This window comes from Entelurus aequoreus, linkage group LG15 (genome assembly GCF_033978785.1).
Source record: "Entelurus aequoreus isolate RoL-2023_Sb linkage group LG15, RoL_Eaeq_v1.1, whole genome shotgun sequence".
Taxonomy (NCBI): domain Eukaryota; kingdom Metazoa; phylum Chordata; class Actinopteri; order Syngnathiformes; family Syngnathidae; genus Entelurus; species Entelurus aequoreus.
The window spans coordinates 24293907-24365995 of record NC_084745.1 but is presented as its reverse complement, the minus strand read 5'-3'; the positions used below and the strand labels follow the sequence as shown (position 1 = coordinate 24365995).

General features: G+C 42.6%; 1 long non-coding RNA gene across 1 annotated transcript; it reads right to left on the bottom strand.

Annotated features, from left to right (window-relative positions):
* Window positions 1-33741: 33741 nt before the first annotated feature.
* On the bottom strand, window positions 33742-40327 carry LOC133630416 (uncharacterized). Its single transcript, XR_009821251.1, has 4 exons — window positions 38311-40327; window positions 38140-38208; window positions 37963-38050; window positions 33742-33969 (listed from the first exon to the last, which is right to left on the bottom strand). It is a non-coding gene; the product is annotated as an uncharacterized LOC133630416 (long non-coding RNA).
* Between the last annotated feature and the right edge of the window lie 31762 nt (window positions 40328-72089).

Here is a 72089-nt window from a genome sequence, read left to right as displayed (position 1 = left end):
TATACGCCTGTTTAATATTACTATACACCAAGTCCAATCTGCTTCCACCCCTGGTTGCAAAATTCACATATTGATGGAAATAAGGGAAAACTGTTTTCATGTTAGCTTGGTTAAAATCCCCTGCCACAATGAAAACTCCCTCTGGATGTGTAGTTTGCAGTTCATTGATGGAGCAGTACAAAGCATTTAAAGCTTCTTTGGTGTTAGCACTGGGGGGAATGTACACTGCTGTGAAGATCATAGCACTGAATTCCCTTGGTAAATAAAATGGCCTGCATTTTATAGTTAATAGTTCAACATCAGGAGAGCAGTGACGTGATACTATCTTCCCATTATTACAGGGGGTCATTTTCAGCTCGCAGATATTTTATTTTTATTGGCCCTCGACATGTTCTGAAAATTGAATGAATTTACTATTAATGAAGTATGTTAGATTACAACTACTATTTTTATTTTTAACTATAATATAACAATATAACGATACAATATAGTATAATACAATATAATAATTATACAATATAATATAATATAATAATAATAATAATGTATATAATAGCAACATTAAATGCGATAACAAATTGTCAATTATTCATTTTAATAGCAGAAGCTTGTATGCAAACTACAACAACATTAAGAACTTTTTGGAACACATCAACGAACCCCGACTTAAACAAGTTGAAAAACTTATTCGGGTGTTACCATTTAGTGGTCAATTGTACAGAATATGTACTTCACTGTGCAACCTACTAATAAAAGACTCAATCAATCAATCAAAAAACCCTTCAAAGTCATTGCTGTCACAGAAACATGGATTGATGATAAAAAATGAATATATTTTGATCTGGAAGGATATGAACTAAACTACATTAAGATTAAGATTAAAGTACCAATGATTGTCACACACACACTAGATGTGGTGAAATTTGTCCTCTGCATTTTTCCCATCCCCTTGGGGAGCAGTGGGCAGCAGCGGCGCCACGCCCGGGAATCATTTTGGTGATTTAACCCCCAACTCCAACCCTTTGTTGCTGAGTGCCAAGCAGGGAGGTTATGGGTCCCATTGTTATAGTCTTTGGTATGACTCGGCTGGGATTTGAACTCCAACCTACCGATCTCATGCAACAGAACCAACACAAATGGAGGAGGAGTAGCTGTGTATGTGATGAAGAACCTGAACTACAAAGTGGTAAAAAACATGTCATTTGCTATAGATAATATCTTAGAATGTATAACCATTGAAATATGTCAGGAAAAAAGCAAAAACATATTCATCAGTTGTATATATAGATCACTTAAGTCAAGTATAGAAACATTATTGTGATTACTTATGGAGTATATTGTGAATAAATTGAGAACAGGAAGTGAACAAAAGTTTTAGCAACTGTTATGCAAAGGAAAAGGGGTAGGATTAAATAAGCTCTGCTTCTTCCTACTCCTTTTCGAACATGTTGAAAAGAGAAACTGGAAATTGTGATGTATCATGTTGTATGCTTGCATGTTTGAAATAAACTCAAACTCAAACTCAAACTATAACACAAAAGCTAAGATACCAATGTGTTTTATTCATTCATATTGCCCCATTTATCGCAGTTTACCTGACACATGGAACATATCACATTGGTATTGAATATCTTTAAGTACCAGTAGAGTGGAAAAACAAGTTGACTTTATATATTTAATTGTGTTTCAGTTTATTCATTAAGTCATATCCAATAGTATTCACAATCTGCAAAGTATGTGAAAATACTGTCTAAACATCACAAAATGCCACACATTCAGTCATACATTTTGAATATTCCTGTCTGAATATCTTCGGCAAATTTCCGTAGATTCTACGTTGCTGGAGTAACGCTTCTGCACTCTGACCATATCATCAGATCAGTCAAACTGGAAATACACAACATTTGGAAAGAGATGTGCTGTTTATCATTCACAATCCTTATGTAAGACCAGAACACACATGCTTGGCTTTTTTTATGCATTCTAAGTTGTAAATAAATAGCTAACAATTGAGTCAACAACGGCCTTCTGTTTCTCCCATAAAGCCTCTTACAAACATCTAGAAACTGCCAACAATATTCCATTTACATTTTGTTACCTAATATTAGCCAAGTATTAGCGATATTGTTATTATAAGCGCTAACGTTAAATGACCTATTTTTGGCGGCGCATTGTCACTGAGAGGTAACTTCCTTATGCTGCTGTATTGACATCATCAGCTAATGAGCTACTTCCTTGCTTATTCTAGATCACGCATAATGCCTTTCACCTGTATAGTAGAAGGATGTGGACATAATCCTAGAAGTTTTTCAGCTTTGACAGCCAATTTAGACCCAAAAATGGTGAAAAAGACTCAAAAAGACACTTAGTTCCACCCCCTTTTTTCTTTGTGAGTATTATGAGTCATTCTTCATCTAAATGGGAACAAATCAACATCCTTACATTCCAGTGAGAGCAGACATTGTACAGTAAAATATGAGACAGAAAAACATGCGTGCTTGTCTCACATAAGAACTCTGAATGATAGGCAAAAGTCCCAAAAAGTGCAATTTCCCTTCAAGTCTTGCCGAGTATATTTTGAAGCAAAATTCGATAGCGAGCACACGAGTCGAAGTCTCCTATCTTTGCATTGGCCTATGCATTGACCTGTAAAACCTTGTGTGACTTTATGAAATGCAGTGACTGTGTTTCAAAAACACAACATCCTATGATGGGCACCATGTTTAGCGGATTAAGCAGCATTGGTGTACATTTGCAATTTCAGTCATCCTAACCTGTTGTCCATCCATCCATCCATCCATCCATCTTCTTCCGCTTGTCCGAGGTCGGGTCGGGAGGGCAGCAGCCTAAGCAGGGAAGCCCAGACTTTCCTCTCCCCAGCCACTTCGTCCAGCTCTTCCCGGGGGATCCCGAGGTGTTCCCAGGCCAGCCAGGAGACATAGTCTACCCAACGTTTTTCTGATATTTAATGGAAACTACAGGACAAAAAAATTAGAAAAGCCAACCCAATACAGAAGAACGAGATCAGAGGAATCCATTGGTTCATTGAAACATGATTTACTGGAGCAGAATTGGGATGTAATTTATGAAAATGGTGATGTTAATAGTGCTTACAATATATTCTTGAGAATATTTAGGTCATTATATGATAAAAATTGCCCAATAAAAGAATGCACCAGTAAAAGAAAATATACTAATTGTCCTTGGCTCACAAAGGGATTGCAAAATGCTTGCAAAAAGAAAAACACTCTTTACAGGGAATTTATAAGATTGAAAACAAAAGAAGCAGAAAAGAAATATAAAAAATATAAAAACAAATTAACTCATATTATAAGGTCAAATAAGAGAGATTATTATAAGAAATTACTAGATGATAATAAAAACAATATCAAAGGAATATGGAATTTATTAAACAGTATTATAAGAAACAGTACCTCTTCAAATAACTATCCAACGTATTTCACAAATGATGGTAAAGAAAATTATAATATTGAAGATGTGGCTAATGCCTTCAATAAATTATTTGTAAGTATTGGACCCGAACTTGCAGACAAAATCCCAGATCCACGGACAACTGGTAAAAATATGGAGGGATTGTTAGAGAGAAATCCCAATTCTATGTTTTTAAATGCAGTGGGTGAAGAAGAAGTGTTGGATATTGTAAACAAATGTAAGAACAAAATGTCCACTGACTCCAATGACATTAGTATGGCATTGGTGAAAAAGGTCATTACAGGGATATCAAAACCATTAACATATTTCTGTAATTTGTCATTTCAAACCGGCGCATTTCCAAATCAAATGAAAATAGCTAAAGTTATACCTCTGTTTAAAACTGGGAGCAAGCACCACTTCACAAACTATAGACCCGTCTCTTTACTTCCACAATTCTCTAAAATATTAGAAAAACTATTCAATAACAGGTTAGATGCATTTATAGAAAAGCATAAATTACTCTCTGACTGTCAATATGGGTTTAGATCAAACAGATCTACATCAATGGCAATAGTTGAAACAGTAGAGGAAATCACAAATGCCATAGAAAATAAACAATATGCAATGGGAATATTTATTGATCTAAAAAAAGCATTTGACACAATGAACCATGATATATTAATCAATAAAATGGAAAAGTATGGAATCAGGGGAGTTGTACTAGACTGGCTTAAAAGTTACTTAAATAAGAGACAACAGTTTGTGAAGTTGGGGGATTGCTGTTCATCATGTTTGGATATTGCTTGTGGTGTCCCCCAGGGGTCAGTGTTGGGGGCAAAACTGTTCATCCTGTATATCAATGATATATGTAAAGTGTCTACATTATTGAAATTAGTGTTATTTGCTGATGACACTGATATTTTTTGTACAGGGGATGACTTAAATCAATTGCAGGAAGTCATTATGGAAGAAATGAGTAAACTAAAAACTTGGTTTGACTATAATAAATTGTCATTAAACCTGACTAAGACTAAGTTAATGCTGTTTGGATAGAGGACACGTGAAACAAGGGTGCAGATACAAATAGATGGGGTGGATATTGAAAGGTTTTTTGAAATAAAAACCCTTTACAATTTTCGATCAAATTAACTGGAAATCACATATAAAACATGTACAATCTAAGCTGTCAAGAAGCATCTCAGTAATAAATAAAGCAAAGCAGGTTCTGGATCACAAATCACTCCACAAATAATAAATGAACCCACGCATCGCAACGGTAATACGATAGATCTAGTGCTTGTCAGGGATGTCACCACCTCTAAAGTTACGATACTCCCGTACACTAAAGTAATGTCCGACCATTACCTTCTAAAATTCGAAGTTCTGACTCATTGTCAACAAACTAATAATAATAATAACTACTATAGCAGCCGCAACATTAATGCTGCCACAACGACGACTCTTACTGACCTATTGCCTTCGGTAATGGCACCATTCCCAAATTATGTGGGCTCTATTGATAACCTCACTAACAACTTTAATGACGCCCTGCGCGACACCATTGATAGTGTAGCACCGCTAAAGCTAAAAAGGGCCCCTAAAAGGCGTACCCCATGGTTTACAGAAGAAACTAAAGCCCAGAAATTATCATGTAGAAAGCTGGAACGCAAATGGCGTGCGAATAAACTTGAGGTTTTCCATCAAGCATGGTGTGATAGTTTAATAACTTATAAACGCATGCTTACCTCAGCTAAAGCTAAATATTACTCAAATCTCATCCACCTCAACAAAAATGATCCTAAATTTCTGTTTAGTACAGTAGCATTGCTAACCCAACAAGGGACTCCTCCCAGTAGCTCCACCCACTCAGCAGATGACTTTATGAATTTCTTTAATAAGAAAATTGAAGTCATTAGAAAAGAGATTAAAGACAATGCATCTCAGCTACAACTGGGTTTTATTAACACAGATACGACTGTATATACGACGGATACCGCCCTCCAAAATAGTTTCTCTCTCTTTGATGAAATAACATTGGAGGAATTGTCAAAATGTGTACATGGGACAAAACAAACAACATGTTTACTTGACCCAATTCCTGGGAAACTTATCAAGGAGCTTTTTGTATTATTAGGTCCATCAGTGTTAAATATTATAAACTTATCACTTTCCTCTGGCACCACCTTCCGTTTATCTCGAAAATCCTCGAAAAAATTGTCGCACAGCAACTAAATGAACACTTAGCGTCTAACAATATCTGTGAACCTTTTCAATCCGGTTTCAGGGCAAATCACTCTACGGAGACAGCCCTCGCAAAAATGACTAATGATCTATTGCTAACAATGGATTCTGATGCTTCATCTATGTTGCTGCTTCTTGATCTTAGCGCCGCTTTCGATACTGTTGATCATAATATTTTATTAGAGCGTTTTAAAACGCGTATTGGGATGACAGACTCAAAAAAAAGTCTGCGGGCTAAAGAGCATTTTCTATTCGGGCTCCAATACTATGGAATGCCCTCCGGGTAAAAGTTAGAGATGCTACCTCAGTAGAAGCATTTAAGTCTCATCTTAAAACTCATTTGTATACTCTAGCCTTTAAATAGACTCCCTTTTTAGACCAGTCGATCTGCCGTTTCTTTTCTTTTCTTTTCTACTCTGCTCCCAACCCGGGGTGGACCGCTAGCCTGTCCATCGGATGGGGACATCTCTACGCTGCTGACCCGTCTCCGCTCGGGATGGTTCCTGCTGGCCCCACTATGGACTGGACTTTCGCTGATGTGTTGGACTTTCACAATATTATGTCAGACCCACTCGACATCCATTGCTTTCGGTCTCCTCTAGAGGGGGGGGGTTACCCACATATGCTGTCCTCTCCAAGGTTTCTCATAGTCATTCACATTGACGTCCCACTGGGGTGAGTTTCCCTTGCCCGTATGTGGGCTCTGTACCGAGGATGTCGTTGTGGCTTGTACAGCCCTTTGATACACTTGTGATTTAGGGCTATATAAATAAACATTGATTGATGATTGATTGACATTCTTTACTGTTCATTAGTTTTACCATACTTAACCTACTGCGTGGAAGTCTGGGGGAATAATTATAAAAGCTCATTAAATTCAATAACTATACTTCAGAAAAGAGCTGTACGGATCATCAACAAGGTTGGATATCTGGACCATACTCACTCACTATTCTTACAGTCAAAAATATTGAAATTTAATGATATTATTTTGTATCAAACTGCACAAATAATGTATAAAGCCAAAATAAATATACTCCTAGGCAGCATTCAAAAATTGGTCAGCACACGAGAGGGCGGTTATAATTTAAGGGGGAATTTAAATTTCAAAATGCTTAGTTATAGAACGACCATTAAAAGTTTTTGTATTTCAATTTGTGGAGTGAAATTATGGAATGGTTTGAATGTGGAGTTAAAGCAATGTCCAAACATAAACCAGTTTAAAAAGAAGTATAAGTACATGGTATTCCAGAGGTACAGAGATGAAGAAAGGCTTTGATATTGGGTTGTTTGTGTTACAGAAGAGTGTGGGGCTGCCCATTGAGGCAGTGGTGTTGTTGTGGTGGCATGATACCATTTCCATGATCACTAGTGGTAATGATGTGGCTATGTATGTGTGTAGTGTGCATATGTATGTACAGTATATACAAGTTCATTAAGTTTGTACATTGAGTGAATAGGTAGTTCTAGCTCAGAGTAATTTATGATTTAAAGAAAAGGGGTGGGATTAAATAAGTGCAAATTTCTTCTCACTCCTTTTCAAATATGTAAAAAAAAGAAAAAAAAAAGAAAAAGAAAGTCCAATGCTCATTTGTTTTTGTTTTTTATTCTCCATTGTTTTCATTTTGTTATAATGGCTGTTAAGGCTATAGCACTGTATTGGATCAGGCCTGCTCTTGTTTTTATGCATATTTGAAATAAAACTATATCAACCTACCGGTTGGACGTGCCCTAAACACCTCCCTAGGGAGGCGTTCGGGTGGCATCCTGACCAGATGCCCGAACCGCCTCATCTGGCTCCTCTCTTTTTGGAGGAGGAGGGGCATTACTTTGATGGCAGAGCTTCTCACCCTATCTCTAAGGGAGAGCCCCGCCACCCGGCGGAGGAAACTCATTTTGGCCGCTTGTACCCATAATCTTGTCCTTTTCGGTCATAACCCAAAGCTCATGACCATAGGTGAGGATGGGAACGTAGATCGACCGGTAAATTGAGAGCTTTGCCTTCCGGCTCGGCTCCTTCTTCACCACAAGGGATCTATACAGCGTCCGCATTTCTGAAGACGCCTCACCGACCGCCTGTCGATCTCATGATCCACTCTTCCCTCATACGTGAACAAGACTCCGAGGTACTTGAACTCCTCCACTTGGGGAAGGGTCTCCTCCCCAACCCGGAGATGGCATTCCACCCTTTTCCGGGCGAGAACCATGGACTCGGACTTGGAGGTGCTGATTCTCATCCCAGTCGCTTCACACTCAGCTGCAAACCGATCCAGTGAGAGCTGAAGATCCTGGCCAGATGAAGCCATCAGGACCACTTCATCTGCAAAAAGCAGAGACCTAATCCTGCAGCCACCAAACCGGATACCCTCAACGCCTTGACTGCGCCTAGAAATTCTGTCCATAAAAGTTATGAACAGAATTGGTGACAAAGGGCAGCCTTGGCGGAGTCCAACCCTCACTGGAAACGTGTCCGACTTACTGCCGGCAATGCGGACCAAGCTCTGACACTGATCGTACAGGGAGCGGACCGCCACAATCAGACAGTCCGATACCCCATACTCTATGAGCACTCTCCACAGGACTTCCCAAAGGACACGGTCGAATGCCTTCTCCAAGTCCACAAAGCACATGTAGACTGGTTGGGCAAACTCCCATACACCCTCAAGGACCCTGCCGAGGGTATGAAGCTGGTCCACAGTTTCACGACCAGGACGAAAACCACACTGTTCCTCCTGAATCTGAGGTTCGACTATCCGGCGTAGCCTCCTCTCCAGTACACCTGAATATACCTTACCGGGAAGGCTGAGGAGTGTGATCCCACGATAGTTGGAACACATCCTCCGGTTCCCCTTCTTAAAGAGAGGAACCGCCACCCCGGTCTGCCAATCCAGAGGTTCCGCCCCCGATGTCCACGCGATGCTGCAGAGTCTTGTCAACCAAGACAGCCCCACAGCATCCAGAGCCTTAAGAACCACCGAAGAGCTTTTTAACTACCTCAGCAACCTCAGCCCCAGAAATGGGAGAGCCCACCACAGATTCCCCAGGCACTGCTTCCTCATAGGAAGATGTGTTGGTGGGATTGAGGAGGTCTTTGAAGTATTCCCTCCACATATCCACAACTTTCGCAGTCGAGGTCAGCAGAACACCATCCGCACCATACACGGTGTTGACAGTGCACTGCTTCACCTTCCTTAGGCGGCGAATGGTGGTCCAGAATCGCTTCGAAGCCGTCCGGAAGTCGTTTTCCATGGCTTCCCCGAACTCCTCCCATGTCCGAGTTTTTGCCTCTGCGACCGCTGAAGCCGCACACCGCTTGGCCTGTGGGTATCTGTCCGCTGCCTCCGGAGTCCTATGGGCCAAAAGAACCCGATAGGACTCCTTTTTCAGCTTGACAGCATCCCTCACCGCCGGTGTCCACCAACGGGTTCTGGGATTACTGCCACGAAAGGCACCAACTACCTTGCAGCCACAGCTCCAATCAGCTGCCTCGACAATAGAGGTGCGGAACATTGTCCACTCAGACTCAATGTCCAGCACCTCCCTCGTGACATGTTTAAAGTTCTTCTGGAGGTGGGAAATTAAACTCTCTCTGACAGGAGACTCTGCCAGACGTTCCTAGCAGACCCTCACAATGGGTTTGGGCCTGCCAGGTCTGTCCGGTATCCTCCCCCACCATCGCAGCCAACTCACCACCAGGTGGTGATCGGTAGATAGCTCTGCCCCTCTCTTCACCCGAGTGTCCAAAACATGAGGCCGCAAATCCGATGACACAACTACAAAGTCGATCATGGAACTGCGGCCTAGGGTGTCCTGGTGCCAAGTGCACATATGGACACCCTTATGTTTGAACATGGTGTTTGTTATGGACAATCTTTGACAAGCACAAAAGTCCAATAACAAAACACCACTTGGGTTCAGATCCGGGCGGCCAATCACGCCTCTCCAGGTTTCACTGTCGTTGCCAACATAAGCGTTGAAGTCCCCCAGTAGGACAAGGGAATCACCCGGGGGGGCACTTTCCAGTACTCCCTCGAGTATATCCAAAAAGGGTGGGTACTCTGAACTGCTGTTTGGTGCGTAAGCACAAACAACAGTCAGGACCCGTTCCCCCACCCGACGGCGGAGGGAGGCTACCCTCTCGTCCACTGGGTTGAACTCCAACGTGCAGGCTTTGAGCCGGGGGGCAACAAGAATTGCTATCCTAGCTCTGAACTGGTTCCAGAGCCCTTGCTGTGCGTCGAAGTGAGTCAGACTATATCTAGCCGGAACTTCTCCACCTCGCGCACTAGCTCAGGCTCCTTCCCCCCCAGCGAGGTGATGTTCCACGTCCCAAGAGCAAGCTTATGTAGCCGAGCTCACATTGCAACCTGTTGTCATCGTGCCTTAAATAGAAAGTGCCAATTTTTCAGCAATGCCACTTTTTTATTTTCAACAGAGTGACATATGTGCACCGCCAACCCACGCGCCACCGTCTCCAATTTACACAAACACGCCAGTTTGCTTAAGGCTTTTACTATGATTCAAAAGGAGTCCGTCTGACATGTTTGTGCTTAAGCATGTGGAGTAAGACTGTGTATGTGTGGCTTCATTGAGGCTGTTCCTGGGTCTCAAGGCCACATCATTATAGAAAGAGGCCTGTAATTAGTGAGTCCATGCATATTAAGCAGCACCCTCCCTCCCTCCAGCAGCTTTGAAAACCAGCACTATGTTGTCACTTGCAGCCAATAATCTGCTGTTAATGTCCAGAAGGTTTCATGAGAGTGATTAGCTACCAACACCAGAAGTCAGAGATTCATTTGAGCCTTTATCCTTAATTGAGCTGCGTGGAATATATCTAGCTGTATGAGCGCCAAATGATCACACGATATAAAGAAACATGCTTTGATAGTTCACATTAAAAGTGTCCAGATTACAAAAACAGTAGCAGAATAAAACCAGACATGACACAGTTTTGCCTGGCATTCAACATAAATGTGCATTACTTTTAAAGCTAGTAAAGCTGTTACTTCAGGGCCATGGATAGAGTCATGTGTTGTACATGGCCCGGGTCTCCATACACGCAATTGCATACTCACACTTAAGTAGCAAATTGAGTTCATATGTGTTTTTACACGTGATGCAGTGGGGGGTCAGTACAATGCAATTCAAGTTTTATAAGAAAAATATTTCAAAAATAAATCAAAGAAAAAGAAAAAAGGCAAAGAAAAAAAAAAGAAAAAGAAAAAGAACGTTAAAAAAGAAAAAAAGAAAAAGGAAGATAGCAAAAATGAAAAATAAGAAAATAAAAACAAGAGAAAGTAAAATAAAAAGAATAAAGACAAAAATAGAAGGAGAAAATAAAAACAAACAAATGAAAAACAAAAAAAAGACAGAAAAATAAGGATAAGAAAAATAAATGAAAAAGAAAAAAATGGAAAACATCAGCAGTAGCAGTAATAGAAGTAGAAGTAGAAATTATAGCTCTAGTAGTAGTATTAGAAGTAGAAATAGCAGTAGAAGGAGTTTTAAAAATACAAGTAAAAGTAGAGGTAGAAATTTTACTAGTAGTTGTAGTAGTAGAAAAAGTAGAAGTAGTAATAATAACAGTAGAACTAGTAGTAGTAAATGTAGAAGTAGAACAAACAAAGCAGAAAAAACATGTTTTTGTACGTTTTAAGTGTAATGACAATAAAGTTATATTATATTATATTCTAGTAGTAGTAGTAGCACTGGTAGAAAAGAAGTATAAGTAGTAGTAGTAAAACAAGTAGTAATAGTAGTAGTAGAAAAAGTAGTAGTAGTAGTAGTAAAAGAAGAATTAGTCGCAGTAGATGTAGAAGTAGAATGAACAAAGTAGAACAAACCAATGTAGTAGTACCAAAACAACATATTGTATAACAGGATTGTACAGTAATAATGTATTTCCCCTCATCACAAAATATAATAGATAACATTTTCACCAATCAACCAGAGAATCAAATTACAGCAGGACTACTATACTCAACAATATAAATGATCGTCTACATGTATTCAGCATTTTTCACAATTTAATTGATAAGAAAGAAACAACAAAAGCAGCTCAATATAGATTTGTCAGACACTAAAACACCAGAAACCATGGCAGCATTCAAATTGGAGTTATGTTCTCAAGACTGGTGGGAGGTTTATAGACCCAGCTGAGGCATATGAAACCTTCCTTAACATTTTCTTAAAACTGTATGACAAGCACTGTCCAATTTGAAAACGTTACATTAAGGACATCACTGGTAAGGAGAAACAGTGGATCACAAGGGGAATACTGAAGTCCTGCAAAAAGAAAAATGATCTATACAGAAAACATTTAAAGCACAGAACAAAAGAAACTGAACCCAAATATAAAACATAGAAAAATAAATTAATACAAATAATAAAGTACTGCAAAAGAACACATTTCTGTAATCTATTAGAACTACATAAAATTAGCATCCAGGGCACGTGGAAAGTTTTAAATGGTATCATTAAAAAAGCATGACGAATAAAGAACATCCAAACTATTTCATAAACAATAATCATACTATAAATAACCCTAAGGGAATGACAAATGTATTTAACACCCTCCTTGTGAATGTCACACCCAATTTAGCAAATTAAATTGTACAACCAGAAAACATTATCAAATTTAATGAACAGCATTCAAAGCAACTTAGAAAATGTTTTAATTTCTCCTGTTAATGAAAGTGAAGATGAGCACCAGTTGACTAACTATAGGCCTATGTATTTACGCCCACAATTTTCAAAAGTCCTTGAAAAAATATTTGTATCAAGATTAGACAGTTGTATTGATAAGCATCACTTTCTAAGTGAACAACAATACGGTTTTCGGTCGAACAAGTCCACTCCCATGGCAGTGATGGAATTAGTTGAGGATGTAACCACTGCGATTGATAAGGAGTTCAATATTGGCGTTTTTATCGACCTGAGCAAGGTCTCTGACACCATCGATCACAAATTATTTTTAAACAAAATGCAGTGTTATGGTGTCAGAGGTCTTGTTAATGATTGGTTGAAAAGTTATCTTGGTGGCAGAGAACAGTATGTTCATATGAATAATGTAAATTCAGATAAAAAGATTATAACACATGGAGTACCCCATGGTTCTGTACTGGGACCAACATTTTATATTAATGATATCTGTAAAATTATTCCAATTATATAAAAGTATTCTCTTTGCTGATGATACAAGCCTGTACTGTTCTGGGCAATTATCTGTATGTTATATACAATTAAAAACTCTGTAACTCCCGTTTTTAGCGGGAGAATCCCCGACAACCTCCCGACAGAGATTTTCTCCCGACAAACTCCCGGTATTCAGCCGGAGCTGGAGGCCACGCCCCAAAAAAAAAAAGTCTGCCGCAGCTGCGATTGGACCTGACCAGCCTCCGGGTACAAGTACTGGAGTACCAATTGCTTGCCAGGGAAGATCTTCCCCAGGAAGCAAGGATTGACCGGTTTTGGGCCATGCTAGGGAGAGATGGAAGATTCCACACTCTCGTGCATTTGATGAAAGCACTTTTGTGCCTGCCACACAGCAATGCATCATCAGAGAGGGTGTTCAGCATGGTTAGAAAAATAGTGACAGAAAATAGAAAGAGGATGGACAATTCAACCCTTAACAAAGCATTGTACTTTCAAGTACAACAATGAGTGTTGTGTGTGTGTGTGTGAATGTGTAAATAAATGAACACTAAAATTCAAGTATTTATTTTATTTATATAATAAAATCAATATATATATATATATATATATATATATATATATATATATATATATATATATATATATATATATATATATATATATATATATATATATATATATGTGTGTGTAACGGTGTAGAAACAGACGTTCATTATGCTTGATTAAATTATGAATGAAGTGTTGCAACAGCGCCTGTTGCTGGCGAGAAGTGGTATGTACTTTACCTGCGGGAAGTGCTCAGAACTGTGACGCCTTCCAATTGATAATCCCGTGACCCAAGTGGACTCACAGTCTCACAATTTGCACTGTTTTGCAGGACACTGTAATAAAAGAAATTCATAATCCACCTGGTGCCAGTGATATGTTGAAGCGACAGCAGTGTGGAGCTGCATTTTGCCACATACAGTTGTGGACCGTCACATATATATATATATATATATATATATATATATATAGCTAGAATTCACTTAAAGTCAAGTATTTATATATATATATATATATATATATATATATGAAATACTTGAGTTGGTGAATTCTAGCTGTAAATATACTCTCCTCTTAACCACGCCCCTAACCACGCCCCCCGCCTTAACCACGCCCCCTCCCCACCCCCCCGACCAAGCACCAGTTCCATAGGCAGTTAAACAGGCCCAGAGCATAATACTATCACCACCATGCTTGACTGTGGGAATGGTGTTCCTGGGATTAAAGGCCTCACCTTTTCTCCTACAAACATATTGCTGGGTATTGTGGCCAAACATCTTCTGGAGGAAAGTTCTGTGGTCTGATGAAACAAAAATTTAGCTGTTTGGCCACAATACCCAGCAATATGTTTGGAGGAGAAAAGGTGAGGCCTTTAATCCCCAGAACACCACACCTACCGTCAAGCATAGTGGTGTTAGTATTATGCTCTGGGCATAATCATTGTCCCATTAGAATGGCCTTTTCAAAGTCCTGACTTAAACGTGTGGACAATGCTGAAGAAACAAGTCCATGTCAGAAAACCAACAAATGTACCTGAACTGCACCAATTTTGTCAAGAGGAGTGGTCAAAAATTCAATCAGAAGCTTGCCAAAAGCTTCTGAAGGGCTACCAAAACCGCCTTATTGCAGTGAAACTTGCCAAGGGACATGTAACCAAATATTAACATTGCTGTATGTATACTTTTGACCCAGCAGATTTGGTCACATTTTCAGTAGACCCATAATACATTCATAAAAGAACCAAACTTCATGAATGTTTTTTGTGACCACATTTTTGTCGCCTCCTCCTGCCTTTCCTTTTCGTAACCCGAGAACACGCTTGTCGCCGCAATGCGACCACAGCGTGACAGCTACAGTATGTTGGATTAAAGGAGTGTGAAGGTGACGATGTGTGTGTTATTTCATGTCTTAAGTGTTGAGTTGTTGAGTTGAGTTTGAGTTTATTTCGAACATGCAAGCATACACACATGATACATCACAATTTCCAGTTTCACACTTCAACATGTTCGAAAAGGAGCAGGAAGAAGCAGAGCTTATTTAATCCTACCCATTTTCTTTTACATAACAGTTGCTAAAACTTTTGTTCACTTCCTGTTCTCAATTTATTCACAATATACTCCATAAGTAATCACAATAAAAATAAACAAATAAATAATAATTGGTGAAGTAAGTCATAGTACATATAATTAGAGATGATACTCGAAACCGGTTTTCCCGGTTGTTTGATAAGAAAAGAACCGAGTCCTCGGACTCGAATCCCTTTTTGAGAACCGGTACCCGTTATCGAGACCACTATAGTAAAGGAAAAGAGTTGATTCTTTATTCGAATCCCGTCCCGACCAGAAATGCTCCGTGGACATCACAAGAAATGACGTCACGTAGCTCAGTCATTAGGCGCAGATAGGGAAAGCAGGAAAACAATGGACGGGAAAAAGCGCTCCAAGGTGTAATAAAGTTCAAAACAAAAGCTATAATCCATCGAATGACTTTACTGAGAGATTTGAGCAGGGTAAAACACATGACGAACACTTTTACGACCAACCGGAAACATAGCAACGCACCTCCTTTACGGCAGCTGTCGCAACGTTCTTAAAACAACCGCAGCACATACATATATATACAACATATCTCCCTTTTTTAACTTTTGTTTTTCTTTCCTTGTAAACAAAACAAAATCTCACTGTAGATGTGTTGTCGGTCTAATTATAAATAATGCAGACGAGGCGTGTTGGCTGAGTTTTTGACGTTTACTTTCACAGCGTGGCAACATGAAACACTTTTCGAGGCTACCGCGCATGCTCGTAACTCCCGTTGCATGCTGGGTAGTGTAGTTGTTATATTCTCTAGCTCATAACATTTTTCCCCCTATAAAAAAATAATGTTAACTCAATAAAGTGTATTTCTTTTTTTAGCTTTAACTTTTCAGTTTTTAGCATTGTAACCACATTTGCAAAGAACTTTTCTCTTCATAGAATTTTCTTTCAATAAAGAAATAAAGTGCAAAAATGTCAAAGCATCATAACAAACAGTTATGTCAAATAGCAGCAGAAGTGCACTTTTTGGAGAGCTGTATTATTTTCAGTCTTGTGCCCAAGGGACTGATTTTATTTAACACTATATTATTATTTATACACCTATAGTGATCACAGAGACAGGTTGTTTTTGTGTTACTGTATATATTTGTTTCTCTGAAAAATCCCACTTAATATACTTTGGGTAACAACAGTCAATATGTATTTATTTTATTTTATTTTTTAGGTGGGTAACAGTCAATATTTATTTATTTATTAGATTTTATTTTTTTATTATATAATAAAAGTGAGCCTTTGTTAAACCAAATATTGTGTGTTTTTTCCATATACAACAACCTATCTGGACTCGATAAGAGAATCGATAAGGAATCGGTTCGATAAGAGGATTCGATAATAGGCTCGAACTCGATAATTCCTTATCAAACATCATCCCTACATATAATGAGATAAGTAAGATTATTTTGAGAATGAAAGAATGGATGGATGGAATAAATCCAGAATGTTTATCATGGTTCTTCTTCTTTGTACTTTGTAAACACTTTAAGTTTGAAGAGTTTCTTGAAGTGGATCATATTAGTACATTGTTTGATTGCTTTGCTTAATCCATTCCATAATTTAATTCCACACACTGATATACTGAAGGTCTTAAGTGTTGTACGTGCATACAGATGTTTTAAATTACATTTTTCTCTGAGATTATATTTCTCCTCTTTTTTTGAGAAGAATTGTGTGTCCTTTCCTTCCAGATGTTCTAAACTCAGGTGGAGTGCAGAGGAGATGGCGTCCTATGTGGAGCGGTTAGGGCGATAAGCAAACTGGTATGGGTCGAATGTGGGGGGAAGACTGGAGTGGGGGTGAGTGCAACGGGGGGGGGGGGGGGGTAATCATTGAAGGAGGAGATTGTGGGTATTTTAGGCACTGGAATGATAGTGGTCATCTTAAAACATGCTAGTACCACAGCCTGGGTCAGCGAGATGTTGAAGATGTCTGTGAGAACCCCAGCCAGCTGGTCTGCACATCCCATAAGCACCTTGCCCGGAATGTCATCAGGTCCCGCTGCTTTTCGGAGGTTCAGTCTCCTCAGGGTTTTCCGAACATCCACTACGTCCAGGTTGAGCGGCTGCTCATCAGGGCGAGGGATGGATTTTCTCGCCGGAGTGGTGTTAAATGCCTCAAACCTTGCAAAGTAGTTGTTAAGGTCATTTAGGAAGCTGATACTGTTGTCACACGGACGGGGGGCAGCTTTGATCAAGGGTGATGGGTCAAATGCAGAGAATAATTTTGCCACACCTAGTGTGTTTGTGACAATCATTGGCAATTTAACTTTATAGTCCGTGATGACCTGTACGCCCTGCCATATTTGTCTAGTGTTTGTGGGGTTGTCAAAGAAGTCCTGCACTTTCTGACTGTGACCACACTTTGCAACCTTAATGGCACGGTTCAGGTTAGCTCTGGCTGATTTTAATGCCACCATGTCGCCAGACTTAAAAGCCTTGTTCCGAGCCTTCAGCATTGCACGTACCTCACTGTTCATTCAGGGTTTCTCGTTGGCCCGTGTGGGGATGTTCTTGATCACACTGACATCCTCCATGCACTTCTGAATGTATGCGTACACAGACTCTGCATACTCCTCCACACGTGTGATGGTTTTCGGTGGCGGCTGCCTTTAACATGTCCCAGTCTGTGGTTTCGAAGCAGTCTTGTAATGCTTCCATTGCTCCCTCTGGCCAGGTCCTCACCTGCTTCACTGTAGCTTGCTTCCTGATCAGCAAGGGCTTGTATGCAGGAATTAGCATCACAGATAGATGGTCTGAGGAGCTGAGGTGGGGGTGTGGTGCAGCTTTATATGCATGTTTAATATTTCTGCACACCAAGTCCAGCTTGCTTCCACCCCTGGTTGCAAAATTCACATATTGATGGAAATGAGGGAACACAGTTTTCATGTTAGCTTGATTAAAATCCCCTGCCATGATGAAAACTTCCTCTGGATGTGTAGAATGCAGTTCATTGATGGAGAAGTACAAAGCATTCAAAGCTTCTTTGGTGTTAGCACTGGGAGGAATGTACACTGCTGTGAAGATCATAGCACTGAATTCCCGGGGTAAATAAAATGGCCTGCATTTTATAGTTAATAGTTCTACATCGGGAGAGCAGTGACATGAGACTATCTTCCCATTATTGCACGAGTTGTTGTTGATATATATGCAAACACCTCCGCCTCGGGATTTACCAGTGAGAGTTATGCTCCTGTCCGATCCAAACATAGTTAGTCCCTCGATGCAACTGCCTCGTCCGGAACGGATGGTTTCAGCCACGTTTCTGTGAAAAATATGGCGCAGCAGTCTCTCATCTCGCGTCTTGCATATAAATCCAGTTTAAGATAGTCCAGTTTGTTCTCCAGGGAGCGGACATTTGAAAGCAGGATGGAAGGAAGCGGTGTTCTGTGAGGATTAGCCTTTAGCTTTGGTGTTAGCCCCGCTCGGCATCCCCACTTCTGCTTTCGATCACACCACTTACGTCTCCTTTGTCCACGGTCCCCGCTGGTACTAGGCTCTGCTGCTTCACAGGCCGCTGGATGTAGCCGGCGTAGAATTCCGAAGCGAGGAGGTCCAACGTATATGTATCTTTCGGTCCAAAACGGCAATACGAGCCAAATCTACATTTAATAGGATACACTTTGTAAAATGTGTATATGTGTTTAGTTACTTTCTATAAAAAAACAAACATCTTCAGCTCTATAATCTATTGTCAAAAGTATCGAATTGGGACCAAAGATCAGATCTGAGGCCAAACAATTTTAATCAAGATCGGAGGCCAAAAATGTTGACTGGTCCATTACCAAAACATAGGTTGCCTACAGCCACGGCTGTTTTGCTCATTAGAGACCCCAGAAGTTACCTGGCGGATGTAGGGGGTAGTTGCATATTTATACAATTGTTCAAGTTCTTCCTATGCTGCCCAGAGCCCCTGTATTGTTGTATTTCCTGGGCATCCTCGCTCGCTATCAGCATCTTGCAGCACTCACACGCAATTTAAGATAATAGCAATTACTACTTGAAAACTCTATTTAACTGTACCTCTGGATAATAGACTGTATTCCACTTTTGACCTCGTTGTGAACCCAGGTTGCTATTTTGGGAGTCTGTTGACGGTCCAATTGCTTTCTCATCTTGCTCACTTGGGAGATGAAATGTTTGGACTTCTCCGCCAAAGTATTGACGTTGCGCTGGCGAGCTTATTCCGTCGCACAAATGGTGGAAGATTGGAAAACAGATGAAAGGAGAAGTCCCATTTTTTTGACATCACACAAAAAAAATTACCGTAGGGATTTACTGTCTGAAAGACTACATACTTGTGTGGCACACACACAGTGACCACAATAACGTCACGACAATTCACTGTAATAATAACAGCAATAATGACTGCTTTAATATCAAAGCAATATGGCTAACTTGACGGAAAAAATTATTAATTCATTACCGATTTTATTTATCAACTACTTTATAGGTTGTGCCTTGTAAATATGCAATGTATTACACTAAAATGCTTATAGACCTGTCCTGATTTCCCACATAAGTAATCATTATGCCTTGTATGCAAGATTTAAAAAAAAGAAGACGTGCAGATAGGACAGCTTTGTGAAGCAGCAAATTAGATGAGGTAGCACGCAGTGAGTGACTGACTGACAGGCTCATCTCTGGCAATCAATGTCCTCCTCCTCCTCTTCACACAATGCAGTCCCCCCCGCCACCCCATAGGCTACATCCCTTACCTTCTTGAAAGTCGCAAAACATTTGAATGGCTGTGATGGTTATTGGCTGATGGCAGTGCGAGGCTAAAAGGAGGAGAAGATTCATGGTGACCTCTTTTTAGCCATTTCTGGTGCATTAGAGAGAGCAGCACGGCCATTTCCACATTATTTATCTTTTTCCTTCTACAGACAATGGCCTTACAGCTAAAGGAGGGCAGGAGACTGGTCAAGGAGTATTGATGTGCTCAATTAGGTGTTAGGCCAAGGGTGAATGATAATCATTGTCTAAGTCCAGGGCTCCATCTAGCGGAAGGCCAAATAATCACTTAAATAAATATTCAAACACAGTGTTACTGTTCAAACTATGTGTGTAACGGTTCAGTGGCCAAAGTATTTAATATATGTGTTAAATAAAACATCTGCAGTGATTTTAATGAATATGAATGCTTACTATACTACTGTATTTGAATGTTGGTCATGATGGCGGTACTTAGAGAACCAAGTGTTTTCTAAGGGTCCTTCTATAGTGCAAAAAGTTTTAGAACCACTGGTCTAGTCCAACAACTAACTAATTACAACTAATTCATTATAATGATAGTAGTAATATATTGTTTGTGTACACACTGTTGTGTATTAAGATTAATCTTAATCTTAATACAACACTTTATAGCCCTCAATGCGTAGTTTAAGGAAAATATTTTAAATAAAAAATGTTCTGCCTGCTATAGCCTTTATTTTTTATTAATAATTAAAATAATTGTAATTAATAATAATTAATAAAAATATAATTATAAATCAAAAAAATAACACCGGGATCACTACATCATTTATTCTGCTGTAAAGAAAGTTGTCTTTCTGGAAGGTTATTCTCTCTCCACAATCCACCACTCAGGCGTGTATGGTAGAGTGACAAGACGGAAGCAATTGCTGAGTTAAACGTTTGCCAAAATGCACCTGAAAGACGCTCAGATTATCCATCCATCCACGAGAAACAACATTCTCTGATCTGATGAGGAACAGATTGAACTCTTTGGCATGAATGCCAAGCATCATGTTTGAAGGAAACCAGGCACTGCTCATCACCAGACCAATACATCACTACAGTGAATCATGGTGGTGGCAGCATCATGCTGTGGGGATGTTTTTTTAAGCTGCAGGAACTGGGAGACTACTCAGTATATAGGAAAATGTGAATGCAGCAATGTACAGAGACATCCTGGATGAAAACCAACACTTCCCAAAAAACTTGAAACTGTAATTGCTGCCAAAGATGCATCAACAAAGTATTGAACAAATGCTGTGAATACTTACAGTATGTGTTAAGGATTGCTGGTGGAAGAAGAATTTAGTGTTGCCAATCAACCTATCCCCAGGTGCATGTCTTTGGAGGTGGGAGGAAGCCGGAGTATCCGGAGGGAACCCACACAGTCACGGGGATAACATGCAAACTCCACACAAAAAGAGGCCAGCCTACGTATTGTGAGGCACATGCACTAACCCCGGGTCCACCGTGCTGCCCCATTATGTACATGTGATTTTTATTTTTAATACATTTGCAAATTGTTTAAAAAAAATAAATAAAAGGTTTTCACATTGTCATTATGAGAATGCAGAATTTTGAGGACAAACATTTATTTATTCTATTTTGGAATAAAGCTCTGACATAAAATATGTAAACAGTGAAAGATTTCCAGATGCACTGTAAATCAAAGTTTGTTTCTGATAAAATTAATTGATTTAATTGATTAATCGTTGCACACCTAGTTGTCTTAATAATGCAGTCACCACTTCTGCTAATCATTTATGATGACTGTCACCTTGCATAATAAACAACAAGACTCAAAATAATCCACAGTCATAACTTAGTGTAGGCTTGTTTGCCTGCATACAAAGGCTCCTACTACCATTTATCAATGATCATCACCACCCTGCACAAAAGCCTTAAAGACTGGAAATAATCCACTTCGTCAAATCCATGGTACACTTGCTCACACACAAGCACAATCATGCCTGCTGCCACAAAAATGTGTCATGCAATAAATGTTGCTGCTCCTGTGAGTTATCAAAACAACCAATATTAAGATTAAGATTAAAGTACCAATGATTGTCACACACCACATCTAAGTGGTGAAATGTGTCCTCACATTTAACTAAAAACAAGAAATAATCCACTGTCAAATCCAGCAGTATTTGAAATCCAACAGGGACTGTATTGAGATTTAAAATCAGACACAGTCAAATAACACAGTACGGTTGCTCATACACGAGCATGTACAGTACACGGTATAAACTCACCGTGTAATATTGCCACTTCAATTAGCACATACAAATTAAACAGAATAAATACAGTTAGAGTGCAAGCACATCTCCTGCATAGACCAGGAACACTTTACCAAGGAGGCATCCAAAATAGACAATAACTCGGGCATTCAAGCCGCATGAATTGTACATGTGCAATATTTATGATGTATTACTCATTTTTAGTTTCAATGCATTTTACTTTTTTTGTAGTATCTAAAAATGGCGCCGTTGCAGCAACTCTGTACACTTGCATGTCCCCCTTTGTGTTCTTGAATGTTTCCTTTTTGTGTCCATGTGTTTTACCTTTAGGTTTGAAGCCTTTGGGACTGTGCAACAGTAACAAGGGGTGGCACTTTCGTGACTTTTGCACTACTTTTAATACTTATTGAATCTGCATTGCAACCACATGATTTCCCCATTGTGTGATGAATATAATTCTATCCTATCCTATGAATTAGAGCAGTGGTTCTTAACCTTGTTGGAGGTACCGAACCCCACCAGTTTCATATGCGCATTCACCGAACCCTTCTTTAGTGGAAAAATAAAATGTTATTTTTTTTCAAAATTCAAGAAAACGTTATGTTTTTTTACTGGTGCACAAAATGAACCGTGCATGAACATCACCTTGTTCAAAGAACAAAACCAACACGATGCATGAACTCACAACAAATTACACACCTTACACACATTCACATGAATTGATTAACGTGGACCCCAACTTAAACAAGTTAAAAAACGTATTCGAGTGTTACCATTTAGTGGTCAATTGTACGGAATATGTACTGTACTGTGTAAACTGTACTGTTTCATATAATGTATTCTCTTCCTTTGCAATCTGCTAGTAAACGTTTCAATCAATCAATCAAATAACCTGCAAATCAGATGGAAAATTAGAGGGAACATTGTTTGGGGGTATCCATAATACACCGATAGGGAGAAGTTTTTATTTACACGATAAATCGGATGTGTCTTTACCTCCGTGGCCGAGGCTCCGCCGAACCCCTGAGGCCGACTCACCGAACCCCTAGGGTTCGATCGAACCCAGGTTAAGAACCACTGAATTAGAGCAAGGGTGTCTAAAAAGTAATAACAAGTGGAATTAAAGAGCAAACAGGTGCTATGTAATGACAAAATGTTGCAATATTGACAATAAAAATACAAAGCTGCCATTCAGGCAGGTTTATACTTTAAAACTATCAAAAAAAAAAGAAAAAAATCACACACAAAAATACAATAAACAGTCAACAAGAGTTTTTTTTATGAGTGGGGGGCCTTTAGTCAGATTTTTTATGTTTAAACTGTCATTTAAAAACAATAATGCAATTTTACTGCAAAAAGCAATGTTGTTATGAATCATTTACCTACTAAAGGCTCAAATTACTTCACATCTAATATTCCATTTAGAAATTTTTTTTCGCATATTTTGTGTTTCGGACAAAAAAACAACAAAAACGTTTTTCTTTAAAAAAAAAAATAAGACGTAACGTAAAAAAAAAATTAAAAAAATAAAAATAAAAATATTTAAACGGATAGATATGAAGTTGATCTATAGATATTTAAGTGTTGAAAGTTAAAAAAATAAATAATAATATACGACTTTATTGACTGGTCTCGGGACCATTAACATCCACCAAAATTGAGGGGAGCCCTAATCGTTACCTTATATAGTGTATTGGTTATGAACATGAAAAATACCAAAATGGCCCCAGCATGCTTTATTTTTCATTGTGTGGCCCTAAGTACAAAACGTTTGGACACCCCTGAATTAGAGCATATAGACACTTCTGGGATTACATTCTCAAAATCTCACAAACAACATACTTAAAGTGTAATAATGTTAAGTAATACAGATGATAAGACAGTGTCTAATCCATGAACTATGGCCCACGGGAAGTCCCAAGTTAAAAAAAAATAAAAAAATAATAATTATATATATATATATATATATATATATATATAGTCGTAGTCAAAAGTGTACACACACCTGTAAAGAACATAATGTCATGGCTGTCTTGAGTTTCCAATAATTTCTACAACTCTTATTTTTTTGTGATCAAGTGATTGGAGCACATACTTGTTGGTCACAAAAACATTCATGAAGTTTGGTTCTTTTAGGAATTGATTATGGGTCTACTGAAACTGTGACCAAATCTGCTGGGTCAAAAGTATACATATGGCAATCTTAGTATTTGGTTACATGTCCCTTGGCAAGTTTCACTGCAATAAGGCGCTTTTGGTAGCCATCCACAAGCTTCTGGCAAGCTTTTGGTTGAATTGTTGACCACTCCTCTTGACACAATTGGTGCAGTTCAGCTAAATGTGTTGGTTTTCTGACATGGACTTGTTTCTTCAGCATTGTCCACATATTTAAGTCAGGACTTTGGGTAGGCCATTCTAAAACCTTAATTCTAGCCTGATTTAGCCATTCCTTTACCACGTTTGAAATGTGTTTGGGGTCATTGTCTTGTTGGAACACCCAACTGCGCCCAAGACCCAACCTCCGGGCTGATGATTTTAGGTTGTCCTGAAGAATTTGGAAGTAATCCTCCTTTTTCATTGTCCCATTTACTCTCTGTAGCAGCAGTTGGTGAAGCATATGAGCGCAAACAACTGAGGTATGCGGACATAGCAGCCGAGGCAGAGCAGCGCGGCTGGCGTGCCCGACCTCCAGTTGAAGTCGGGTGCAGAGGCTTCGTTGCTACGTCCACAACCAAGCTCCTCAAAGGAATGGGATTGAGAGGTCAGGCCTTCCGGCGGGCTGTCAAATCGCTGTCGGATGCTGCTGAACGAAGTAGCAGATGGATATGGTTCAAGAGAAAGGACCCAAACTGGGCTGCTAAATGACATCTAGGGGTAAAGGCAGAGGGGGGCACACCTGGGACGCCAGATGTCGCCATTGAGCCCTCCGGAGGTGTCGTGGGCCTATCAACGAAACACCAATGAAGGAGGGTGCCCACCTGAAGACCCCAGTGAAGCTTTTGCCCCTAACCCCCCACCCCCCACTCAACACTAACTGCTGATTAATCTGAGGGATTGTACTATCTAGTCCCATGAGTTCAACTGTAAAGCACCAGTTCCAATGGCAGCAAAACAGGCCCAGAGCATAATACTACCACCACAATGCTTGACGGTAGGTTGGTGTTCCTGGGATTAAAGGCCTCACCGTGTCTCCTCCAAACATATTGCTGGGTATTGTGGCCAAACAGCTACATTTTTGTTTCATCTGACCACATAACAATGTTCCAGAAGGTCTTATCTTTGTCCATGTGATGTCAGATGAAACAAAAATGGAGCTGTTTGGCCATAATACCCAACAATATGTTTGGAGGAGAAAAAGTGATGCCTCTAATCCCAGGAACAACAATTCCTACCGTCAAGCATGGTGGTGGTAGTATTATGCTCTTTGCCTGTTTTGCTTCCAATGGAACTGGTGCTTTACAGAGAGTAAATGGGACAATGAAAAAGGAAGATTACCTCCAAATTATTCAGGACAACCTAAAATCATCAGCCCGGAGGTTGGGTCTTGGGCGCAGTCGGGTGTTACAACAGACAACACACACGTCAAAAGTTGTAAAGGAATGGCTAAATCAGGCTAACATTAAGGTTTTAGAATGGCCTTCCCAAAGTCCTGACTTAAACGTGTGGACAATGCTAAAGAAACAAGTCCATGTCAGAAAACCAACACATTTTGCTGAATTTTGTCAAGAGGAGTGGTCAAAAATTCCACCAGAAGCTTGTGGATGGCTACCAAAAGCACCTTACTGCAGTGAAACTTGCCAAGGGACATGTAACCAAATATTAACATTGCTGTATGTATACTTTTGACCCAGCAGATTTGGTCACATTTTCAGTAGACCCATAATAAATTCATAAAAGAACCAAACTTAATGAATGTTTTTTGTGACAAACAAGTATGTGCTCCAATCACTCTATCACAAACAAATAAGAGTTGCACAAACATTGAAACTCAAGACATTATCTTCTTTACAAGTGTATGTAAACATTTGACCACAACTTTGTGTGTGTGTATATATATATATATATATATATATATATATATATATATATATATATATATATATATATATATATATATATATATATATATATATATATATATATTAGGGGTGTGGGAAAAAATCGATTTGAATTCGAATCACGATTCTCACGTTGTGCGATTCAGAATCGATTCTCATTTTTAAAAAATCTTTTTTTTTTTTTTTTAAATTTATCAATCCAACAAAACAATACACAGCAATACCATAACAATGCAATCCAATTCCAAAACCAAACCCGACCCAGCAACACTTAGAACTGCAATAAACAGAGCAATTTAGAGGAGACACAAACACGACACAGAACAAACCAAAAGTAGTGAAACAAAAATGAATATTATCAACAACAGTATCAATATTAGTTACAATTTCAACATAGCAGTGATTAGAAATCCCTCATTGACATTATCATTAGACATTTATAAAAAAAAAAAAAGAACAATAGTGTCACAGTGGCTTACACTTGCATCGCATCTCATAAGCTTAACAAACACATTGTGTCCAATATTTTCACAAAGATAAAGTAAGTCATATGTTTGGTTCATTTAATAGTTAAAACAAATTTACATTATTGCAATCAGTTGATAAAACATTGTCCTTTACAATTATAAAAGCTTTTTACAAAAATCTACTACTCTGCTTGCATGTCAGGAGACTGGGGTAGATCCTGCTGAAATCCTATGTATTGAATGTATTAAAAATGCTTTTGAATCGGGGAAAAAAATATATTTATTTATTTATTTTTATTTTTTTCGTTTTTGAATCAAGAATCGTTTTGAATTGAAAAAAATCGATTTTGAATCGAATCGTGACCCCAAGAATCGATTTTGAATCGAATCGTGGGACACCCAAAGATTCACAGCCCTAATATATATATATATATATATATATATATATATATATATATATATATATATATATATATATATATATATATATATATATATATATATTATATTTTTTTTTTTAAATCTGTCCTTTTTATTCTATTTTCTACCGCCTGTTACTCTTGGTGTCTCCTCGACGATCAGGCAAATCATATTGGCCTAAAATGCATTTTCACATCGAAAACGTGACATTATCGCGCTCGGAATGAAATATATATATATATATATATATATATATATATATATATATATATATATATATATATATATATATATATATATATATATATATATATATATATATATGTGTATATATATATATATATATATATATATATATATATATATATATATATATATATATATATATATATATATATATATATATATATATATATATATATATATATATATATATACCAGTATATATATATAGACACACACCCACAAACAGCCTGGCCCCCGGCCAAATTGTTTTAACCCAATGTGGCCCCCGAGTCAAAAAGTTTGGGGACCCCTGATCTAAACTATACGCTACCGTCTTAAAACTCTTTGCAGAAGACTACTTTAGGCAGAGCTTAAAAGCTGTTGTTTGACAACTTAAAATCTAGTGTGTTAGCCAACATCAGCCGCTAATCTTCACACTGAAAGATCAGCCTTTTGTCGTTTTCATGCACAGATATTTTACAAAAGCTCACTTTGCTGCATGCTGTGGTATAGCAGATATGAATGGAGCTGTAGAGTCAAGGGCATATAGGCTACCTCATGTTGTAATATTCATCAATAAACCTCTGTCAAGCTACCACCGTGACTATACAGCATATGCTTGCCTTCGAGTGAGCACTGCCACTCTGTAGCTTTTTCCCCCCTCTAACGTGACTAAAACACACACGTTTCATGTTCCAAATAATGGCTTTTCTGGTGTAAGACAAGGCAAACTCCCACTTTGCTCAACCCCCCTATGGAGCGGCTAAAAAGCTGCTGCAAATGAAATAATCTTCCCATGGTAGCAGGCAGCGAGCCAAGCACAATGTCTGTTGGCTCTGCCTTGCTTTAAGGAGTCTGAATGGTTTATTTTCCTTCCTGTCATGTTTGCCACCCCAGAGACAAAGAGCAGCTTCAGTCAAGTCCGACTAAAGAGAGCCGCAAATGTAGCAATCAACCTTCAACAAAAGATCGTTTGGATTTGGATCAAATTTAATATTGAGAGTTAATGGTAATAATGGTTTAGTTTATTTACAACACACTGGACTAAGTCATATTATAGCTGGGGGCTGAAACTCAATGTACCTGGGGCTCTGCTGGTATTCCACAAGAAAGCCTTGTTAAAAACAAAAATCCATCCTGCTCAAATGTCCATCCATCCATCCATTTTCTACTGCTAAATCCCTTCAGGGTCGCGGGGGGCGCTGGAGCCTATCTCAGCTACTATCGGACAGAAGGCAGGGTACACCCTGGACAAGTCGCCACCTCGTCGCAGGGTCTGCTCAAATGTCTTTATTGTTTAACACAAAATAAGATGAAAAAATGAATTATCCATCCATCCATCCATCTTCTTCCGCTTATCCGAGGTCGGGTCGCGGGGGCAGCAGCCTAAGTAAGGAAGCCCAGACTTCCCTCTTCCCAGCCACTTGGTCCAGCTCTTCCCGGGGGATCCCGAGCCGTTCCCAGGCCAGCCGGGAGACATAGTCTTCCCAACGTGTCCTGGGTCTTCCCCGTGGCCGCCTACCGGTCGGACGTGCCCGAAACACCTCCCTAGGGAGGCGTTCGGGTGGCATCCTGACCAGATGCCCGAACCACCTCATCTGGCTCCTCTCCATGTGGAGGAACAGCGGCTTTATTTTGAGCTCCTCCCGGATGACAGAGCTTCTCACCCTATCTTTAAGGGAGAGCCCCGCCACCCGGCAGAGGAAACTCATTTCGTCCGCTTGTACCCGTGATCTTGTCCTTTCGGTCATAACCCAAAGCTCATGACCATAGGTGAGGATAGGAACGACGAAATTGAGAGCTTTGCCTTCCGGCTCAGCTCCTTCTTCACCACAACGGATCGATACAGCGTCCGCATTAATGAAGACGCCACACCGATCCGCCTGTCAACCACTCTTCCCTCACTCGTGAACAAGACTCCGAGGTACTTGAACTCCTCCACTTGGGGAAAGATCTCCTCCCCAACCCGGCGATGGCACTACACCCTTTTCCGGGCGAGAACCACAAACTCTGACTTGGAGGTGCTGATTCCCATCTCATCGCTTCACACTCGGCTGCAAACCGACCCAGTGAGAGCTGAAAATCCTGGCCAGATGAAGCCATCAGGACCAATTGTCTGCAAAAAGCAGAGACCTAATCCTGCAGCCACAAAACCAGATCCCCTTAACGCCATGACTGCGGCTAGAAATTTTGTCCATAAAAGTTATGAACAGAATCGGTGACAAAGGGCAGCCTTGGCGGAGTCCAACCCTCACTGGAAACGTGTCCGACTTACTGCCGGCAATGCGGACCAAGCTCTGACACTGACCGTACAGGGAGCGGACCGCCACAATCAGACAGTCCGATACCCCATACTCTCTGAGCACTCTCCACAGGACTTCCCGAGGGACACGGTCGAATGCCTTCTCCAAGTCCACAAAGCACATGTAGACTGGTTGAGCAAACTCCCATGCACACTCAAGGACCCTGCCGAGAGTATAGAGCTGGTCCACAGTTACACGACCAGGACGAAAACCACACTGTTCCTCCTGAATCCGAGGTTCGACTATCCGGCGTAGCCTCCTCTCCAGTACACCTGAATATACCTTACTGGGAAGGCTGAGGAGTGTGATCCCACGATAGTGGGAACACACCCTCCGGTTCCCCTTCATAAAGAGAGGAACCACCACCCCGGTCTGCCAATCCAGAGGTACCGCCCCCGATGTCCATGCGATGCTGCAGAGTCTTGTCAACCAAGACAGCTCCACAGCATCCAGAGCCTTAAGGAACTCCGAGCGGATCTCATCCACCCCCGGGGCCTTGCCACCGAGGAGTTTTTTAACTACCTCAGCAACCTCAGCCCCAGAAATGGGAGAGCCCACCACAGATTCCCTAGGCTCTGCTTCCTCATAAGAAGACGTGTTGGTGGGGTCCAACCCTCACTGGAAACGGGTCCGACTTACTGCCAGTAATGCGACCAAGCTCTGACACTGATCATACAGGGAGCGGACCGCCACAATCAGACAGTCCGTTACCCCATACTCTCTGAGCACTTCCCACAGGACACGGTCGAATGCCTTCACAGAGCCCACAAAACACATATAGACTGGTTGGGCAAACTCCCATGCACCATGCAAAAATTAATTAATTAAAATAGAATTAATATAACAATAATTATCATGATTAATATAATATAAAATAAAATAATGTATATTGCGGACGGTCTCTATGTTACTGCAGACTACATTGTGTTCCTTACTTTTCTTTCATCCCTCCGCGTACGCATCACTGTGATTTATTTTGTCAGAGACAGACATAATTATAATAATGGATTAGATTTATATAGCGCTTTTCTAGACACTCAAAGCGTTTCACAGAGAAGTGAGAACTCATCATTCATTTTTACAACTCATTCATTCATCATTCATTCACCGGTGTGAGAGGCACCGGGGGCAAGGGTGAAATGTCCTGCCCAAGGACACAACGGCAGCAATTTTTGGATGGTAAGAGGCGGGGAGCGAACCTGCAACCCTCAGATTTCTGGCACAGCCGCTCTACCCACTACGCCATACCACCCCCTATCTATACATATAGTAAAATGTCCCGCTGGGCAGCAACTTAAACTTTTTTGGGGGGGGGAGAGTTGTGAATGCAGCACGCTGGGACGAATATTTGTGTAAGCTTAATAGAAACGAGAAAACTCTGCATGTGCTGTAACTTTCACCCATTACCCCTTTTCTCCAATGTCAATTTTTTTTCCGACACCAAATCTCACTGCCAGTGTTCCGGCTCCATAAATTGGTAGGTAACTTTAGCTCTGCGCACAACACATATAAGTGCCATTCGTATAAAAATAGCGGGTCGCACTAAAATTTTACTTTCATATTTAGGTGGGGAATATCAGAAAATACCACAAAACATCGGCCCGCGGCTTGCGAGTTTGAAACCCATGCATTGGAGTTTTTACATATACAGTAGCCCAGCAGGAATAATATTATTTTGTATCCTACCCCTTCTTTGTGTTTTTACCAGTTACAGATAGTCTCTTCACTGAATGCAACTGCAAAATATTTCACCATTGCAAATGACAGCACTTTGATAAAGAAGGTGAGAAACACTATCAAAGTCAAGAAAGAACATGTCGCAAAGTACAAAGTGTCTCTCCCCTTCTACCTTTACGCTCATTGTTGCCTTTGCCAAAAAGTCTTCATTAAAAGATAAAGGTGATGTTAAATGTTTTTTTGTTTTTTTTTACAAATGAAGCATACAAATTGAATCTGCATGTAATACAAAATCATTATCTTATTGTTTTGCATTATTACTCAGGGTAAAAGTTACTTCAGTCTTTGTGAGACCATTTGGAATGGAGTACTAACGACAAGTGAGTAAACAGTAAAACAGTATACTAAGTGAGTAAACAGTATAACAGTACAAAGTTGATTCTCGTTATGTATATTAGTTAGGGCTGTCAAAGTTAACGTGATAAGAACGAGTAACAAGATTTTTTATTGTTTTTCTAGTCAGTAAAAGAGTATTTGTGGCCTTTTTGTTTTAAGTTGTTTAAAACATACATGTTTATTAAACAAGTATGTACATAAAGAAAACAAAGTGACCCGTCCCATGTTGATAGCATTAAAATCTTTAAAATGTCTGAGTAGGGATAGGAATCGAAAACCGGTTCTAGTTCAGAACCGGTTCCCAGTGTATCGATTTCTTGGAACCGCTTGCCAGTTTGTCTAGCATTTCTTTTAACGGTTATTCAGGGTGGGGATGACGTCATTACGCAGCATGCTTAGTGATGTCAGCAACATGGCAGTTTACTAAAAAAAAGACAGCAACCGCGCTACTTTTAATAATTCCCAGGTTGCTATTTCATCCAGAGGACATACGAGCAATATGCTGAAACATTTGAACAAACAGCATGCAATGAATGTTGCGTTTTTGAACCGCACCGCAGCAGTCATTTGACGTAACATGCCGCCGTTGTTATGTTGTTAGCACTATTACCTGGTAAATTGAAATGAATGTCATCTCACTTAGATGAACATGAGGAGACATATTTTGACCGATTTGGAGGCGGGCAGTAAATGCTCCAGTTTACGTCTGCCGTGAGCTTTTACCACGGCAGGGAAGAGTACTCCTCGGCCAGTAACGACAAATGTCACCGAGAAGTGACTAACGTTTTCTGAGATTTTCAATTTAAGGTTTTCATAAGATGTAAGCAATAAACATCATTATATCAAAAGAAGGTTTGAAATATCTTGTGTTGCATGTTATCAGCCTACGTCATTATATTAGTTTCACCTTGAAAATCTAAACAATCCTTTGCACGGTTAATTGCACGTTATATATTCTAGGTAGATGACAAAGTTTCTTAAAAGTTTTAAAACATGGGTTTTACAAAATGTTACATTCTTGTGTAATTTCCACCTTTTTTATTTTGTTAAATTCTACAGATTTTTTGAATTTATTTTCACAAGTTTTTTTTCTATGCTATGAGTCTCTTAAAAATACCTCAATGTTGGCTTGGTAAGATCAGGTTAACTCTAAAATAAATAACATTAATCCATGTATTTGTTATCCTTCATTCCAAGTAAGGATCGATTAGAGCAGTGGTTCTTAACCTTTTTTCAGTGATGTACCTACCCCCTGTGAACATTTTTTTAATTCAAGTACCCCCTAATCAGAGCAAAGCATTTTTGTTTGGAAAGAAAGAGATAAAGAAGTAAAATACAGCACTATGTCATTAGTTTCTGATTTATTAAATTGTATTACACTGCAAATATTGCTCATTTGTTGTGGTCTTTCTTGAACTATTTGGAAAAAAAGATATAAAAATAACTAAAAACTTGTTGAAAAATAAACAAGTGATTCAATTATAAATAAATATTTCTACACATAGAAGTAATCATCAACTTAAAGTGCCCTCTTTGGGGATTGTAATAGAGATCCATCTGGATTCATGAACTTAATTCTAAACATTTCTTCACAAAAAAATACATCTTTAACATCAACATTTATGGAACATGTCCACAAAAAATCTAGCTGTCAACACTGAATATTGCATTGTTGCATTTCTTTTCACAGTTCTTTTTGACAGACATTTAAAAAAAAATCTCACGTACCCCTTGGCATACCTTCAAGTACCCCCAGGGGTACGTGTACCCCCATTTGAGAACCACTGGATTAGAGAACCGATAAATAACCGAATCGTTAAGCAGAATTGAAAGTGGAATCTGAACCAAAAAAATCAGATCAATTCCCTATGTCTGAAGTACACTTATTAAAGAAAAAAAAAAAGATTAACGTGTTATGTGTACCACAGAAGTACCACACACACACACACACACACACACACACACACACACACACACACACACACATGCACACACACACACGTAATGGTTATCATTTGGAATGGGGACCAAGTTTTTGATCATCACTTGTGGAGACAAGGGAAAAAATATATTAGTTTTAACTAAGGATGGATACCATACAGAATTATAGTACTATTAATGCCAGGATAACACATGTTTCACTTTTCAAGAAAACTCATTTAAACTTTCATTTTTACTTTTTATTTTGAACAACATTGAACATAAAGAACATTAAAAAACTGTTATACTTAACCAGTCTTGGTGATTACCTCTTAATCTACTATGTTATCTGAAATCTCCTTTTGTAGGCCGTAATGCGGTTGTACACATAGAACTTCAATGCTTGCCATTCCCGGTTTTGGAGAGCTTCCAGTTCGGCCCTCAAACATTTTAAACAGTCACTCTTTGCTGGTACAATACCAGAAGGGATGAATCGCTTCATGTGCTTCTCGACAGCCTTCACCTCTTTCTGTGTCCAGGGTCGCCTTTTCTGGGCAGCTTTACCTGCAAGTGACCATACAAAATATGTGTATGAAAATAAAAGAAATAAAGGAAGATTAAGAAATGAAGTTATACATTTGTTTGCTATAATGTGTTTAACCCACAGAGAACAATGCATTAGAGATGCGCGGATAGGCAATTATTTCATCCGCAACCGCATCACAAAAGTCGTCATCCACTCGCCATCCACCCGAACTAAAATTTTATCAAAACCACAACCGCCCGCCACCCGCCACCCACCCGTTGTTATTTATCTAATATAGACGATGCAAGGCATTAGTGAGGTTAGAAAGCTTTTGCTTGTTAAAGAAAGGAGACTGATCCAATGCAGCAGAGACATTCAATGCGTGCCACGCATTAATATCTGTCCCCCCATTTACTTCCGTGGTCATGTTTCCTCTTACGTCATTGACAGCGATCGATAGCACTTCGGCTTTGACTGCCCGTCGCTGGAAGGATACTTCGTCTTTGACAGCTGCTGGAATCTGAAGAAATCGATTATTGTTTTTTTTTTTTGTACAAGCGCGAAACAGGACAGTCGTGTGCGGGTTAAGGACCCCCGGCAACTTTGTGACTTTATTGGACGCAGCCCCGGAAGTAAATGGGCATTTGGCGTGACAGCTGCAGCAGTGCCTGATGAATAATTGCCTGTTTCAAAGAGTGCTGCTCGTTTTTCGTATGTGGGTAACAACATTTAACTATGTATTTTTTTTTTTCTGAATTCCGAATTGGTTCAACCGCCACCCGCCCAAATCTATTTAAAATACATTTTTTTCGTCATGCATCCGCCCGACCCACGGATTATCCGCGAACTCCGCGGTTGTGTCCGCAAACCGCGCATCTCTTTTTTATTTTTTTATTTTTTATAATGTCCTGCCCAGCTTCTCGGGCAAATCATATAGCAGATGTAGATGCCCATATCGGCTGTTCAGATTTACTTTACAAAAGAGAAGTGTAGGATACTTCTCTTGTTGCCTTACTTGTATTTTGACTTTATTAAATGTATTTATATTATCATTTGGTGCAGCCCGGCCGGAGCAGGAGGGGTTAGAAAGAGAGAAAAAGGAAGACAGAGGGGGGAATTGTGGGGACAAGAGGGGGATTAGACAGAGAGACAAAAACAACAACAGCAAACACAACAACAACAACAACAACAGAGCAACATCAGCAAATACGACATGTACAAATATGATGGTAGAAGTAATAGCAAATAAGCAGTTAGCGAAAATAAAAATACAGAAATGACAATGAGTATTATTACACTAAAAATGGAGCAATATGAATACCAATAGAAATAGTGCTATTGATAATAAACAATATCAATACTTTACCTTTATTATCAACAATACAATTGTTCAAATGCAACAATACATATACGTAATGATAACTTGAGATACGAAAGAATGCAGAAAAATGGAGGGGAAGAAAGAGAAGCAACCTACATTAACCTTGTAGATTGTTATAGTAACAATAGGTTAAGCTTTGTCAGTGTGCCATGTGTTATACCCAGTTTACCCTAGGGCAACAACGTTAATATATGTTTGATGAAACATGATTATGTGCATGAGTGCATATGTACTTGTATATGTACAGTATGTGTATATGTGTGCTTGTACAGTGAATGTATATGTACAATATGTGTATATGTGTGTACAGCGAATGTATATGTACAGTATGTGTATACAGTATGTGTGTTTGTACAGTGAGTGTATATGTACAGTATGTGTATATGTGTGTTTGTACAGTGAATGTATATGTACAGTATATGTATGTGTGTGTTTGTACAGTGAATGTATATGTGTAATATGTGTATGTGTGTGTTTGTACAGTGAGTGTATATGTACAGTACGTGTATATGTATTTTTTTTACAGTGAATGTATATGTACAGTATGTGTATACAGTATGTTTGTATAATGAATGTGCGTGTGGATGTACGAACTTTGAGTGTGTAAATATGTACTGTATTTATTTGTATATGTATGTGGGAGCGTAGGTACCTATGTATGTCTGTATGTATGTGTGTGAGTATATGTGAATTTGCATGTACAATACATTTGACTCCCAGTGTGTGCGGGAGCCAGAGTACGGCCCCAGCCTCCCCGAGAGCCCATCCCACAAACAGTAGGTGTGGTGCCCAGGGAACCAGGGGCCACCGTCCCCACGCAGCCAAGCCGGACAGCGACAGGAACCCCAGAGCCTGGCCCACCGCGCCGCCCACAAGGGCCAGCAGCAGGCCGCAGACAGACGCACCCGGCAGAAGACAAGGCACGAGAAAAGCAGGGGGCAGCCAGACCCCAAGCCAGCGAGAGACCACACCCCACACGGACAGAAAGGCGGGACGCCCCGCCCGAGGGGCCCGGAGACCCCCCGCAGCCGGACGGGAAGACCGCCCCCGCCCCACCGGCAACAGGGCCCCCACGAGCCCTCCCCCACCCCCGGAGAGCGCCACAGGACCACCCAGCACAGGGCCACAGGAACCACCCACCCCACCCGCAGGGACCCCAACGATGGAGATGGAACAACCAGCAACCACTCCGCCGAGTCCCCCCCCTGAGGTAGGGGAATAAATAAATAAAATAAATACATACATAATAATAATAATAATAATATTAATAAAATATATTAAAAAAAATAAGAATAAATAAATAATTAAATCTATTTATAAAAAAAAAAAAAAATAATAATAATTAAAAGAAGATCACAGACATGCTGACACACAAGGTCGCTACCCCAACAACTGGCCGACTCGCAGCACCTCGGAATACCCTGCAGCACCAAGCTACCACAGTAGACGCAGGGACCAGACCCAGCAGGCCCCAACCAAGACGGGCACCCGGAAGGGATGGACGGTGGGACCCAGGAGCTCCAGACACGCAGTCCGGATGCAGTAGCCTGAGGCGCCGACCCCCACCCGACAGGCAGGCCCAGAACGTACCCCCAGAAATATACATACATATATATATACATACACATAAACATACACATGTAGACATACACACACATACACATGCATACACATACACATATATATACATACATACATACACACACACACATACACATACATATACACAGTTTGTCAGCCCCGACAACCACCACGCGCGCGCGCTGCCACCAGTCACAACATCAGCCACCCCCCTGCACCAGACCCAGCAGCCACGGGCGCCCACACCACAAACAAACGGCAGCAGAAACAGCAGCCACAACACCCCCAGACAGCCAGCACCACCCAATCAAATCAAAGCGATCAAAAAAAAAAAAAAAAAAACGCGACCGGCAACCACACGCCAACAGGATCACAGAGACCAGCCGGCGCCAGCCCGCCAGCAAGCCCAAACGCCAACACGCAAACAAGAGACACCAACACCCCCCCCCCCCCCCCCACCAAAAGACCCCACCACCCCAACCCAAACCCGCATAAACACACCCCCGCCCAAACAACCGAGACACAGTATCCAGACCAGACACGGGCGCCGCGCCGCCACCACATCAAGTCGCCAACAGAGACCCCACAGCGCAAAGTCGGGCCACACGGGCACGGACCCCACCCAACAGGAAGCGAGACCAGCGCGACGCCACACACAAATAAATAATAAGATTAAACAAAAACAATAATAATTTAAAAATAATAATAATAATAATAAAATAAAATACAAATTAAATTAAATTAAAAATAACAAATACAAATAATTAAATTAAATAAAGTAAGTAAATAATAAAAATTATTAAAAAAAATAAAAAAATAAAATAAAATAAAATTTAAAAAAAATAAATAAATAAAATATATATATATATATATATATATTTTTTTTTTTAAATTTTTTAATTAAATTTTTTTTTATATATATATATATATATATATATATATATATATATATATACATATACATACAACCGCGCATCTCTACAATGCATACATATGCATTTGCATTATTTGTGAGAAAACAAAGACTGATACAACTTTACTAAAAAAACAGTTTATGTATATAGTGTACCTTTGGAAGAATGTGTCACTGCACAATGTCCTGAAGATCCATCCTTTTTTTTTGAAAGTTGTGTCAGTGGTTGGAAAGGCTACATCTTCTGTGGGTTCAATGTAAAAAACATTCAGTGTCATGCTTACCATAGGCCACATTTAATAAACCACAAATATGAGTATTGACTTTACAAACCATTATCAGGGAATGAATAGTGTTTGTCCTCTCTGGTAAGATATTCCTCTTCAGTTTGCACAACACTTTCTGTTATAGACAAAACATGTTAAGCTTATAATTGAGTTCAAACCAAACAAAAGGATGGAAAAAAAATTACAGACAAAGGAAACAACAAAGATGACAACATACCATTGGAAGAATGTCCTGATGATCCATCACTTTCTATTGAAAGTTGTGTCAGTCTGTTGGGGGGCGGGATTTGTTCATACTCAGTGGTTGGAAAGATCACCTCTTCTTTGTGTTCAATGTAATAAACATTCAGTGTCATGCTTACCATAGGCCACATTTAATAAACCACAAATATGAGTATTGACTTTACATACCATTGTCAGGGAATTAATAGTGTTCATCCTCTCTGGTAAGATCTTCCTCTTCAGTTTCCAAAACACATTATGTGGTACACATAACATGTTAAGCTTATAAATGAGTTCAAACCCAAAAAAAAGGATGGAAAAAAAATTGCAGACAAAGGAAACAACAAAGATAACAACTTACCATTTGGAGCAATTGTAATTTCATCTAAGTTCTTTCCATGGAACTCTGATAGTCGACCTTGCTCGAGTGCCATCAAAACTTTGCTGATTTTTGCCAGCTGCAGTGTCTTTTCAGGGAATCTATAGAACTTGTGATGGATTCTAATATCATGGCCAAGAAAGTTGGCCAGCTGGTCCACTCTGTGTCTGTCATGTTTAGCATAGTTGAAAGCGTGGATCTGTGTCAAACATACTTTTGTCAGGTCTGACCAGGACTTTGCGGAATAATTTTCAGTTAGCGCACTGCTGCACTCATCATGCATTTGACTGAGAAACTGATGCATTTTTTGAACATCCTCAGTGAAGGGCATAAGTTGTGGTACATTCCACTTTTCTTCGGCTATGTTCCTCAGGGCTGTTGCAGAGATGAACCTGTTCCACTTCTCACGATGGACATCTTGGAACTGAGTGGCATTCCTTACCAACTCTTCATTGTTGTTTATCAAACCTTGTGCTTTCAAGAGTTTGCTGACTTTAACCAGGGAATTCCCAAGTTTAGTTGCCAGTGATGGAATGCAGAATTTGTTAGTGTCACTATCATAGCCACAAGTACATTTGACAGCTTTGACCATCTCCAAGTAGTTCTTAAGAGTCACAAAATCCTCCATTTTTTTCAAGGTAGTTACTCTCCTGGCATTATGAATCAGTCTTCCTAATTACCTCATCTTTTCTCTGACACATTGTTGATTTTTTGCTGACATACAACTTTTGTTTAAAAGGTGCTGCCCAACATCTGTGATGACATGGTCATCTTTTATTATTTCTGTGATTGGATCAGGAATCATGACACGTATTACTCCCCACAGTTGTTTGGACACACTTGAAGGCACAGGCCCAGTATATGTGCACATGGCCTGGACACGGTAACTTTGAAAACAGAGTGACGTCCCCAATAAGTAAGCATTGCCAGAACACACACTCACACACACACACACACACACACACACACACACACACACACACACACACACACACACACACACACACACACACACACACACAGTGATGGGCAAGCTACTTGGAAAATGCAGTAAGCTAAGCTACACGTTACTCTCGATTAAATGTAGCTAAGCTACAGGGGAAGCTATCCCTGGGGAATTGTAGCAAGCTAGACTCCAAGCTATACGGCAAAAGTAGCTTGCTACATCAAATGGCTTTTCTATTTATGTTCCCACATGTATAATATCAATAATATTGTAACTGAGAGTGTACACATGGACACAATAACAGTCCATTACCATTAACTATGTCACGGTGTGGTGAGCGTTGCTTGCAGCATGACCCCAAGGATGCAGAGAATGGCAGGCAGAGTGCAAGAAAAAAAACAAAAAAAAAAACAGTTTATTACTCACAAGGAAGCATGGAACCAAAACAGCACACAAACCATCAGTCTCAAGCAGAAGAATGATCCAGATCTGATGTAGGGATCCAGGAGGAACTAATTAAGGGATGAATGGGTGTGCTGACAAGACATGGAACAGAAAGTAAAGGTTCTGCAAAACACAGAAACTAAACAGGAAACACTGACAAAACAAGAGCACCAGGACAGGAAGTGATTATACACACAGTGTTAGAATAATTGTATATAAGTTATCACACAACTTGTTTTATCATTAGTTCAGGCTGCCCTGCGAGAAGACAGAAGCTGTCTTTGTCCTTATCAAGCAAAAGGCCTGCCGCTTGTAAACCTCCACTGTGCGCGATGGGATGCAACGTGGAGGTGTCGGTCTCCCTGATCTATTGGACAGACACAGGAAGACCTTGTCATGACCCGAGATCTACAAAGCAGAGAGGGAGCAGACCTGACCTCGCTCTGGGCACCTTTTCTTTGAACTGTTTATGACCGAGTGCAACAGCTGTTTATGACCACCTCCCCTTAGGAGCAGCTGCATAATGTAATGTAATGATATGTAATCAGAAAAGGCCCAAATAAAAGAGGATGTGTGGAACTCCCTCGTCAGAGCGGTGTGGTAACGCTGTGACGAGGGTGCAGGCACACAGGCGCTCTCCTCATGAGCTAAATTGAATCCTGCCTCTGTTTGATTTCCTTTGCTTCTTGTCTTGTCTAATAGATGTCATCAGTGTTTGAACATGACACATAGGAAAACCCAAACATAACCAAACTGTCAGTAACACTTCTGACAGTAGCCCCCTTTCCTTTAACGGATTCCAGACGTTAAGTTTAACAAAACGTCTAAAACCAAGGGAGAAGGAGGGACGAATGGCGGAGGGTCGTCAAACTGTGCCACTGCCTCAAAAAGCCGACCAACAGTCCAGGCCATGGTGGCAGCAAGTTGAACTCCGCTACATCTGGCCACGGATACGAGAAGGCAGACGCGAGTGGCCACGGCAAACCAGCAGCTGCAATCGTCCATGCCAAGGTTCTTGGCATAGCTGCTGATTGCGCGGAGGGCGTCCATGAAACGGCCACACTCTAGGCTTATGAGGGGGCTCGCGTGCGGCCGCAATTGGACGGCCCACCGGAGACAATGATGGCTGCTGCGCTGTCGGACGTCCCGCTGGAGACAAGGATGGCGGTTGGGCCAGTGGCGTCTGCAGAGGTAGAGCAGCAGGCGGCTGGGCCGGTGGACCACAGGGGTTAATGGCGGACGGGGTTGATGGTGGCAGTCGCAGGCCCACCGGGGTTGATGGCGGCGTCTGCAGGACCACCGTGGTTGATGGCGGCGTCTGCAGGCCCATCGCGGTTGATGGCGGCATCTGCAGGCCCACCGTGGTTGATGGCGGCGTCTGCAGATCCACTGGAGAGGATAGAGGCGTCTGCAGACCCACTAGAGAGGATGACGGCATCTGAAGACCCACTAGAGAGGATGGAGGCATCTGCAGACCCACTGGAGAGGATGGCGGCGACTGCGGCAGACCCACTGGAGTAAGAAGTAGCTGTTCCTCCCCAGCTGCACAGCTACTGATAGCCCCCGCCCCTCAAGGGATTGATCCCAGACGTCGCCAGAGAAGCGAACAGACGACAGGGATGGGTAGGAGGGAGCTTGAAAAGAGGAAAAAATTGCTTCGATGTGGCCATCAGTGCCAAAATCCTGTCAAGCCTCTCAGACATGGAAATGTCTGCCGGGTCATTCACTGGCTGGATCTTTTCTTGTCACTGGGTGGTGAGCGTTGCTTGCAGCGTGACCCCAATGATTAAGAGAAAGGCAGGCGGATTTACAAGTAAAAAAAAAAAAAATACTCACAAGGAAGCATGGAACCAAAACAGCACACCCAGCATCAGTCTCAAGGAGAAGAATGATCCAGCACTGAAGGAGAGATCCAGGTGGAGCTAATAATAACTAATTAAACGAGGATATATATATATATATATATATATATATATATATATATATATATATATATATATATATATATATATATATATATATATATATATATATATATATATATATAGGGGTGTGAATCTTTGGGCACCACATAATTCAATACAAATTTTGGGATTAACGATTTGATTCAGAATTGATTTTTGATTCAAAATCAATAATTTTTTAAAATAACATTGGGTACCAGTTCTATGATTAAATACATTCCTCCATTATATATATATATATATATATATATATATATATATATATATATATATATATATATATATATATATATATATATATATATATATATATATATATATATATATAATGTATATACGTCATCATCATGGCGCCGATGAAGGCTGCCTCGGTGCTCTTGTGCGCTCTGTTTTGTTTGTTTTTGTAGATAAATTGTGTTTCCGGGTGCTCTTACACCCGTGAAGAGCTACTGAACATCAGATCCATCATCCCTATGGACTTGTTACCAGTCATCTTAGCGTCAGCTGCGTATTTGGTCCATTCTGTGATAAAAAGAGGAAAACCGCACCGAAGAGGGAAGAGAGCGGGCGCACTTGTCCGTCTTCGCGGACAGGGATTATGCACGCCTCTACCAGACATCTTTCTCTCCAACGTCCGCTCACTTGCCAACAAGATGGACGAGCTAGCGTTGCTGATGAGAAGGAACAAGGACTTCTCCTCATCCTGTGTGTTGTGTTTCACAGAGACTTGGCTGAGCGCAAGTGTCCCGGACAGCGCGCTTCATCTGGAGGGCTTTCATCTTCTCCGCGCGGACCGAGACGCGGCGCTCTCTGGCAAAAAAAGAGGCGGTGGACTCTGCTTCTTTGTCAACAGCAGCTGGTGTACAGACGTGACAGTGATTTCCAGACACTGTTCTTCTTCTCTGGAATATTTCTTCATCCACCGTAAGCCCTTTTACTCACCGCGTGAGATTGTTTCATTCATTCTCGTGGCTGTATACATCCCGCCCGGCGCGGACGTGCGTGACGCTCAGCGCACGCTCGCAGGACAGATCTTACATGTGGAACGGTCTTTTCCTGACTCTCTTGTTATCGTGCTTGGTGACTTTAACAAGGGAAATTTGAGCCAGGAATTACCAAAGTATAGACAGTTGATTAAATTCCCGACCAGAGAGGGGAACATGCTGGATCACTGCTACACTACATTGAGCAAGGCTTTTCATGCAGTCCCGCGCGCTGCTCTTGAAATATCAGATCACGTGATGGTGCACTTAATCCCTTCATACAGACAGAGACTGAAACTGGCTAAACCTGTTATGAGGAACATTAAGTGTTTCACCGCCGAGTCTGCGGACGAGTTGCGTGCTTGTTGGGAAATGACAGACTGGGAGGCATTTGGAGCGGCCACGAACAATCTGGACGAGTATACGGACACTGTGACCTCATACATACAGTTCAATGAGGCGCGCATCATTCCAACGCGCACCAGGGTTTGTTATAACAACGACAAGCCCTGGTTCACACCCAAGCTCTGACAGCTGCGCAAGGAGAAGGAGGCTGCGTGGAGAAGCGGGGACCGAAGTACATACAGAGAAGCGAAGTACAACTTCACCAGGGAAGTGGAGAAAGCTAAATCTGTGTACTCTAACCGTCTACAGGAACAGTTCCGCTCCAATGATTCTGCAGCAGTTTGGAGAGGTCTAAGGGCCCTTACGAACTATAAGCCCAAAACCCCCCAGGCCCTGAATGAGCTCAGGGCCTCAACACACATTACTGTCGCCATGAACGGCCTTCAGCTCATCAAAGCCGTGCTCCCCCCACCATCACCCTCCCCACCAATGCCAGCACTTCATTAAAGGAGTTAAAGGAATCAAAGGACTCCAATGACATCACAGGACTCCAAAAACATCATAAGACTGTAAAGACCCTCTCCATCAAAGAAGAGGATGTACGCCGGCAGTCCTTGAAGCTGAATACGTGGAAGGCCCCCGGGCCGGATGGTGTCTCCCCCTCCACTCTCAGACACTGTGCGGACCAGCTGGCTCCTGTCTTCACTGACATTTTTAACACCTCTCTGGAGCTATGCCGCGTGCCGTCCTGCTTTAAGACCTCCACCATTGTCCCTGTACCCAAGAAAGCACGGATCACAGGACTAAATGACTATAGGCCAGTCGCGCTGACGTCTGTGGTCATGAAGTCCTTTGAGCGCTTGGTCCTGTGGATGATGCAGTGAACCTGGCCCTCCACTTCATCCTGGAGCATCTGGACTCCCCAGGAACCTACGCTAGGATCCTGTTTGTGGACTTCAGCTCTGCCTTCAACACCATCCTCCCTGGACTGCTACGAGACAAGCTCTACCAGCTCAGCGTGCCCGACTCCCTCTGCAGTTGGATTAATGACTTCCTGACAGACCGAAGACAGCACGTACGGCTGGGGAAGATTGTTTCGGACAGTCGAACCACAAACACTGGTACTCCTCAGGGCTGTGTACTCACCCGCTGGCTCTTCACCCTGTATACAAACTGCTGCACCTCCAGTCACCAATCCGCAAAACTGGTCAAGTTTGCGGATGACACCACCCTCATCGGGCTCATCTTGAATGGCGATGAGTCCGCCTACAGGAGAGAGGTGGACCGGCTGACGTCCTGGTGCAGCCTCAACAACCGGGAGCTGAACGCCCAGAAAACAGTGGAGATGATCATGGACTTCAGGAAAGTCACAGCCCCACCACCCCCCCTCACCCTGATTGACTCTCCCACCCCCATCCCCATTGTGGACTCCTTCCGTTTCTTGAGCACCACCATCACCCAGGACCTCAAGTGGGAGCCGACCATCAGCTCCCTCATCAAGAAGGCCCAGCAGAGGATGTACTTCCTGCGGAAGCTGAGGAAACTTAAGGTGCCGACCGAGATGCTGGTGCTGTTTTACTCAGCCATCATAGAGTCCATCCTGACCTCCTCCATCACAGTGTGGTTCCCCGGCGCCACAGTCCAGGATAAGAATAGACTGCAGCGCATCGTACGTGCTGCTGAGAAGGTGATTTGCTGCAAGCTCCCATCCCTCCAGGACTTGTTCTCCTCCAGGACCAGGAGGCGTGTGGGTCGGATCACAGCTGACTCTTCTCACCCTGGACACACACTATTCTCCCCTCTCCCCTCAGGCAGGAGACTACGCTCCATCCAGACCCACACCTCCCGCCACCTGAACAGTTTTCCCCTCGGCCATCAGGCAAATGAACAATAATTCCTAACAGTAGCTCTTTGAATTACTTGAATTCCTTCTTAGTCTATCTGATAGCTCAGTTACAGCTCTTTTTATTACCAAATATGTGTTATATGTGTTTTATGTCACACGTTTGCACCAAGAAAAATTCCTAGTTTGTGAACCCGTTCTCAAACAATGGCAATAAAACTATTCTGATTCTGATTCTGATTCAGCGTCAGCCTCTTCGAGAGGTATAATGCACCAACCAGAGTGTACATTCCACCAATAAACACGTTAGAGGTTAAACTAGAGACATAACCGAGCATACAGCACCAGGTTCACATACACAGGTCAAAACCCCAAGGTTTAAACAGATGAGTTCAAAGGGCATCCACACTGCAATTCCCTGTGTTCCTGTTTCCACTTGAGAGCCCCTTCATTAACCTTCAATTACAGCTATCTTATGGCCAAAACCATGAGGTGGTAACTCGTTTGGCTAATGACAGACGATATCACAGAACACAGGCTAAAACAATGTCTAGTTGCTGAGAGAGCATAACATTTCCTCATTAAGCCAAGGGATGAGAGTTTAGAGAGAAAGTAGTAGGTTCCTAGTACTGGTAATGATGAGTCGATCACAACTGGATTGTTCAGGTTGTTTTAGAAGATCCACAGGTCCTGTGGCCATGGATGAAGTGCTGGCTGTCCAGAGTCGGGACCCGGGGTGGACCGCTCGACTGTGCATCGGTTACGGAAATATCTCAGCGCTGCTGACCTGTCTCCGCTCGGGATGGTCTCCTGCCGGCCCCACTATGGACTGGACGTTCACTATTATGTTAGATCCACTATAGACTGGACTTTCACAATATTATGCTAGACCCACTCGACGTCCATTACATCCGGTCTCCCCTAGAGGGGGGGTCACCCACATCTGCTGTCCTCTCCAAGGTTTCTCATAGTCATTCACATTGACAGCCCACTGGGTTGTGGCCTGCGGGCCTGCAGCGAAGCGGGTTGTGCCAGGATTGGCCTCGAAGTCAGCGACAGGTGCGTAGATTGTCCACCTGGGCCTTGTTATCTAATCACCTGTCGCTCTGTATAAGCAGCAACTTGGAGGAGAGACGTTGTTGGAGGTGGCGTGAGAGCGTGAGCGTGCCTGTCACCGCGACAAAAAGACAATTGCTGGAAAGCAACCCACTGACTTTTATGGAAAATAAAACTGTATTGAACCATGAAACGGACTCACATGGAAATGCTTGGTGGTCAGGAGGACCCGCTGGAAGAGAACTTCCACAATTTGGCGCCCAACATGGCCGGACCACCTAAGGCGGAAGAGGCCGAACCCCTGACGGTCCTCCAGCAAGTGGCCTAGCAGGGCAAAATCCTGCAAGCGCTGGTGGACCGGGTGGGAGCGGCACGGCCAACAGAAGCGGCCGTTGCCATACAGCGCATGGGGGAGGAAGAGACCCCCATGAATTTATAGACATTTTTATGGCCACTGCGGAGGCGTGCGCATGGCCGAAAAAACAATGGGTCGTACGTCTCCTGCCGCTGCTAGCGGGGGCGGCGCAGAGAGCGGCGCTCAGCCTACCTGCGACCTCCCCCGTACACTTTCCGGACCTGAGGAGGGCGGTGCTGGACCGGACTGGGTGCACCGCTAAAGACCACCGATGCCGGTTCCGGACGATGCGCCTGGGGATGGAGGAACCGCCAGTCCGTGCTGGGTCAACGGCTCCAAGAGGCGGCGATGCGCTGTCTGCAGCCGAGGGCGGGAGACGTCCAGCTGATGGAGCAGCTGGTTTTGGAGCAGTTCATGGAGGTGATCCCTGCGCGGACAGCAAACCGGCAAACTGGGTCTGGCACTTGTTAAACTTCTCATTATTTTGCACCCTTCTACTTTCGTTTGTGACTATAAATAGTATAATGTGTCTATAAATTTACTAGATAGGGCAGCTGGTTGCGATACCGATTGGAGTTGTCCTATCTAAAATAGATGATTACAAGTGGACTGACAGTTCAGTTTGTCTTGCAATACAGTTTAACTTTGATGTGGAGAAACCTTCATCAGTTAAAGTTTCTCTCTTTCTTCTTTCTTTCATTAGATTATTTCGAACATTAACACACTTACATCATAATACATCACACAATTTCATATCATTTCATTTTACATCATGCCCGAAAAGGAGTAGGAAGAAGCAAAGCTTATTTAAAGGCCTACTGAAATGATTTTTTTTTATTTAAACGGGGATAGCAGATCCATTCTATGTGTCATACTTGATCATTTTGCGATATTGCCATATTTTTGCTGAAAGGATTTAGTAGAGAACAACGACGATAAAGTTCGCAACTTTTGGTCGCTGATAAAAAAAAGCCTTGCCTATACCGGAAGTAGCGTGACGTCACAGGAGGAAGGGCTGCTCACATTTTCCTATTGTTTACAATGCAGCAAGATTCGGACAGAGAAAGCGACGATTACCCCATTAATTTGAGCGAGGATGAAATATTCGTGGATGAGGAACGTGAGAGTGAAGGACTAGCGTGCAGTGCAGAACGTATCTTTTTTCGCTCTGACCATAACTTAGGTACAAGGGCTCATTGGATTCCACACTTTCTCCTTTTTCTATTGTGGATCACAGATTTGTATTTTAAACCACCTCGGATACTATATCCTCTTGAAAATGAGAGTCGACAACGCGAAATGGACATTCACAGTGACTTTTATCTCCACGACAATACATCGGCGAAACACTTTAGCTACGGAGCTAACGTGATAGCATCGGGCTCAAATGCAGATAGAAACAAAATAAATAAACCCCTGACTGGAAGGATAGACAGAAGATCAACAATACTATTAAACCATGGACATGTAACTACACGGTTAATGCTTTCCAGCCTGTCGAAGCTTAACAATGCTGTTACTAACGACGCCATTGAAGCTAACGTAGCAACGGGACCTCACAGAGCTATGCTAAAAACATTAGCTATCCACCTACGCCAGCCAGCCCTCATCTGTTCATCAACACCCGTGCTCACCTGCGTTCCAGCGATCGACGGAGCGACAAAGGACTTCACCCGATCACCGATGCGGTCGGCGGCCCGGAGACGGAGGAAGTCAAGATGAGGTCACCGGCTAGCGCGTCTGCTATCCATCTCAAAGTCCTCCTGGTTGTGTTGCTGTAGTCCATACTTGCCAACCCTCCTGTTTTTAGCGGGAGAATCCCGATATTCAGCGCCTCTCCCGACAACCTCCCGACAGAGATTTTCTCCCGACAAACTCCCGGTATTCAGCCGGAGCTGGAGGCCACGACCCCAAAAAAAAAATGTCTGCCGCAGCTGCGATTGGACCTGACCAGCCTTCGGGTACAAGTACTGGAGTACCAATTGCTTGCCAGGGAAGATCTTCCCCAGGAAGCAAGGATTGACCGGTTTTAGTTTAGTCTTTATTTGAAGGGACAATGTACAGAAACATTAAGATCAAAGACAGATATGTTCTGTACCAGATTATAGCTAAATAGCTCATTTTCATCTGCAGTCCCTGGCTACCTAAATTAAAGGGATACAAAAATCATGCAATAAAATTATGACAATAAAATCATACACAAGTATTAAGAAAAAAGTCATAAAATGCCCTTTCATGGACACATACTTAATATACAATGCAACCACACCTCATTTACATCATCACACAAAGACAATACATGCTTTTGTTCACATCTGTCATCATTTGTAAAAACAACCATGATTTTAACAGACACACCTCACAATTTACAATAAAAAATGCTCTCATGGATAAATATAATACACATTAGGTTGATGTGTCAAACATAATGCCCATCTTAGTGACCGTGTGAGCAGCTTTGATTGCTCCAAAGCCACTTTTTAACTTCAATTGTGAATGAAGAGTAATCTGTTAGACTTTTCAAGTTTGTTGTGAAGTCGTTCCATTCCTTTATGGCTTTATATGAAAAGGCTGATTGTGCAAAAGAGGTTTTACATCTGGGTACGCTACACTGCCCCCTGGTGGAGGCTCGTGTGTTTCTAGTTGTCACAGCAGATGTAAACTGGACAAAGTTTTGGGCCATGCTAGGGAGAGATGGAAGATTCCACACTCTCGTGCATTTGATGAAAGCACTTTTGTGCGTGCCACACAGCAATGCATCATCAGAGAGGGTGTTCAGCATGGTTAGAAAAATACTGACAGAGAATAGAAAGAGGATGGCCAATTTAACCCTTAACAAAGCATTGTACTTTCAAGTACAACAATGAGTAGATGAGTGTTGTGTGTGTGTGTGTGTTTGTGTAAATAAATGAACACTAAAATTCAAGTATTTCTTTTATTTATATATATAATAAAATAAATTTAAAAAAAAAATAAAAAAAAAAAAATATATATATATATATATATATATATATATATATATATATATATATAGCTAGAATTCACTGAAAGTCAAGTATTTATATATATATATATATATATATATATATATATATATATATATATATATATATATATATATATATATATATATATATATATATATATATGAAATACTTGAGTTGGTGAATTCTAGCTGTAAATATACTCTCCTCTTAACCACGCCCCTGACCACGCCTCCCGCCCACACACACCTCCCGATATTGGAGGTCTCAAGGTTGGCAAGTATGCTGTAGTCCGCCGCTAATACACCGATCACACCTACAGCTTTCTTCTTTGCAGTCTCCATTGTTCATTAAACAAATTGCAAAAGATTCACCAACACAGATGTCCAGAATACTGTGGAATTTTGGGATGAAAACAGAGCTTTTTTGTATTGGATCCAATGGGGTCCGAATATTTCCGTTCTCTCTGTGACGTCACGCGCATACGTCATCATATCTAGATGTTTTCAACCGGAAAAGTCGCGGGAAATTTAAAATTGCACTTTATAAGTTAACCCGGCCGTATTGGCATGTGTTGCAATGTTAAGATTTCATCATTGATATATAAACTATCAGACTGTGTGGTCGGTAGTAGTGGGTTTCAGTAGGCCTTTAATCCTACCCCTTTCCCACTTCAGAGCGTTTACAAATATATAGAATCATTTACTGACCTTTTTATATAATAAAATAACATCTATGATTTAGTATACACAACAGTTTTGTACTATGTAATTAATTAATTCAGTCATTATTAACATACTGAGATGAAGAATATCTTATTTTCAATAATGTTGGAAGTATTTCTCATAATTCTTCTTCTTTGTACTTTGTAAGCACTATTATTTTGAACAACCTCTTAAACTGGATCATATGAGTACAATTTTTAACTTCTTTACTTAATCCATTCCATAATTTAATTCCACATACTGATATGCTCAAAGTTCTAAGTTTTGTACGTGCATATAAATGTTTTAAATATTTTTTTCCTCTAAGGTTATATTTCTCCTCTTTAGTTGAGAAGAATTGTTGTACATTCTTTGGTAGCAGGTTATAGTTTGCTTTGTACATAATTTTAGCTGTTTGCAATTTTACCAAATCACCGAACTTTAACATTTTTGACTCAATAAATAAAGTGTTTGAATGCTCTTATATCCAACATTATGTATTATTCTAACTGATCTTTTTTGTAACACGGTTAGCGAATGTCGCGCACATTTGTAGTTATTTCTCCATATTTCTGCACAATAACTCAGATATGGTAACACTAGCGAGCAGTAGAGAATATGAAGTGATTTTTGGCCCAGGACGTAATTTGCTTTATTCATTATTGAAATATTTTTTGCCACATTATGTTGTATGTTTTGTATATGAGATTTCTAGTTAATTTGATCATCTATTAATACTCCCAAAAATCTGGTTTCTTTTACCCTTTCGATGTCTACTCCGTCTATTTGTATTTGTGTATGATGCTCTTTTATAATATTACCAAATAGCATTATTTTACTTTTACTGAGATTCAAAGATAGTCTGTTTTTGTCAAACCATGTTTTTAATTTGTTCATTTCTTCTGTTATTATTTGTATTATCTTCTGTGTGTTCTCTCCTGAACAGAAAGCAGTTGTGTCGTCTGCAAATAAAACTAACTTTAAGTCCTTTGTAACTTTACAAATGTCGTTTATATAAAGATTAAACAATCTTGGTCCCAGTATTGATCCATGGGGTACACCACGGGATATATCTAGCCGTGTTGACATATTTTCACACATCTTCACATACTGCTTCCTGTTGGTTAAATAGCTTCTTACCCAATTCAATACCAAACCTCTGATGCCATATCGTTATAATTTTCGTATAAAAATATCATGATTAATTGTGTCAAATGCTTTTGTTAAGTCCATGAATACTGCAGCCGCACATTCTTTACCATCTATTGCATTGGTAATTCCCTCTGTTATTTTGATTAATGCTATTGATGTTGAGATATTTGCTCAGAATCCATATTGGTTCTCCACGAGCTTCCCACTTTTGTTAATAAATAAATCCAATCGACTATCTAGTTTATGACTAGATAAGACAGCTCTCGGTCGAGTGATTAGAGCTGTCCTATCTAATTAAATACATCTCAACTGGATGGTTCAGGTTGTCGTAGAAGACATCTCACCTATCCTCTTGTCAGGCTTCATCAGTTCATGTTCATGACGAGATAAGGCAGCTGGTTGCAATACCGATAAGAGCTGTCCTGTCTAATTGAATCGTTTGCAAGTAGAAAGGATATTTTTTTCAGACCAATTACGGCTGTCCTATCTGGTCATGAGCATGAACTGATAAAGCCGTCAATGCTACAACAAATGTGCGTTAAGTTACACAGCTTTAGAGCGGCAAAACCACCCGTGAATGAGTTATGAAGGAGCAAACTTATTCCCCTTCCGTCAAGATTTGATGTCAGAGTCAAGAGTTTAAGAGTGACAGTGAGCCTGCTAATAAGTAGCATGTCGGCAGTAGAGAGGGGATTTTTGTCGGATATAAGTTATCTGCCTGCGATATAACTGATGGATTGGCATGTCACAGTCGATGTGGCAGGCAGACAGGCGGCCACAGTAAAGCAATTAGCAATCACACACACTGTTGGATGGCACTCATCTTTCATGCCACCAATGTCAAATGAGCCAGCGCAGAATGGCTCATTCATCTTCCCCCCCAAAAGTGGTTGGTGTCGAACATAGCAGTTGTTTAAATGTCAAAATAATGCCAGGGACAAAACATTACGCACACTCTAAACAATCAAAGCCTTTGTCAAAAAGTGTGTTGTTTGGTCAAAGATGTTTGTAAAAACTTCACCGATGGACACGTTTTGCTGTCAGGCATGCATTGACAAGCAGTGATGGGCAAGTTACTTGGAAAATGTAGTAAGCTAAGCTACAAGTTACTCCTGATTAAATGTAGCTCCAGGGGAAGCTATCCCCAAAGCTACAAATATATATATATATATATATATATATATATATATATATATATATATATATATATATATATATATATATATATATATATATATATACAGTTGTGGTCAAAAGTTTACATACACTTGTGAAGGACAGAATGTCATGACTGTCTTGAGTTTCCAATAATTTCTACAACTCTTATTTTTTGGTGATTGTGATTGGAGCACATAGTTGTTTGTCACAAAAAACATTCATGAAGTTTGGTTAATTTATTAATTTATTTTGGGTCTACTGAAAATTTGACCGAATCTGCTGGGTCAAGAGTTTACATACAGCAATGTTAATATTTGGTTACATGTCCCTTGGCAAGTTTTACTGCAATAAGGCGCTTTTGGTAGCCATCCACAAGCTTCTGGCAAGCTTCTGGTTGAATTTTTGAACACTCCTCTTGAAAAAATTGGTGCAGTTCAGCTAAATGTGTTGGTTTTTTGACATGGACTTGTTTCTTCAGCATTGTCCACACGTTTAAGTCAGGACTTTGGGAAGGCCATTCTTAGACCTTAATTCTAGCCTGATTTAGCCATTCCTTGACCACTTTTGACGTGTGTTTGGGGTCATTGTCTTGTTGGAACACCCAACTGCACCCAAGACCCAACCTTCGGGTTGATGATTTTAGGTTGTCCTGAAGAATTTGGAAGTAATCCTCCTTTTTCATTGTCCGATTTACTATCTGTAAAGCACAAGTTCCATTGGCAGCAAAACAGGCCGAGAGCATAATACTACCACCACCATGCTTGACGGTAGGTATGGTGTTCCTGGGCTTAAAAGCCTCACCTTTTCTCCTCCAAACATATTGCTGGGTATTGTGGTCATACAGCTCAATTTTGTTTCATCTAAGCACAGAACTTTCCTCTGGAAGGTCTTATCTTTGTCCATGTGATCAGCAGCAAACTTTAGACGAGCCTTAAGCTGCTTTGAAATGGCTCCATTGTTCAAGTCAATGATTCTTTTTTTAGATCTGTGCTGAGTTATTTTGACTTTCCCATTGTCGCGTTTGTAACCGAGTCTAATGACTGCATCACATGAGCCCTATTTGAACGGGCTCAGAGAAGTCAACAGGTGTCGTAAATCATAATCACTCACATGAAGTTAAGAGGCGATGCCATGAAGCTAATTTGATTTGATTGCAATTTGATTGGTATCACCAAAATTGATTATGTATTTTTCTGTATGTATACTTTTGACCCAGCAGATTTGGTCACATTTTCAGTAGACCCATAATAAATTCATAAAAGAACCAAACTTCATGAATGTTTTTTGTGACAAACAAGTATGTGCTCCAATCACTCTATCACAAAAAGATACGAGTATGTAAACTTTTTACCACATATATATATATATACATATATATATATATATATATATACAAACCCCGTTTCCATATGAGTTGGGAACTTGTGTTAGATGTAAATATAAATGGAATACAATGATTTGCAAATCCTTTTCAACCCATATTCAATTGAATGCACTACAAAGACAACATATTTGATGTTCAAACTCATAAACTGTATTTGCAAATAATAATTAACTTAGAATTTCATGGCTGCAACACGTGCCAAAGTAGTTGGGGAAGGGCATGTTCACCACTGTGTTACATGGCCTTTCCTTTTAACAACACTCAGTAAATGTTTGGGAACTGAGGAGACGCATTTTTTAAGTTTCACAGGTGGAATTATTTCCCATTCTTGCTTGATGTACAGCTTAAGTTGTTCAACAGTTCGGGGGGTCTCCGTTGTGGTATTTTAGGCTTCATAATGCGCCACACATTTTCAATGGGAGACAGGTCTGGACTACAGACAGGCCAGTCTAGTATCCGCACTCTTTTACCATGAAGCCACGTTGATGTAACACATGGCTTGGCATTGTCTTGCTGAAATAAGCAGGGGCGTCCATGGTAACGTTGCTTGGATGGCAACATATGTTGCTCCAAAACCTGTATGTACCTTTCAGCATTAATGGCACCTTCACAGATGTGTAAGTTACCCATGTCTTGGGCACTAATACACCCCCATACCATCACAGATGCTGGCTTTACAACTTTGCGCCTATAACAATCCGGATGGTTCTTTTCCTCTTTGGTCCGGAGGACACGACGTCCACAGTTTCCAAAAACAATTTGAAATGTGGACTCGTCAGACCACAGAACACTTTTCCATGTTGTATCAGTCCATCTTAGATGAGCTCAGGCCCAGCGAAGCCGACGGCATTTCTGGGTGTTGTTGATAAACGGTTTTCGCCTTGCATAGGAGAGTTTTAACTTGCACTTACAGATGTAGCAACCAACTGTAGTTACTGACAGTGGGTTTCTGAAGTGTTCCTGAGCCCATGTGGTGATATCCTTTGCACACTGATGTCGCTTGTTGATGCAGTACAGCCTGAGGGATCGAAGGTCACGGGCTTAGCTGCTTACGTGCAGTGATTTCTCCAGATTCTCTAAACCCTTTGATGATATTACGGACCGTAGATGGTGAAATCCCTAAATTCCTTGCAATAGCTGGTTGAGAAAGTTTTTTCTTAATCTGTTCAACAATTTGCTCACACATTTGTTAAAAAAGTGGTGACCCTCGCCCCATCCTTGTTTGTGAATGACTGAGCATTTCATGGAATCTACTTTTATACCCAATCTTGGCACCCACCTGTTCCCAATTTGCCTGTTCACCTGTGGGATGTTCCAAATAAGTGTTTGATGAACATTCCTTAACTTTATCAGTATTTATTGCCACCTTTCCCAACTTCTTTGTCATGTGTTGCTGGCATCAAATTCTAAAGTTAATGATTATTTGCAAAAAAAAAAAAGTTTATCAGTTTGAACATCAAATATGTTGTCTTTGTAGCGTATTCAACTGAATATGGGTTGAAAATGATTTGCAAATCATTGTATTCCGTTTATATTTACATCTAACACAATTTCCCAACTCATATGGAAACGGGGTTTGTATATACGTATATATTTATATATATATATATATATATATATATATATATATATATATATATATATATATATATATATATATATATATATATATATATATATATATATATATATATAGCAGAGCAAAAAGAAAGAGGCTGGTGTAGAAAATAATATAGAATGCCCACATAAGTACGTAAGTAAAACAGTGATGTCACAAAATATTATTTTTTTTTTTCTACATTTTAAACCATACTTGCCAACCCTCCCGGATTTCCCGGGAGACTCCCGGAATTCAGCGCCTCTCCCGAAAACCTCCCGGAAGAAATTTTCTCCCGACAATCTCCCGGAATTCAGCCGGAGCTGGAGGCCACGCCCCCTCCAGCTCCATGCGGACCTGAGTGAGGACAGTCTGTTTTCACGTACGCTTTCCACGATATAAACAGCGTGCCTGCCCAATCACGTTATAACTGTAGAATGATCGAGGGCGAGTTCTTGGTTTCTTATGTGGGTTTATTGTTAGGCAGTTTCATTATCGTCCTCCCAGCGCGGGTAACAACACACAACAACAGCAGTCACGTTTTCGTCTACCGTAAAGCAGTTTGTCTGCCGTAAACAGCAATGTTGTGACACTCTTAAACAGGACAATTCTGCCATCTACTGGATAGCCTCCGGAACACTGAAATTCAAGTATTTATTTTATTTATATGTATAGTAAAATAAATATATATAAATATATATATAGCTAGAATTCACTGAAAGTCAAGTATTTCATACATATATATATATATATATATATATATATATATATATATATATACCTGTATATATATATATACACTACTGTTCAAAAGTTTGGGGTCACCCAAACAATTTTGTGGAATAGCCTTCATTTCTAAGAACAAGAATAGACTGTCGAGTTTCAGATGAAAGTTCTCTTTTTCTGGCCATTTTGAGCGTTTAATTGACCCCACAAATGTGATGCTCCAGAAACTCAATCTGCTCAAAGGAAGGTCAGTTTTGTAGCTTCTGTAACGAGCTAAACTGTTTTCAGATGTGTGAACATGATTGCACAAGGGTTTTCTAATCATCAATTAGCCTTCTGAGCCAATGAGCAAACACATTGTACCATTAGAACACTGGAGTGATAGTTGCTGGAAATGGGCCTCTATACACCTATGTAGATATTGCACCAAAAAACAGAAATTTGAAGCTAGAATAGTCATTTACCACATTAGCAATGTATAGAGTGTATTTCTTTAAAGTTAAGACTAGTTTAAAGTTATCTTCATTAAAAAGTACAGTGCTTTCCCCTCAAAAATAAGGACATTTCAATGTGACCCCAAACTTTTGAACGGTAGTATATATATATATATATATATATATATATATATATATATATATATATATATATATATATATATATATATATAAATATATATATATATATATGAAATATATATGAAATACTCGAGTTGGTGAATTCTAGCTGTAAATATACTCCTCCCCTCTTAACCACGCCCCTCCCCCAACCACAGCCCGCCCCGCCCCGTCCAACCACGCCCCACCCCACCTCCCGGAATCGGAGGTCTCATGGTTGGCAAGTATGTTTTAAACACTTCCTTCTGGTCTACATAACATGTAATGGTTGAGCTTTGGTCAACATTTTGTAAAGATTATGTTTTACAGACAGTCTTCGAGCCGCTTTCTGACTGTCTTCAGAAGGCACTGTTTAGTGGGCAGTCTTTATACAAACTAAAGCCCTCCTTCTGGCCAAACCCCTTTTGACTATGTCTTCTCCACATCAGCCATGTTGTAGTTTTTAGTGGGTCTACTTGACAGATATAATTTTGAACTAAATGCTACTTTTTATTAGAAATGGCAACAACGGAGGATTTTAGCATGCATGTTCATGTAGGAGCCAATCTGCCATGAAACACGAGGTCAGAGAACTAGAAGAGACTTATTGACAACTTTGGACTACAACTGAATAAAAATGGCGGAGTTGCGCTAAGCTCTTCAGGTAATCCTCTACCATATATGGAGATATCCTGACGTAATTTAGCCAAAATATGTCACTAAAGTCTCAAATTTCAAAAAGCTTGTTTGGAGCAAGTTTGGAAGGAAGCAAGATTGTTTTATTCATATCTCCACATGCCTTCTTGGACTGATTTCAAATTTTTGGGACTTATGGGTATCCTGAATACACAAAAACAGACACCCACAGGTAAGAGAAGTAGATTTTGCATTATAGGACCCCTTTCAAAGCAAAACTACATATTAAGTTGTATTGTGGTGTTACATTAACCGCACATACCCCATTGCCTGTGTGTCATTGACTGACTGGTGCCTCGCATTATTAACGAAAGTATAAAGTATGTTGCATTCCATTTGTTAAATAAACTGTCTGCGTCGTTTTTTTTATGTTACACGTCCCTTTTACACTAGACCAAGGCCCCAGGGAACATAACAGTGGTAATGTGATCATTATGTATGAACATTAAAGTTCTGGTACGATTGGCAACATTGCTCAGCAGGCAGACCGGGTTGTCCAGTAACCAGAGGTGTGGACTCGAGTCACATGACTTGGACTCGAGTCAGACTCGAGTCATAAATTTGATGACTTTAGACTCGACTTGACAAAATGTAAAGAGAGTTGCAACTCGACTTAGACTTCAACATCAATGACTTGTGACTTCACTTGGACTTGAGCCTTTTGACTTGACAAGACTTGCTACTTTCCCCAAAACCCAAAGATTAAAAAGTTATTCAGGAGCGCTCCGTATCTTTCATTGTGTACGTGTGTGTCTGTCAGCGTGTGTGCTGCCTGTCAGTACAACATCCAATCAAATTACATCCACGTTGTTTTCATCCCACAGCATTTATCCAATCAAATTGCAGGACAACCAACGAAGAAGAGTTGTCAAACAACGCGCCAGTGAGGAAAAATTATGCCAAAAATTGTTTTGTTCGGGTATTAAAACTACGAGTTGGTCAAACAAAAAACAAATTGCAGTATGCAAAACATGTGGTTGGAAGATTACAGACGGAGACGCAACAACTGCCAACTTCATTCGACATTTGAAGTTGCACAAAGAACGGTAAGTTTTGAATGTAAGCTAACGTTTATTGGCTAAGTAACGTAACTTTTATTTGCTGTGTAGTTAAATCAGTGAGGCTGTAAACTCACTGCTAACGTTATAAACATAGACATCTTATAAGTAGACGCAGCATCGACCGCTACTGCCTACTGGCGCTGACGAGACGCTGGGTCGCAATTAATTTGGCAGGAGCAAAGAACTGTCAGCGCATTTAATTCATTTTACCTCACTGAATACCACTGATTTTCACGCGTGTTTTTGTCATATGTGTAGCTATGATAAAGGACACATGTTTTGGTGTGTTTTATTATTCATAGTTTGCTTAACAGTAATAGAATATTCTTATATGCTATAAATGACCAGACGTCCAAGATCAAAACTGGGAATATAATCCCAGAGAAGGGGGAAAAAACAGTCAGCTATTTTTAAGTTAAAGAAACAATATGATTAGGTTATATATACTGTACATGCATATTGTGGAAGTCTCTTGTTTCTTGGTTCTTTGGACCATCCACCACGGACATGACAGCTGCATTCAGGGTTTTGAACAGTGTTTTATTTTTCAATAAAATGTCCTTTTTGTCCATTTCAGCCATATCAAATTATTTGCTCGCTCACGCTCGCTCTTCCCCCACCTGAGCACCTAATAGTTTTCCTGCTGCTTCTGAGCACACGAATGGTTTTCTGCTGCTTTTCAGCAAACGTCTTTTGTGTCTGTCCGTCAATTTCGCTCTCTCTCTCTCAGCGTGCTCTGCCATCCACCAACAACAACTCTCTCCTTCCCGACTGCTGCCTTTAACAGAGCGACAGGTGATCAGACAAACACTCTCAGCTGTGTCATCTACGCACCTGTCGCTAATCTCGAGGCCGGTCCTGACACGCGCCGCTTCTCCACAGGCCCGCAGGCCACGCCCCCCACATACCTCCACCGCCAGACTCAGGCCGGGATGCCGTCCGGCCGCGCCTACTCCCCCCCTGTGAAGGAGCGGGAAAGGAAGTCGGCCACAGCCATCTATGCAACCGGTCTGTGGATCACTCTAAATTTGTAGGGTTGTCAGCCTGCACACAAAACGGGAGAGAGGGCCTATTTTACCCTCTCAAAAGCCTGCTGACACTGCTCCGTCCACTGGACCAGATCTAGAGCACCCTTTCGGGTGAGGTCAGTTATTGGGCTGGTCAGGTTTGCAAACCGGGGGATAAACCTCCGGTAGTAACCTGCCAGACCCAAAAACTGCCTCACCTCTTTTTTTCTCTTAGGGATTGGGCAGGCCGCAATTGCTGCTGTTTTGCCTACTTGCGGTCACACCTGCCCTCCTCCCAAGTGGTACCCCAAATACTGTACTTCTCTCCGGCCAACTGCACACTTAGCCGGGACGGCGGTGAGCCTTGCCTGTCTCAGGGACTCGAGCACTGCCCCCACCCGCCGCATGTGTTGTTCCCAGCTGCTACTCTGAATGATGACATCATCCAGGTAGGCATCCACATATGCAGCGTGCGGTCGCAGCACCTGGTCCATGAGGCGCTGGAACATGGCGGGCGCACCGAACAAGCCAAACTGAAGTGTTACAAATTGGTACAAACCTTCCGGAGTGGAAAAGGACGTTTTTTCCTTAGACTCTGGTGACAAGGGAATCTGCCAGTAGCCCTTGGTTAAATCCAGTGTCGTGAAAAAACAAGCAGTGCCCAGTCGATCCAGGAGCTCGTCGACCTGAGGCATTGGGTACGCGTCAAAACGTGATATTTCGTTCACCTTGCGGTAATCCACACAGAACCGCACAGACCCATCCTTCTTCCCTACCAGAACAATGGGGCTGCACCACGCACTGTGGGATTCTTCTATTACCCGCAACTCCAGCATGGTTTTTAATTCTTCCCGAACTACTTTGCGCTTGGGCTCGGGGTGCCGGTATGGCCGATATCGCACCATAACACTGGTCTCAATATGATGCTGGATGAGGTTCGTGCGGCCGGGCCGAGCGGAAAACACATCAGAAAAGCATCGCTGCAGCTTGGCAACATCCGCTCTCTGTGCTAACGTGAGCTGGTGGTCACAGTGGAGGGGAGGGGGCGGGGCAGAGCGCGGTATCTCTGGCCCCAACTCCTCCTCCTCCCTCACTACCGTTACCATGGAAACGGGCTCCGCCTCCCTCCATGCTTTCAGTAGGTTTAGATGGTAGATTTGAGTGCCTCCACCCCGGTCCGAGCGTCGAACCTCGTAATCCACATCACCCACTTGCTGCGTGACCTCAAAAGGTCATTGCCAACTCGCAAGTAAATTTGAGCTGGAGGTTGGGAGTAATACAAGTACTTTTTCTACCGGTGAGAATTTTCTTAGCTGGGTCCCCTGGTTATATGCACGCTGCTGCCGTTCCTGGGCGCAAAGCAAATTCTCACGTGACAAGTGCCCCACCGTGTGGAGTTTTGCTCGCATGTCCATGACGTACTGAATTTCATTTTTGCTGGAGCTCGGACCCTCCTCCCAGCTTTCCTTAATTACGTCCAACACCTCGCGCGGTCTCCTGCCGTACAATAGCTCAAAAGAAGCAAAGCCTGTGGAGGCCTGGGGTACCTCCCGCATCGCAAACATTAGGTGATCCAGCCATTTATCCCAATTTGGTTTGTCCTCGTACTTGTGAAAAGTAATCCCCCAATTCCTATTTTCAACAGTCCGCTCATTAGAGCAGGAAAACGTTGAACGCCAGCCCGGCATCTTGGTTTTCCACTTGTCAACTGTCAGTTTAGGCTGCTCGCCGGCTCCTCATCACCACTTCAAGATGGCGGCCAAATTGCTCGCGTCACAGCAGCCAATGCTGCGTCTACTTATAAGATGTCTATGGTCCTATTTAACAAGCTCCACCAGCCCATCGGTTTGTTGGTGGTGCACACTGGTGCGGATCGCTTTAATTCCCAATAACCCGTATAGTTCCTTTACCATCCATCCATCTTCTTCCGCTTATCCGAAGTCGGGTCGCGGGGGCAGCAGCTTAAGCAGGGAAGCCCAGACTTCCCTCTCCCCAGCCACTTCGTCCAGCTCCTCCCGGGGGATCCCGAGGCGTTCCCAGGCCAGCTGGGAGACATAGTCTTCCCAACGTGTCCTGGGTCTTCCCCGTGGCCTCCTACCGGTCGGACGTGCCCTTAACACCTCCCTAGGGAGGCGTTCGGGTGGCATCCTGACCAGATGCCCGAACCACCTCATCTGGCTCCTCTCGGTGTGGAGGAGCAGCGGCTTTACTTTGAGCTCCCCCCGGATGGCAGAGCTTCTCACCCTATCTCTAAGGGAGAGCCCCGCCACCCGGCGGAGGAAACTCATTTCGGCCGCTTGTACCCGTGATCCTGTCCTTTCGGTCATAACCCAAAGCTCATGACCATAGGTGAGGATGGGAACGTAGATCGACCGGTAAATTGAGAGCTTTGCCTTCCGGCTCAGCTCCTTCTTCACCACAACGGATCGATACAGCGTCCGCATTAATGAAGACGCCGCACAGATCCGCCTGTCGATCTCACGATCCACTCTTCCCTCACTCGTGAACAAGACTCCGAGGTACTTGAACTCCTCCACTTGGGGCAGGGTCTCCTCTGCAACCCGGAGATGGCACTCCACCCTTTTCCGGGCGAGAACCATGGATTCGGACTTGGAGGTGCTGATTCTCATCCCAGTCGCTTCACACTCAGCTGCGAACCGATCCAGCGAGAGCTGAAGATCCTGGCCAGATGAAGCCATCAGGACCACATCATCTGCAAAAAGCAGAGACCTAATCCCGCAGCCACCAAACCAGATCCCCTCAACGCCTTGACTGCGCCTAGAAATTCTGTCCATAAAAGTTATGAACAGAATCGGTGACAAAGGGCAGCCTTGGCGGAGTCCAACCCTCACTGGAAATGTGTCCAACTTACTGCCGGCAATGCGGACCAAACTCTGGCACTGATCATACAGGGAGCGGACCGCCACAATCAGATAGTCCAATACCCCATACTCTCTGAGCACTCCCCACAGGACTTCCCGAGGGACACGGTCGAATGCCTTTTCCAAGTCCACAAAACACATGTAGACTGGTTGGGCAAACTCCCATGCACCCTCAAGGACCCTGCCGAGAGTATAGAGCTGGTCCACAGTTCCACGACCAGGACGAAAACCACACTGTTCCTCCTGAATCCGAGGTTCGACTATCCGGCGTAGCCTCCTCTCCAGCACACCTGAATAGACCTTACCGGGAAAGCTGAGGAGTGTGATCCCACGATAGTTAGAACACACCCTCCGGTTCTCCTTCTTCAAGAGAGGAACCACCACCCCGTTCTGCCAATCCAGAGGTACCGCCCCCAATGTCCACGCGATGCTGCAGAGTCTTGTCAACCATGACAGCCCCACAGCATCCAGAGCCTTAAGGAACTCCGGGCGGGTCTCATCAACCCCCGGGGCCTTGCCACCGAGGAGCTTTTTAACTACCTCAGCAACCTCAGCCCCAGAAATAGGAGAGCCCACCACAGATTCCCCAGGCACTGCTTCCTCATAGGAAGACGTGTTGGTGGGATTGAGGAGGTCTTCGAAGTATTCCCTCCACCGATCCACAACATCCGCAGTCGAGGTCAGCAGAACACCATCCTCACCGTACACGGTGTTGATAGTGCACTGCTTCCCCTTCCTGAGGCGGCGGATGGTGGTCCAGAATCCGGACGGCTTCGGACGGATTCTGGAAGTCGTTTTCCATGGCTTCACCGAACTCCTCCCATGTCCGAGTTTTTGACTCTGCGACCGCCGAAGCCGCACACCGCTTGGCCTGTCGGTACCTGTCCGTTGCCTCAGGAGTCCTATGAGCCAAAAGAACCCGATAGGACTCCTTCTTCAGCTTGACGGCATCCCTCACCGCCGGTGTCCACCAACGGGTTCTAGGATTACCGCCACGACAGGCATCAACTACCTTACGGCCACAGCTCCAATCAGCCGCCTCGACAATAGAGGTGCGGAACATGGTCCATTTGGACTCAATGTCCAGCACCTCCCTCGTGACATGTTCAAAGTTCTTCCGGAGGTGGGAATTGAAAATCTCTCTGACAGGAGACTCTGCCAGACGTTCCCAGCAAACCCTCACAATGCGTTTGGGCCTGCCAGGTCTGTCCGGCATCCTCCCCCACCATCGCAGCCAACTCACCACCAGGTGGTGATCGGTAGAAAGCTCCGCCCTTCTCTTCACCCGAGTGTCCAAAACATGAGGCCGCAAATCCGACGACACAACTACAAAGTCGATCATGGAACTGCGGCCTAGGGTGTCCTGGTGCCAAGTGCACATATGGACACCCTTATGTTTGAACATGGTGTTCGTTATGGACAATCTGTGATGGGCACAAAAGTCCAATAACAAAACACCGCTCGGGTTCAGATCCGGGCAGCCATTCTTCCCAATCACGCCTCTCCAGGTTTCACTGTCGCTGCCAACATGAGCGTTGAAGTCCCCTAGTAGAACGAGGGAATCACCCGGGGGAGCACTCTCAAGTACTCCCTCGAGTGAATCCAAAAAGGGTGGGTACTCTGAGCTGCGGTTTGACGCGTAAGCGCAAACCACAGTCAGGACCCGTTCCCCCACCCGAAGGCGGAGGGAAGCTACCCTCTCGTCCACCGGGTTGAACTCCAACATGCAGGCTCTGAGCCGGGGGGCAACAAGAATTGCCACCGCAGCCCGTCGCCTCTCACTGCCGGCAACACCAGAGTAGAAGAGAGTCCAGCCCCTCTCGAGAGAACTGGTTCCAGAGCCCTTGCTGTGCGTCGAAGTGAGTCCGACTATGTCGGAACTTCTCCACCTCGCGCACTAACTCAGGCTCATTCCACCCCAGCGAGGTGACGTTCCACGTCCCAAGAGCTAGCTTCTGTAGCCGAGGATCGGACCGCCAAGTGCCCTGCCTTCGGCTTCCGCCCAGCTCACATCGCACCCGACCTCTATGACCCCTGCTATGGGTGGTGAGCCCATTGGAAGGGGAACCCAAGTTGCCTCTTCGGGCTGTGCCCGGCCGGGCCCCATGGGGACAGGCCCGGCCACCATGCGCTCGCCATCGTGCCCCACCTCCGGGCCTGGCTCCAGAGGGGGGCCCCGGTGACCCGCGTCCGGGCGAGGGAAATCTGGGTCCATAGTTTTTGTTTCTCATTGAGGTCTTCGAGCTGCTCTTTGTCTGATCCCTCACCTAGGACCAGTTTGTCTTGGGAGACCCTACCAGGGGGCATAAAGCCCCCGGACAACATAGCTCCTAGGATCATTGGGACACGCAAACTCCTCTACCACGGTAAGGTGGCAGCTCAGAGAGGAGAGTTCCTTTACCGTGCGTGGCATAAAGGACGTGCCCTGGTCAGTCAGAATCTCTTTCGGGATTCCAAGTCGGGAAATGACCTGAAAAAGAGCTTGCGCGACACTCTTTGCAGAGATGGAGCGCAGTGGCACTGCTTCGGGATAGCGCGTTGCGTAATCCACCAGGACTAGCACAAAGCAATATTCCCGTGTGCTCGGGTGGAATGGTCTGATGAGGTCCATCCCAATTCTCTCGAATGGGACCTCCATGAGCGGCAATGGGCGCAAGGGTGCCTTCGGGGTGGCCGCCGGATTCACCAGCTAAAAGTCCGGGCAGGCAGCGCACTAGCAGCGCATGTCTGCCCGGCCAATAGAATCGGACCATGACCCGATTGAGTGTTTTATTGTAACCCATGTGGCCAGACATGGGATTATAATGCGCCACCTGGAAAACCATTTCCCGGCGGCGTTTTGGCACCAACAATTGGGTGGATTACTCTGACTTTCACGGCTCACTCGGTATAATCTATCTCTAATAATCGAGAAGTGAGGGAATACCCACGCTGTACCCGGGCTCACCAGCTGACCGTCGATGTAATACACCTGGTCCCAGGCCGCGCGCAAAGTTTCATCGCGAGACTGCTTAAGGGGAAAATCCTCCATAGGGTGCCAGTGAAGCCCCCGCCGGTTCCCGCTCGGCAGTATCGGATGGACCCGCGTCACCACTTAGAACCGCGCGGATACTCCCCTCTCCTACGGTCCGTGAGCGCACCCCCACGCATTGTGTCAGAAAACGGTTAAACCCCGGCCGATTTTTGCCCAAAATTACGAGGTGCGAGGGGTGCGTACTTACAGCTACATCGACCCTATGCTTTTGGCCCTCATACCAAATTTTTACTGGCACCGTAGGGTACTCGTGGACATCCCCATGAACACACCTGATTTTTAGCCGTGTTGCCTGCCTCAAAGCCCCGGGTCGAACCAGGTTCTGGTGGATCATGGTCTGCCCGAATCCACCATCGCCTGATATGTCCTCACTTGTATCGTTACCTTGATACCGTACGTCTCACCCGGGCTGGGGAAGGGCACTGAAGGGCCGGCCACCCGGGTCACGCGCCCCACTTCCAACTGCGGAGGTCCATGATGCGCATGACAGGTCCGCCCACGCCTCCAGCACGCCTGCCCAAGCGTTTGAGGGGCCGTCTCCGCGGAATATGTTCTGGAGGAAGCAGCCGAGACCTGCGGAGACAGAGTAGAGGGAAAGTCACGTGGGTTAAGGTGGGGAGTGTGTAGTTCTCTCCCCTTCTCATGTCGCACACTCGGTCCGTGCGCCGTAGGTGTCAGTTGCGCCTCGCGGTGGACGGCCAGGTGGTCCTCGGCGAGGGTCACCGCTGCTGCGAGGTCCCGGGGCCGGAGGTATCCAATTTGCCGTCCGCGTCGCGATCGCCTCCACAAACTGTTCCAGTAGGATTTGGTCCAGCATTACGCCATCTCCCTCTCCCGGCTGCAGCCAGCGCGTCGCTACCTCTTGGAGCCGCTGGCAAAAGGCGAATGGCCGGTCCTCCTCCCCTAGACGCATGGACCGGAACCGGCGTCAGTAGTCTTTAGCGGTGCCTCCCGTCCGGTCCAGCACCACCATCCTCAGGTCCTCAAAGCGCACTCTGGAGGCCGCCGGCAGGCTGAGCGCCGCACACTGCGCCTCCCCCGTACCCCCACTCTTCTTCCGGCCACGCGCATGCTCTGGCCGTGGCCGCAAAAATGTCCAAAAAGGCATGGGAATCCTCTTTCCCCCCCATGCGGTGGATGGTGACGACCGTTGGCACTGGCCGTGCCCCGCCCACCTGGTCCACTAACGCCCGCAGGACCTGGCACTGTTGGCGGGTGCTTGCTGCCAGCTCAGTGAGCACGCCCGCGAGAGCCGTCAGGGGGTCGTCTTACCCCGCCTTCGTTGGTCCAGCCGAGTTGGGCGCCAAATTGTGAAAGTCTCTTGTTTCTGGGTTCTTTTGACCATCCACCATGGACATGACAGCTGCATTCAGGGTTTTGAACAGTGTTTTATTTTCAATAAAATGTTTCAGCCATATCAAATTATTTGCTCGCTCACGCTCGCTCTTCCCCCGCTTCAACACAAATGGTTTTCCTGCTGCTTCTGAGCACACGAATGGTTTTCTGCTGCTTTTCAGCAAACGTCTTTTGTGTCTGTTCATCAATTTCTCTCTCTCTCTCTCTCAGCGTGCTCTGCCATCCACCAACAACAACCCTCTCCTACCCGACTGCTGCCTTTGACAGAGCGACAGGTGATCAGACAAACACTCACAGCTGTGTCATCTACGCACCTGCCGCTAATCTCGAGACCGGTCCTGACACGCCCCGCTTCTCCACAGGCCCGAAGGCCATGCCCCCCACACATACTGTATATCCTACATAAACAATGTATGAATACATTACATATCCACTGTATATATCTTAGGTACCTATAGACTGTATCTCTGTTGCTGCAGCAGCAGAGTTTATTCTGTCTTGACACTTTGTATTGATATTTTGTATTACATTCTTCCCTTAAATTATAACGTTTACAGTGATTGTTTTATATGTATTTTTTATGTATGTCGCTTTGGGTAAAAGCGTCTGCCAAATACTTAAACATAAACTTATATAAACACCTGAAAGTCTTTATATCAGCTAAAACCACCAATCTGTTTCACTGGATTCAGAATAAAACCAAATTCTGTCTTACCCAACAATGTTAGTATTTGAATATTGTTACTTGAAGACTTATTCCTGGTTACAATTACACTGTTAAGAAAGTATTGTCTTATACTTTGCCTAAAATGAGAACGCATCATAATCAGTGTCGGCTGGTGAATTGTGTTTTAGGTGGGGCTGAAAGTTTGTAAACCAAGCCCCAGTAGGGGTGTCATCCTCCCCCAGAGCGGTATGGCGTAGTGGGTAGAGCGACCGTGCCAGAAACCTGAGGGTTGCAGGTTCGCTCCCCGCCTCTTGACATCCAAATCGCTGCCGTTGTGTCCTTGGGCAGGACACTTCACCCTTGCCCCCGGTGCCGCTCACACTGGTGAATGAATGATGAATGAATGATAGGTGGCGGTCGGAGGAGCCGTAGGCGCAAACTGGCAGCCTCGCTTCCGTCAGTCTACCCCAGGGCAGCTGTGGCTACAAATGTAGCTTACCACCACCAGGTGTGAATGAATGAAGGGTACCCACTTCTCTGTGAGCGCTTTGAATATCTAACAATAGAAAAGCGCGATATAAAATGTAATCCATTAGTATTATTATTTAAAAACATACACAGTCCGTGTAAATATATTAGTCTGTGGTTAAAAGGACTTCAAAGGACTCGAAACTCAAAATGCAGGACTTGGGACTTGACTTGAGACTTTCCAGTCTTGACTTTGGACTTGACTCGGGACTTGCCTGTCTTGACTCGAGACTTGACTCGGGACTTGAGGGCAAAGTCTTGAGACTTACTTATGACTTGCAAAACAATGACTTGGTCCCACCTCTGCCAGTAACCAAAGAGTTCCCAGTTGTGTTATCCAACTCTTCTACTACTCAACTGCTGCACACAGAAGGGTGAACATTTGGCTGTGGCTTGTTCTGATAATTGTCAGATAGATGCAACACATGGTGGCGCTGTTATCAATTCCCATAATAAATTTGACCCAACGAGTCAAATTTACTCCAAATTTCTCACACAGCTCAACACACTCACCGATAACTTTAGGATATTTAGCTTGATAATAAAAAAAATAATAGCCCTCTTGTGCAAAACACAAACGTCCCCTGCAGAGGACATTGAATTTCAAAAGGTTACACCCTTTCTCACTGGCACTCATCGAGGGCAGACACTCCCCTTTCCTCTCCCTTATCTCTCCTGCTTGCTTCTTTGTCTTGTCTTAACTTTTTTGGTGCCTCTTTTTGCACTGCTCTCCAAATCTAAACATTGGAACTATTTAACTGGCCTCAACGAAATTGACAAGATCTTGGGTTTGGGGGAACCTGCTTGTTGTGACAGAGCGGTTGTTGCTGGACATGCGATGGACTCTTGGGAGAAGAAGGAGTGCCGCGTGCCTGGTGACCCTTTTCAGTCGAGGACGTGAAGATATCTACCTATTCGGAATTATGACAACAGGACATCTGCTGATTGGAGTAAGCGTTGCTCTGGTTTGTCGATAAATTGGAAGTTGCTGGCAGTCTTCAAAGTACCCCAAAGCTGCCACAAATTATTGGAGGATGCGGGAAGAACTGTGGACACTCTTGTGATTTGGATCACATCGGACTGTCTGCCCCGCAGGATTTTGAGGACCAGTCATAGACAATTTAGAGTGAAAAGCAAATTTTATTTTCACTCGTATACAAAACATTCTAACTTGGATTGTTTCCCTGGCTTCGAGACTCTCCCGAAGGACAGTGCGGCGAAGGCACAACAAACTCCCTTCTTGTCTCTCATGGACACACACCTGTTGTTGTTGACTTTGGACTTATCGGCTGCACGACATCAAGGCCGCGGAACAGAGATACACTGCAGGCTTACACACACACATGCATCCACAAAAAAATATACGCCACACACATACCCCACCCCCAATCCAACGCCCTAGACGCAAATCCCATACGGTTGATAGATTGATGGACAGCGCCTGACAGCTGCAGCCTGCCACCATGGCCTCCCACTCCCTCTCTTCTGTTGCTAGATATCTCAAGATGTACGTTGTAATATGTACAGTATATGTGCTTTGCTATGGAGATTTTTTTCCCACTCCAGACTGGGCCCCCTTGGGAGCCCAGTCTAGATTGTATTTTTTTACTCATCCTTCCCCAGCGTTGACCTTTTCACATCTTTTAAGGGGAGCCTTGTAGCGACCCATCAGCGTTCCTGTTCTGTAACACTGTACAATGTTTGTTTGTCTAATCTTGAACGGGTTTGTGCTGAAAACAAAGTTTAGTTGTACTCGTGCAATGACAATAAAGACCTATCCTAACTGGTCAAACTCTTCAAAAAAGATACAGCACTGTGACAGACTCTCACTGCCGTGCGGGTTTCCCCGGGACCATCTAGGAAGGACATGTTGCGGGCAGGATTTGACTTCATTATTATTTCAATCAGAAACCTTCGGGTCGGTCGCTTTTCAGCTCCGGATCCACCTGCTCGCTCCTCCGCTTCTGCTCTTAAGCCGGCCGCGTCGTCGTCTGCGCCTGGCTCTCTGCCTATCGCGCTCCGCATCCGCTTCTCACCGTCTGTCTCTCGCTCCTGGTCGCTTCCGCTCTGCATGTGTTTCTGCGTGTCTTGCCTCTGGCTTTCCACCTCCTTCTGCCCCGTCGTTCTCGGCTGCTGTCTTTTTAAACACTGCAAGGGGATCAGCTGATTGTGACCAGCTGCGTGATCCACGCACCTGTAGTCCAGATGGACTACAGGTGCCGGGACCCCGCCTCCTCGCCGCCATCTTGGAGCGGGCTCCGGCGTGCCCCACCCCGCCGTCGATCCGCCGGCCCCGCCTCCCCACAAGCAAATACACTAAGATTTGTTTCTTCCCAATATGAAGTATGCATTAACCTACTGCGAAAAAAAATGTTTTGGCACCATCTTTATAGAGGCAATAATAAGAGCTACTGAGGGAACACCAGTGTTATCACCACCTTTACAAACTGCTGACACTGTGTTATATGGCCGCTTGTCCTCGTGACATTGAAAGAAGTGAACATAGTCTCCAGCAACCTGATCACTGCACACAGGAAGCAGTGGATCGGATCGATGCGGGCGTCACGGTAGGTCGCTAGCTCAGTGTCAGAGGTATGAAAGTTATTGGGTGGCTGCGAACTGGAAATAACTTTTGCTCATCACTTGAATGCTTATTTTTGCTCTGGCGCAAAAATTCAAAATCAAATATATTTAGCGGTAACATAGAAAACATTGAGGTTGATCAGAGCTGTCCCGTCCTTTTATTCAAGCAAAATGATGGTTGCAATATTATTGTTATGCATCAAATGGAAGCATGAGTGATGAAGTGACGATAATTATTTATTTTCTAAAGGGGTCATACAATGTATTTTTTTTAAATGCTTCACTGTGATCTACATAACATGCAATTGTGGCTTGTTGGTGAAAAACTTGCATAGGTTTTGTTTCACAGACCTAATTTCAAGCCCTTATTTTTCTCCCTTTTAAAAATGTTTGTTTTGACAGGTGGAGTTGTCACATGCAAATTAATCTCTCCTCACCACGCCCCTTCACACTTAGTGCGCATTCACCCACGCCCTGTAGAAATGTTTTGTAATTTTTAGCTCCTTTGCTTTTAATGCGCATTATGGACATCAGTGACCGCCAAAAGCCATCTGTTTTGAGTGACTTTCAGCACAACACAACATCCCAGATGATTGTGTGTTGTTGCCGGCACTCAGGAAGGAGGGAAGATGCGAGCGGATGATAGAGGAGCAAAGCCCAGCTGACATACAGGTCTGGAACTATGCGCTCACTAAGATGACATTTCTACCGAGTCTAACGTCTAATGCTATATCTCGGACGTTTACATGTGTATATTAACAATAAAAGGTGTTTTCTAATCTACATCATTTAAATAACTTGTCTGCTCGGTTGGTTCGAGTTGTAAACAAATGGAGGCTCAATGCTACAAAGTACGCTACGAGCTTCATTGCGAACATAATAACGAATTATATAACTTACTTGTCCATTGCCAACACAATATGTCAGTAAGTACTGATCCAAATAAAAGTATTTTGTTATGTAAATCATTCTGTATTTTGCCGGTGGACGGTGACACTATTGTCTTGCAGTAGAAGGCTAAACTAGCTACACAACAAATTGAGCTTCAGCTTTGCTAATGGTCATTCACACATGTCTGATATACTGTTATTACTTATTGTTTCATTGTCTCCTCCATTGCCATATATAGTAGTCACTGAACCCACCATTAAAAGCATTTTTGTGAAGGTCTGTGGTAGAAGGAGGGATAATCATTGCACACTTGAAGTGACTTCTTTACAGTTGTTGACACATTGCCGTGAATCATAAACGTTAAAAGTAAGACACTTTTTACTTCAGATGGGCGCTGAAAATTAGTGTAGTGACTTCCATCCATCCATCCGGAAGGCACGATTATCTTCACAATGC